The sequence below is a fragment of the Macrotis lagotis genome, chromosome X (genome assembly GCF_037893015.1).
Source record: "Macrotis lagotis isolate mMagLag1 chromosome X, bilby.v1.9.chrom.fasta, whole genome shotgun sequence".
In the NCBI taxonomy this organism is placed as follows: domain Eukaryota; kingdom Metazoa; phylum Chordata; class Mammalia; order Peramelemorphia; family Peramelidae; genus Macrotis; species Macrotis lagotis.
Window position 1 is genome coordinate 227,839,575 of NC_133666.1, and position 72,089 is coordinate 227,911,663.

The 72,089-nt window shown below is 34.4% G+C and overlaps 1 long non-coding RNA gene across 1 annotated transcript; it reads right to left on the reverse strand.

The window, feature by feature from the left end:
* Positions 1-7,146: 7,146 nt before the first annotated feature.
* On the reverse strand, positions 7,147-59,720 carry LOC141501780 (uncharacterized). The gene is made up of 3 exons (XR_012472305.1): positions 59,637-59,720; positions 20,189-20,343; positions 7,147-7,606 (listed from the first exon to the last, which is right to left on the reverse strand). It is a non-coding gene; the product is annotated as an uncharacterized LOC141501780 (long non-coding RNA).
* Between the last annotated feature and the right edge of the window lie 12,369 nt (positions 59,721-72,089).

Here is a 72,089-nt window from a genome sequence, read left to right on the forward strand (position 1 = left end):
AGGGGAGAAGGATATAGATGATAGAGGAGGGGGAAGATCATGGGAGAGGATAGTCAGATAAAACACATGTTTTTATTGTTGTTTTCAAGGTGAGGAGCTGGGTGGCCTATCCTGGACCATGAGACTGGGTGGTTCTTGGCTGTCTGGGACTTTGGTTTGGGTCCTCCTGGTCCCAGGGCCAGTGCACTGTCCTCTGTGCCACTTGGTTGCCCCATAATACACTTTTGAGGAGGGAAAGTAAAAGGAGAGAGAGAATAGAATAAATGGCAGTAAGGAGAAATGGATGGAGGGAAATTCAATTCGCTATAGTAGCTATGGGAAAAAAATATGGAAGCAACTTCTCTGATGGATTTATGATAAAAAAATGCATTCCATCCCAGAGACAGAGCTAATGGAATCTGAACACAGGCTGAAATACATTTTTTTCTTTTTCTCTCACTTTATTTTTCATGAGGTTTTTCATTTTGGGGGGGGGTATTATATTTACTTTTATAACAAGACTATTTTAGTTATGTGAAAATAGAAAATAAAAATATTAAAAAAAAGAATGGAGAGGGAGAAGGGTGAATAGTAGAAAACTCCTTCCAGATCTTCCTTTTAAGGAGGGGGCTCAGGGCTTCATGTCATCATTTCCCATCAAACTTAATTCTCTGTACTTTCATCATCTTCCCTCCCTGGTCTCATCTCCTTCAGCTTCATTTTATGTCCCATTCATTTATGTGAGCTCCTTGAGGGTAGGGACTGTCTTTTGCTTTTCTTTGAAAGCCCAGTTATTGACCATAGATAATAGTAACTTAATAAATGCTTACGGACTTTGAAACAGAATATGAACCCAAGTCCTCTGACTCAAAATTCATTATACCACTCTTCATCCCTTTATCTGACTGTGAGATAAAACAAATTTCAAATACCACAAAATGTGTATCTATATCTATAGCAATATCTTTCTATATATATAGCCATATTATATATATATATGTATATATATATATATATATACATATATATATATATATTGACTATTGGGTACCAAGGTTCCTGTACCCCCATTATAGTAAAGCACCCTGCTTCTTTACTCTCAATCATGATAAAGAATAGTAGGACCCAATATCTTCTTTTGTGTTAACACTATTAGGCACTATCTGGAATAGGACTAAACATGGTCCCCAATCAGTCTTATGACATCAGGTGTCTCATTTAACATAGGCAAATCACACAGATGATTGGATTATATTTTTCAGCCTCATCACTTCCCTGATCATAAAGTCAATCAAGAAGCATTTATCTACTGTGTGCCATTCCTATGTTAAGAAAATACCAAGAAAGGTAAGAGACCAATTCTCAAGTTTAATTGGGAAGATAATGGGTAAACTAGGTACCATCTACAATACAAAATAATTTGAAGACAATCAACAAAGAGAACACACTGCATCTGCATCTTCTACTATGCCTGAGTTAAGTATCCCCTAGTTTTCCTACCACAAACCATGCCTTTCCTGCATCATCTGTGTTCTCCTTTCTATTAGAATGTATGTTCCTCGAGAGCAGGGATTATCTCTCTAGCCTTTCTTTTGATCTTAACATAGGAATGACACACTGAACAATTACACTCATTTCATTTACCAGCAATGTTAGGCTTAATAGTCTGTGTAGAATATTAGAATAGAATTCTGCATAGAATAGAAGCTTCAATAATATGTGAACAAAGAATTATCAGAAGAGCAGACTAGTTTTTGAAGAGGCAGAGGAATTAGAGACCAAACTGGCAATGTTTGCTAGTTTATTAATTTTTTATTAATTATATCTTCACTGTTTGGCACAGTAACTGGCATTTAGTAGTCATCTAATAAATACTTATTGGATTGGGTTAGATTGAGGAGGTTCAGAAAAAGTTTCCTATAGAAAGTTAGATTTTAACTGAGACTTGAATGAAGCCAAGGAAGTGAGGAGGGAGAGATAAAGAGGGAGATTATTCCAGGCACAGGAAAAAGCCAGTGAAAATTCTTGTAAGATGTATGTTAAGTATCTTATATAGGGAACAGAGGAATTATGTGGAGAGCAGAAGAGATTAAGAAGTGGCAAGAATATACAAAGGCTTATACAATGAAGATCTTAATATTATCAATGACCATGATGCTGTGGATATTAATTTAGAGCCAGGCATCTTAGAGAAAGAAGTCAAGTGGACTTTAGGAAGCACTGCTATCAAAGAGGCTGGTGGAGGTGATGAAATTCCAGTTGAGCTATTTAAAATCCTAAAAGAGGATGCTGTTTAAGTTTTGTACTCCATATGCTAGCAAATTTGGAAAACTCAGTCACTGTGCTGGAAAAGATCTGTTTATGTCCTAATCCTAAAGAGGGGAAATGCCAACAAATGTTCAAATTACTGGACGATTGCATTCATTTCACAGACCAACAAGGTCATGCTTAAGAATCTATAAGCTCAGTTTCAGCAATATGTGAACCAAATATTATCAGAAGAGTCAGGTAGTTTTGGAAGAGGTAAAAGAACTAGGGACCAAATTGTCAAAATTCCCTGCCTTATGAAGAAAACAAGGAAGTTCCTGAAAAAAAAATCTACTTCTGCTTTATTGTCTTCACTGAAGCTGTTCTCTGTGTGGGTCACAGCAAAATGTGGCAAACCCCAAAGCTATGAGAAGATCAGATCTTCTTGTCTCCTGAGGAACCTTTATATATGACAGACAGCAACAGTTAAAATCAAACATGGAGTAACTGATTGGTTTAGGACTGGGAAATGAGTATGACAGGCTGCATATTGCCTCATTATTTATTTAATTTATATGCAGATTAAACATGTGAAATGCTGGGCTAAACAAATCAAAACCTAGAAATAAAGTTGTTGGAACTCCCAAGTAAAAGATCAATGACGGACTATATCTGGCATGGGAATACTTCTTCGGTTAAGGTCTAAGACATTCAACACCAAAAGGTTAGCCAACAGCTGACAATTTTTTTTTGACCATAGTAACTCATGAAGTCTATTTATTTAGATGGAGAGTATATGTAATATACATTGGAAAGTTCAAATTATTGAAGCATACAAAAACTGTACAACACAGTTTAAAACAGGAGGCAATGTTATATAGTGAATGGAAAACTGATCAATTCAGTAAGATCTGTCTGTAATTGAGCTTTGGTTATGTGATTCTGGGCAAGTGGCTTAGTACCTCCATGTCCCTAGCAACTTTCTAAGACAAAGATGTAAAACATAGGTATTTCAATAACCTGAAAATCAGGTTAAATGTAATTTGGAAACATTTTTTACTTATATTTTTTGGCAAGGCAAATGGGATTAAGTGACTTGCCTAAAGCCACACAGCTAGGTAATTATTAAGTGTCTGAGTTTGGATTTGAACTCAGGTACTCCTGACTCCAGGGCCGGTGCTCTATCTACTGCACTACCTAGCTGCCCCATAATTGGGAAACATTTAACAAAATAAATTAAAAATACAATAAAATATAGGTAAGCATTACATTTTAAAACTAAACCAATATGTGAACCACAGAGATCTTTTTGGATGGACTGATGACTTCTATTTCTATGTGAGTTTGACACTATTGCTCTAAGACTATAAATTGCAGATAACCTTCACTGGACGAATATCATTGGAGAAATTCTCATACCAGTGAAATCACTGGATTCTTTCCCCCTTGAAAGCTGAATAGTATTTCAAAAGATGAGGATGGTGGGTTTGGGGGACAGGGATAGAAAGAGGGATTTTATACCTAAGGACCATCACAATGAAAAGTTGAAAATGTGAATATCAGATTAAAGTATTTAAAAAGTCTTAAGATATATGAAAAGATATATCATCTTATGGGTTGTTTTTATATTTGTTGCACTTTTGGAGAAAAAATTCCCACTTACAACATGTGAGCAAATTGGCACTTACAATCATCAATTCAAGCCCAAGAAATGGTCGCTGACCCTTACTTATAGAAAGGTTTAAATAGATCATCTGTAATTACTAGCGATCATCTCTGTTAAAGAATTTTTGTGGAATTTCTGTCAACATCTGCCTGCATTAACATTTAATTCTAAACTGCAATTTAAGGTAGCCTTGTCTCATCTGATAAAACAAAAGTATTCCCTTTCTCCTTCCATTGTATCTTATAATGTAATCTCCAAATGTGGAGACAAATAAATTGGATCAATATCAATACAATCAATCAGTAGATCAAGAGTCTGGCAAATATTTAATCAATTTAGAAGTTAAGTTCTTTGATCATTGGTACAGACAGATCATGTCACATAGTATACTTCTGTGACTGGTTAAAAGAATTAGACACTTTGGGACTGTGTTAACAGTGCAAGCCAGTTCAAAATAGCACATTTCATTAAGTCTTGGTCTAATCGAGTACTGGAGGACAACCTTAGAGAAAATTATTCTGTGGGGAGGATTAAGATTCCTTCCTCCCTCCTTAAATGGTAACTTACAAGTCTTTTTTCAGTACTGTCTGACAATTTGTGATCCCTTTAGAGGTTTTCTGGATTGATTCCATTTCCTTCTCCAGCTCATATTATAGATGAGGAAACTGAAGCAACAGGATTAAGTGACTTTTCCAGGGTCACAAAGCTAGGAAGTATCTTGAGGCTGGAACTGAATTCAGGTCTTCCAGATCTTGCACTCCATGAAATAATCTTATGAATGTCGAAATATCAATTATTCTAGAGTTCCTATCAACAAAAGTAACAGTTTCCTTGGAATGGCAGTGACAGATGCAGATTGTGTATTGGGAGCTGAGAGAACAAAAAAGGAAAAACAATATGCAACAAGGAGAAGTAGCTTCAGAACTCTACAAAGACTTAGCTGAGAGCAACACCTAAGCAGAGACCAACTGGCAAAATTTGTTTAACAGCTAGATGGATGGATAGATGGGAATATAGGAAGAACTTTTCAATTTAATCTTCATGGTTAGCATTCTTTTTATTTCTTTCTTTATTCTAGACAATAAACAAAATAATATATTAAGTTCTGATTTATAGCTTTTTTCAGATTTCCAAGATGCAAATACACTGAAAACTTAGCAATCAGTTTCTCTTGAAATGGCATGAACTCAAGCACTACACTTCAAGAACTTCATGATGACTCCATGTAGGGAATAAAGGACTTCTACTAAACAGGTCATAGGGAGTTACCTTACGCTTTGGGCACATATACTCTCTTGTTTAAAATCTATTCTTTTGAGGATTTTGTACATGAAAGGGAGGGTATTCCCCCTTTTGGAGTCATATTTCTATTGCAACTGTTTTTACTATCCCTGCTTGTTAAATATCCTTTCTAAAAACTAAATATAGGGGTGGCTAGGTGGCATAATGGATAAAGCACCGGCCCTGGAGTCAGGAGTAGCTGGGTTCAAACCTGGTCTCAGACACTTAATAATTACCTAGCTGTGTGGCCTTGGGCAAGCCACTTAACCCCGTTTGCCTTACAAAAAAAACTTTAAAAAACCCTAAATCTAGCTGATAATCAATAGGGCAGTGAGCAAGAGTAGTAGAAAATCCTTAGTCCTTCAGAGTTAACTCTAGCTACTCGTGGTGAATCTGGTCTGCCAAGATAACTTGTTGTTGCTGTTCCTGTGGCTGTTTGTCTTTCCTACTCAAAGAGGACCAATGGCATCAGGAAGGTAATATCTTTACCTGCAAGGGAATTGGATTTAAGTGAGGCAGGGCTGTGAAATGTCACCTCTAGATTCTTGCCTCCAGAGCCATCTGGGACCAGTGGCAAAATGTAGATCAGGATGAGTAGAGATGGCCCTATGCAGTGGGAGACTGGATTTTTTACGGTAAAGGCTTTTCCAGGTCTCCCATTCAGTGATTAAGGCTAGGTAAGAAATGAGACCCCCCCACACCTTTCCCCACCCAAAATAGCCTTTTTTACCTAATTAAAAAAATTAATCTGACAGGAGAAAACTCTCAGCATTTCTATACAAAACAAAATCAATTGTCATTTTCATTCACTCCGAGCCATCAAAGCCCAAATAATGTCCATATGAGGCTTGGGTTGGGACCTGTTGGTGGTCAAAGTAATAGAAGTTGAGGCAATAGATTCAGAGGGGTGCTTACATAGTTGTGACTAAGACTGTACATGCCAAGGGATCAACCCATAATTAAAGTAATGGGAAATCAAAAGGGACAAAGGTCTCAAAGGGAAGTTACAGAAGCTGTAAATGAAAATAATGTCTTATTTCCCTGCCAGGTAAAATGCTTGAGAGTTGAAAGTAGTGATAAAGAAGAAGGATTCAAAGACATCAACTCATTAGTATAAAAGGCTGGAGGTATACATATAGTCTCTACCTGCCTTCCATAATCATAGAAGATGCACATAGTAGGAAAAAAGACTAGCATATATTGGGGGGGGGTATGTCAAAGGAAGCATTGTCCTACCAGGATAAGAAGCTAGCTCAGTAATATTTCTTTGCAAGTATTTGTGAATAAAAGTGAAATCCAAGAATGTAAGGGAATGTATGTTGCTATTTTTGTGCTAACATTTCACTATAAGGAAATCCCTCAGCTAGGGGGTCTAATCACCCAAAATCATGCTGCCGAAATTGATAAAATCCTTATAGATCATTGCCTAAAGGCTAACAAAACAAGTTATATACAAGGTAAAATGGAAATATTCAAGAATTAAGACAATTATAGGAAGCATTGTAAAAGAAAAGTTTGAATTATGACTTCAATTCTTCCTTTTTTATGTGTATTAGAAGGTAAGGGAGATCTTTATAAATTTACTGTTACCAAATTTCATACAGTAAAATCAACCTTGCCCAAAAATAATTTCCTCAAAATTCCTTTTAAGAGTCATTTTCCATAGATCAATATCAGCAGAGGTTATAATATAGGTCTTTTATACACTTAGTTCATTAAAAATAATTTATTTATCTTAGAAAAAACACATTAAAACAGAAATAAAATTCTTATTAGTTTATAAACCTCATGGTAGTAGGTCAAAAATAGCAGAATGCATGCTATTGAAAGAGAAACATGTATGTGCCCTCAAAGAACAATTTTTTTGCCAGTTTCATATTAAACATTGAAAACAAAAGTTATCTTAAAATAAGCTACTTACAATTACTTAACTATAAGCAAAATGTTTAGTTTGTAAATAAGGATGCGCCAACAATGCTTGCATATGTAGTTATCAAAATCACAAGAAGAAACCAAATATTCTGAATGTATAAAATTCCATGTTTATTTAATATCTATTACATAGCTGTCTCATTGCAACCAGACTCTGTGGAGGCAAATAACATTTCTGATGAACATAAACATAATCATAGAGTTGAAAATCATTCTGTATTTTCACATGAATAAAGATGTCATTAGGCAAGAGTTTCAAACAAGTAAAGACTTTTCTTTGAACTGATACTATATCTCTGAAAGTTCTAACACAGCAATAGTCTTGACTAGATTTTAGAAGGGCTGGACATCAGATAGATAGTTTAGCATCGAGAAATTCATTCATTTTCCCTCCTTTTTGACTACTCTTGATTGTCTTTAAGATACTTCATCTCCATCAGCTGCTGGCAGTACCATAGAAGTATTCTCAGAGGCCATGTCAGGAATTCACAATTGTTCTGCCTAGGCCCAGAAAAGAAGAGCAAATGTTAAAGCAAAAGTCAGAACAAGAGCTCTTAAAAGAGGACTGCAAACTTGCTACTCTTTTAAACTTTGTTCTTATTGAGTAGATTAAATGAGGCTCCTAACTTTTTTTAATATCTTGTGACTGATTAGCCTTGAGGGCAATTATTACTAATTTAGCTATACATCTTATAAGCAAATTAAAGGTTTCCACAAATTCTTTTAAACCTCTTAAAAAGTGTTGTTCCCTTGCAATTATGTTAAAAAATATACCAACCAGCCAAAGTTATTTACTCATACAAAGTGTGAAAGTTAGCAAAGAAAACATCAGTATCTCTGGTGGTTGTTATTGTAAATATTACATTTGCTTCGTGAATGGACTATATTTAAAGTTCTATTTAGAAGGATTTAAATTGAATTAGCTACAGGAACACCATATGTAAGTTTTCCTGAACAATATCATCTCACAAAAATACCATGTTATATAATTATATATGCATATAGTATAATGCTTTTCATATAGTAAAGCTTTTCAATCAATTGTCTAATAAAAGGTAATGCAGGGTATAGTTCTGGACAGGAGTCAGGAAGATTCACCTTTGTGAGTTCAAATTAATCCTCAGATACTTACTAAGTTTGTAATCATGAGTAAGTGATTTAAGCTTGCTTTCCTCACTTTCCTCATTACAAAATGTTATGGATAGGAAATGGCAAATCACTCCAGTATTTTTGCTAAGCAATCCCAAATTGTATCATCAAGGGTTGGACACAACTGAAAAACAACTGAACAAACAAAATGAACATCTTATTCCTATGGAACTCAATGATCTCAAACATTATTTTGAGTAAAACTTTATTTTAGGATTTAGGATGTTAAATCAGTAATGCCTGTACCATGACAGACAAGGTCTGGGACAGGAACACAGAAGAATAGAAGCATCATCTAGAGAAGGTAAGAAATAAAAAAAAAAACAATTTGTTTTAAAATGTTTAGCAAGTCTTAAAAAACCTTTATCCTTTCTTCTTAGGCAAGAAACTTGTCTTGACACATAGTTGATTTGTTTCCCTTCTCTATGGTCAGAATTCATTTTCTTTTTCTTTATAGTCTGAACTACTTCATGATCTATGTGGGGAAAAACTGTTTTACATCACTAAGAAATAGAAAAATTAAATTTGTCACTTTAAAGATTCAAACTCATGCCTATCAAATTGACAATGATAACAAAAGTGGAAAATAGCCAGTATTGTAAGGGCTGTGAGAAAATGAGCACACTAGTGTGCATTGTTGGTGGAGCTATGAATTGGTCCAGCCATTCTTGAAAGTAATTTGAAATATTTAGATACCTACATAATTGTATATGACCTTTGCCCCCATTATACCACTACTAGGTTTATGACCCAAAGAAAGCTACAAAAGGAGAAAAAGATTCTATATGTACAAAAAATATTTATAGCAGTTCTTTTCATGGTAGCCAGAAATTGAAAGCTAAGGGGTTTTCCTCTTATTTAGGAAGAGTTTAACAAATGGTGGTATATGGATGCAAGAGAATATTTCTGTGTCAAAAGAGATTGTAAAATGGAAAATTTCAGAAGAAACTGGGAAGAGTTTATGAATTCATGCAAAGTAAAATGAGCAGAACTAGAATAGTTTATACATTGATGACGTCAAAGAGAGAGAGAAACAATTGTAAAAGACTTTACAGCTCTAATCTTGCAATGAACCAAAAATAGTCCAGGAAATATTTAGGAGCTAAAGCTCCTAATATCCTAATTTCATATTCTCGAGTCTATTCCAGATCTGAGAAGTTTGATTCCTTCTTTTGCCATACTCTTGTCTCTGCAATTTAAAGCTATAAGATCAGACCAATGTCTATTTATATAATATGTCTGCAATCCCTTTCCCTAAACTCATTAGTCCTTTAAAACAGGCAGAGCAGACAGCCCAATCAACAAAACAAATGAAATATGGTTTTTCCCTGGTGAGTGAGGTTACAAATAGGATGGTTAAATCCAAAAATCCAGGTGAGAAGGCACTCACACATTTTCCTTTCATTTTTTATCTCCTCTTTCTGGGCCTCTGCAAGGTGAGAAATGAGGGGAACAACAAGAATAAGGTTACAGAGTTAAAAGACAAAATGACCCCAGTGTGGGTTGAAGAAGAAAAAATAGTCTTGAGAAATTCTAGAAATGATGGAGAGAAAAGAGTGACCAAACTGGCCAGCAGCTAACTGTGGGAGGAAAGGAGGCAAATGTCAAATATATGAGCTTGGAAGACTAGAAAAATAATAGCATTAGCATTTCCAACAGGGTACAATATGTGAAGAGCAAAGCAGGGGGTAATAAACACATTTCTCAATAGGAAAAAAGAACTAAGAAAATAGAGCTCATCTCCTCTTCCTTCTCTTCCTTCCAAGACCTACACTTTGTCTCTAGAATGTTTTATGGCATGTTAAAAATTAACAATCATGCTAATAAAGGGTTTTGATGAAAAGCTAAAATTGCTTTTTTTATTATCACTTTCTTTCTTTCTTCATTTTGCTTCTTATTAGGATTTGGGTTTAGGAAACTATACAATGACAGAACCTCTTATTGCTGCTTATGCAGCAGTGCATGCTCAAGCAAAAGGTTGAGTGCTTACATTAGAAGACATTGATAATATATGCACACAATAGAAGTTTTCTAATTGGTCTGTTTTTGGTGGTGGTAGTGTTTTGATTTGCAGTTTGGGGCAAACTCTTTTTAATTTTTTATTTCATTTATTCATTTATTTTATTTTCTCATTTATTATTTATTTGCTTTGAATTGTTTATTAATTTATTAAATTCATTATTTTATTTTTATTTCTTCACATGCACTTACATGGTACATATAAAAGAGATCTGTGATCAAGAATAAATTTCTGCATGTACTCATTCAAAATGAATAGCCAGTCCATTTTTGCTTCTTCAATTAGAACAATGACAAATGGGCCAAGAATTTATGTTTGAAGTTCCTGTTACCTTGCTAACATTCCCTATCATGAGGAGGGGAAAGGGAAGGGGTTGAGAAGAGGTTTAGTGGATTCCTACAGTTAGTAAATTTTCCTTGGAAGAAGATACAGCAAAGGAGACTGAGAATGGACAAGAAGATAGGAGAAAAACTAGGAGAGAGCAAATTAGAGGACCTAAAGAGAAGAGAATATCAAAGAGAAGAAGGTTATCAAAGGCTACAGAAAGGTCAAGAAGGATAAGGACTGAGATAAGGACATTCAGTTTGACAATGAAGAGATCATAGTAAATTTAGAGCAGTTTTGGTTGAATGAATGAATGGTTAAAACAAGATACTCCCAGATGGTTGAATGATTTCCTTCACACAGCTCTTCTCCATCTAATTTGTGCTAGTGCCCTGAGGGTTTACCCACCTAGGAAGTGGTGTCTTGTCCTTACACCATCTTAACCTGAAGGCACATTTCATGCTGATTATCCTAATTACCATTTGTAGTAGTTTCCCTGAATTTAAATCTTCCCATTTATGACTTGGCTTCTTGATCCCCTCCAGGTCTCCTGATTCAATCAGTCAGCAAATATTTATTAAATGCTTACTATGTTCTAATCCTGAGAAAGGCAAACCAATAACCCCTCACCACAAGGAGCTCGCATTCTAACTGGAAAGACAACGTGTGTTTTAGATAGATCCTCACCTCCCCTACTGAATACCTGACTTCACATCTCTGTCGAATCCTAAATTCCTCCTCCACATTCATCAGAATCTACACATATGGTGCAAGTTACTATACTTCCTATGTGACTTTGATTTTTACTAGCTATATAATAAAGGATTTTGTACTGTTTATATCAATCTTAGAAACAAAGGTCTGAAGGATATGTAAGGAAATGGTACAGCAGCTATCTCCCATTCTTTAGATGTATAAACCAGAAGAAGTAATCAGATGAAATTGGAACATCCAATCAGAATCATTAAGAATTATTTGAAAATACTCATTTTTTGTGAGTAGGGAGTTATCATCTTGAACTTGTTGTTTGTTTTCCTGTCAAGCTCAGTCTAAAATTGTCAAATAGGTTAGTTGAAAGTTTCCTTTTTTTTTTTTTTTTTAAGATTTTGAAAGGCAATGGGGTTAAGTGGCTTGCCCAAGGCTAGGTAATTATTAAGTATCTGAGGTCAGATTTGAACCCAGGTACTCCTGACTCCAAGGCTGGTGCTCTATCCACTGCACCACCTAGCTACCCCAAAAGTTTCCTTTTTAAACAAGATACATAACTTCTAAAATACTTCTAAAATGCTGATGAAATATTTTGATGGGGAAGTATAGTTTGATCTTTAGGATCTGGAACTATGCACTGTTTCTCTCCCCTTCTTGTAGCCATGTCACCATGTGGTTTCATGTGTACATGTATATATTCCAGGTAAAATTGGTATAATCTTCAAGAAAGGAAGCATCATTACAAAGTTAAGATTCACTTCAAAGTATTTAATGTGTCTGACCTTCAGAATATTCTGGACAACTGAATTACATTGTGATTTCTACTACCTTTAGTTTTATGTGAATTACATTTAACATAACCAGACTAATTATTATAGAAAGACACATATATTAGGTGGAATACAGAGTTATTTTACTTTAAATAATTTTGGTCATGAAGTAAAACTGGAGGCAATGGGACTTGTAACTGAAGTCCATCTTCATTGGAGAGAAAAGACTACCATAGTTCCATGATTGTCTGGGGTGGTGAACACTCTTATATTAATGAAAATGCTAGTTCAGTCAGTGGCATTTCAAATAAGAAGCAGAGGCTATACTTTGGAGCCAAACATAAACATAATTTGAAAAAGTGATGATGAACTAAACCATATTTACACAAGCATTTGAAATAATGACTCACAAATCCTGTAGCATGTCCTCCCTCCTCCCCTCCCCTTTCACCTGAATCACATAGAATATCCTATTGGTTCATTGCTTGATACCTTATTCAGACTCTAAATTTTCTAGCAAGACATAAAATCTAGTGTATCTCACCACCATTTTTCACATTAAACATGCATCTCCTGCTGTGGTGTTAGAGCCAGGGGTAGAATATTGGAGAAGAAGAGAGGAAAACTCTGAGACTTTCTCAATATACTTCATTATTTTTTAATTCTGAGCTTCAACATGTGAAAATTAGAATGACAAACCTCCTAAACTTTATATTCATTGATGAATTCTGCAGAAACAGTGATGGTAGAGGTGGAGTAGGTGTGTATTTCCCTGTCTATGGCAGGTAGTTTGCTGTACTTGAAGAACAAAAGGAAGAGATAACAGAGTTCCAGAAATATTTTCAGGTACTCACTGGGTGAAAAAATACATGCAGATACAATATGGGATGGTATTTTCTTTTACTTCAGATTTATTCCCACTGCTAAATCCTTGTCAAAACCAAATTCATTTCAGGTTTCCTATAAAATCATTGAATCATGATAAAGCATCTTAGTGGAGTGATGGATCTTTTTATGCTCCTGGGACATTGGATATTAGTAATGCAGAAAAAAAATCTTCCCATATATATCTAACTTCCCTAAAATATCCATCAGAACCCAAGTGATTTCAAAACAATTCATCAGAGATATGGTATTAAACTATATGGCCTCATCTTAACATTTTTTGCAGGTACTCACTATAGAGTAGTTATAAGTCACACTAGAGCCAAACCTAGAAAATACACCACTGCTACTACTAGGTACAGGCACACACATTTGTGCTCCAGTGATAAAAGTGACCACCATCTATACTTTTGAGACACATATGGCTGCTTATATGGTACAAGCACAGGTTGCACTAAGGCAGGGGTTTTCAAAATATGATCCACACATCTCTGGTGGTCTATAAAGGTACTTTAGATGGTTTAGGGGGCATGTATTAAGTGCCTACCACATATAAGACATTATGATAGGTTCTAAGTAACACTAGCAAGATAACACATTTAGGAAAAGGTTTTCAAAGTAGTTTACATACATTTCATTTTGAGTTTTTTTTAAATAGAACAACATAGTCTCTAACCTCATAATCTTTTGTGTTTCTAAGATGACAAAATGTACACTTTTATTTATGACATTAACTATTCATTATTTTTGATATGCAACATAAATGAGGAGTTTGGACTGTTCATTGATAAGACCAAATAGAAGAAGAATGTCTATTACCCAGATTTCAAGATCCCTACCAGCTAAGATAACATAGATATCAACTAGCATTTATATGGTGTTTTAATGTTTGAAAAGAAATTATCGCATTTGACCTTCACAACAATTCTAAGAGGTAGGTACTATGATTTTCCAGTTTTCCAGGTAATGAAACTGAAGGAGGATTTGAATGCGATTCTTCTTGATCCCATGTCCAACACTCTTACCCAAGTGAATCATCTAGCCACTCAACATATATTGGTATGAACACTTTTGTGAACTTGTTGAATATCATGTATATCTGTGACATAGTACTGATGATCAGTGAGCTAGGGTCAGAGTTGCATAGGATGAGGAGTGTAGGCTATATTGGTTTCTGAAAATTGCAAGATTCTTGCAAAATTAAAGGTCCATCTTGGAGAATTAAAGATGATTAATCACAGAAGACAATGGAAAGTCATAGGATAAATGTGAGCAAGTTACAGCATATGACCACAGGGAAACTCTGAAAAAGTAGTAAAGAAATTAAGGAATTGTATAATAGTAAAATAAAATGGGTTAATATATGGCGAGAATGAGGGATAACAGGTGGACAGCTAGAATACTCCACTGGTTTCATAAGGAGAAGACAAAGAAGGCCTTGAGTAAGTAGTGAACTTTTGAGAGAATAAGCAAGTATAGATGGATTATTCCTGGTCTCATTGGAAGAATGTCCTGAATCAGTAAAATCACTGAACCATTTGAGTATAAATAAATAGAAATTATTGTCTTATTTGGGAATCTCATTAAAAGCAGCAGCAGTTTCCATGTTTATTCTTGTGAACTATTTTTGTAAGAAAAACTGAAATAGGTCTTGTCACATGGAAGTGGTGAATAAGTTGAAACATTTTTCTAACAGTGGCAATCACGTACTTGTTCACTAGACCCTAAGATTCTTATTTTACTCTGAAGAAGTGTGATATAAAAGCAAGCTTAAATTTGATTGATTGATTGAATGACAGTGAAAGGTTCCTAAATAGTTCTATGTAGAAAGAGTTTGCATGTTCTAAAAGAGATGGGATTTCAGTGGCTTTTTATAATCTGTGGCATCTTGTTTGAATCACTTCCCTTAGTCCTGATCATGTTCCATTATTATAGTCTATATAATGTGACTCTAAGTCTATAACCAATACCTTGAGAAAATAAAATGAATTTGACAGGTTTACCTTTGGTAGACTGGCATGTTCCTCACCAACTTAGGATGTAATAAAAGGGGACATGCTTGGTGGTTCTATTTTATGAAAGAAACAGACTCAAGATTACAAGGAAAGAGGAAATGCATGAATTCTACTGATTTTTTAAAAGGTATAGTCAACACATTATTCAGGCTAAATTACCCCTGAAAAAAAGTGGAGGTTTTAGTGGTGAATAGGCTCCAAAATGTGGGGAACCTTTTGAGACAACATAACATTCTATAAAACTCTTTACAGAAAAATAATGCCTCCCAATTGGCTCACACACATTAATGCTGCCTACTGGCAAATACACATTAGTGCTGCCTCCTGGATCCATAGTCACTTTTCTATATGAATCACCAAATCTTTCTTATCTTCAAGGTTAGGACCCATTGACACCATTCTTATTTACAAACCATGCACAATTTTGCAATACCATCTTTGCTACTATTTTTCAAGATTTATTACCTTATATCAGATTTGTCTCTGAACTCTGGTTTTTGAGGGGAGAGAGCTATCAATCCAGCGTCCATTCATCTTTCCTAATGCCAACTCAGAGTGTGTTTTTCCTATTCCTTTTCTCATGCCCACATAAAAAAAGATTCTATAAGGGGTTCCTCTAAGATGATAGCTAATGTAAATTTGGTTATCAGAACATTTAGCAATGAAAATTGCAGCATTTGTGATTTTTTAAAATTCATCAAACATTCGCTAATTTAAAAAATCATTTCAAAAGCAACTCAAATTCACAGGTACATCATCTGAGGTAAGTGCACTCTAGCCATAGCAGAGATAGCAGTTTTAGCTTCATTCAGTGAAGAATGATGAGAAAACTCACATAAACCCAACCAACTTCCCTATCTAGACAAGCAATCCATTAATCACAGGAACATGAGTCAAATTTAATATTCAACCATTCAAATAGATCTCTGATCTCAAGGACATGGGTCAATCCATCCATGTCTCTGTAACTATTATTCATGTCTTTCTAGGAGTTTTTGACCAGGGGGTTCATCCAACATGTTGGAGGTATTCCTCAATTGCTCTTGATGTAGTGAGCATGCTAATAGAGAGAACATGAACAGTCTATTAGAATTATACAACATTCTGTTAAGAACACCAAATAAAATGTCTTAGTGATTTAACATTAACTTTGAGTCTAATTGTTCTGCAAAGCTCTTTATTTTCAGCAAAGGAATAGAGACTATGTATTTTTTATTTTAGCCAATCAACTACTAGTCATCTCTATTACCAACTAGGTATACTCAGCTACATGACTTTTGCTTACATCATTCCCTATAATTAAATATCACTTCTAGCCTTAGCCATTTCTTTGGAAATTCTACATATCCTTTGAAACTCAGTTCAAATGGCACTAGCTCTAAAGACCCTTCCTCTGATTCCTCCAATCAAAAGTAATCTTTTCTTCCTGACATATACAATATTCTATATCATGTTTGAACTCTTTTTCTTCATTCATTTTGTAATGTAGGTGTTTGCATATGTGAATTAGACGCTCTTTGGTTTATAAATTTATAAAGAGAAGAAAGGAGGGAAGAAAATAAGCAATTAAACAGTATCCACTGAGTATCAAATATTGTACAAAGTGCTTTTGACAAATTTGTTTGTACTCATAAGTTTGGGATATGGATACTATTATTATTCTCATTTTACATATAGAGAAACTGAGGCAGACAGCAGTTAAGTGGCTTGCCCAGAATCAAATACTGAGTAAGTATCTGAGACTGGAATTGAATTCAAATATTTCTGATCACAAGTCCTGAGGCTTATCAGAGGCACCTTTAAAAAAAAAATTTTAACCTCTCAAAAAGTTTTATATATAGTAGGCAAATGGAATGGGTAGCAATGAACAGTGGACAAATGAAATGCTATTGTGCCTCACATTTCATATAATACTTAATCCTTTAGGAAGAACATACATCCATAAGATCAAGTGCATCCAGAAAAGGATAGGGACCTCAGGACCATGTCACATTCAGATTCTTTGAGGGAATTGGGGATTTTTGACTTAAGGGAAAAAAAGACTTTCACAGAATAGTTGTCTTTAAGTTGACTGAAGAGTAGGAGCAGCTAGGTGGCAGAGTGAATAGAGCACTGGCCCTGGAGTCAGAAGGTCCTGAGTTCAAATCCGAACTCACATACTTACTAATTACCTAGCTGTGTGATCTTGGGCAAGTCACTTAACCCCATTGCCTAGCCAAAAAAAAAAAACCCTAAAAAAAAAAGTTGACTGAAGAGTTGTTATACTCAAGACAGATTAGATTTGCATATGAATGCATATTCAAAAGATGTGAGCTCCTTGAGAACTGGGACTGTCTTTTTATTCTTTTTGTATCCCTATAGCTTTAGCCCAGTATCTGGCACATAATAGATACTTAATAAATGGTGATCAATTTATTGAATGATTCATCAACTTTTTTTAATCAGAGCATCCTTTATCCCAATACTTCTTCATAGTTTTTCTCCATTTGTTATATTAGAGTCTTTTCTTACCTATCATCAGCCTCTCCACTCCCCTTTGAATGATGCTCATTTTTTATTTGCAAGGAAAAAGTGACCTGCCCAAGGTCACACAGCTAGGTAATTATTAAGTGTCTGAGGTCAAATTTGAACTCAGGTCCTCCTGATTCCAGGGCCAGTGCTCTTTCCACTGTGTCATCTAGTTGCCCTGAATGATGCCCATTTTTAATTCTTCAGAGATTACAATGTTTCATAACTTGTAACCATATAACTTCACTGGCATTGAACAACAATACTGGCATTGATTAACTGAGAGATGTATAATTATGATAGCCAACCTTGGTACAAAAGTAGAGATGAGAAAATGTACTTCCCTACCTCTTTTGTAGAATTTGAAGACTATTGATTAGAAACCTTCTATATAAATGAATGATATAATTTGATTGATGTTTTGATTGGTTTTTATCAACTATTTGTACTCTTTTTTATTCTTTTAAGTATGGGATAACTCTGGATGGAAAAAGTGAATTGATTTTTTTTAATGAAAGCAATGATTAGAGAAAGTTTTCAAAAAACAATTTTTGATGGGCCTTTTTTTTTAGGGAGGAGCCCAGAACCACTAACATAACACCAATTTCCCAGCTACTAGCAGGAGAGAAAGTAATCCTGGGCTTTTCCTTGTTCAGCTTCAATTTCTTCATGGTAAAAGTCCAATAATAGAATCTCCTTAGAATGGTTGTGGGACTCAAATAAAATAATATCTGTAAAGTGCTTTGCAAACTTTAATGTGCTATTTAGATGTAAGCTATTTTACTACTACATCAACTAATTATTCTTCTACTACCTATATCACTACTATTAAAGGCAATCCAGCATTCTTTTCTATAGTTTCATAGATGTGCTACATATAAGTTTTTATCTTATTGCATATCATCTTTGGGACAATAGTCATTCTACATCCACTTGGTTTTTCCTGAGTAGATGGTTTGATGAAACTCTTTGAAATAGTAATAGATCTTACTCAAGAGTCTCTGAAATATTCTGAGCTTTGATGTAACTAGTTTAAGATCATCTACATAGAGGAACATCTTAAAGAACCTGGCATGAAACATGGAGAATTTAAACATCTATAGAGAATCCCTCTTCAGTTTTTATTTCTTTCTGGATCTCTGATATTGCCAAGCATAAATCTTGTTTTAGGTCATATCTGATAATAATAGAGAGGTCATCAAACAAGGTTAACAGTTGTCATGAATTTCTAATAATTCTGCATAATTTTGATGCTTGCATGGGAGATACCTTGTTGGAGGAGAGATATTAAGGCAAGCTTTCACTTTAGCAAACCAAATGCAACATTAGAATTGTGCATTCTTTAATAATTCCAGTAACTGGATAATGGCAAAAATGTTGCCTACTACTGTGAAAAAAAAATGTGCCTTTTCCCCAGTAATTCCCTCATCTAGGAAGTACTTGATATGTTCGTAGATTATTTTCATTAAGATTTATTAAAGAAATATCAAAGAAACTTGGTGTATCAGTTTAAAAACTCAACCACTCTACACAGGGATTTTGCAGAATATTTTTCCTTGTCTGGATCCTGTACACACAGGAAGAAGCATTGTCATGCCCTCTCAGAGATAAGGCAAGAATCAAGAACATTATTACTAGCTGAGGCTAAGTTTAACCTTGATATCCTGGGGCTCCTTAACTACAATCAAATTATCCACTTGTGGCACTAACCAATAACAGGAAAGAATATCCATGCCAAATCCATTGTATTTATGCTGTGTGATGCCAAAAACAATTCAGAGGTCCCTTCATAATGATCAGATATCTCTGAGATGTCAACATTTGAGGATCTAAAAAGCTTCTGGTCATTTCCTTGGTAAATATGCTGAAACTGAAGGATCAAATAGCTTGTTCAATTTATAATGTCTTATTACAAATTTTTAATTTTTTACAAATGAATTATTAAAGTTGCAAGTGATGGTGGCTTCCTTTGAAGAATTATTTAACACCTTCCTTTAAAACCAGCTTAATTCAGCACTTAAAAGATAGTTTAAAAAATTCCAAAAAAGTGTGATCTCTGAAGTGTTAAGGTGCATGTGAATACAATGGAAATTTGCCAGATGACTTCAATCAAGCTATATTCAATGAATAGGGAAGTTATCAAGAGCAAAGAATGATTATTTAGCCATAGTATCAAATAGTAAAAGGTTTCCTGGTCTGAAACAAGGGTGGCAAAAGTGTGCTTCCTTATTCCCTTAAGAAAATCAAGAGGACATAAAATAGTTCTAGCTGAGTTGGCTTATTCTGGGAGGATGTTCTGAATACATCAGTTTCCCAATCTAAAAATAAGAATTATCATCCCTTGGATATTGTCAAGATCAATGGAGATGATTTTGAGAGAAGAGAGACCTCTGAGCTTATCTGGATTGTGGCAGTATAAATTTATATATACCTCTGTATCTAAAAAAAAAGAATTCTTAAATGAAGATCAGAATGAGTGAAAGCATTCAATCTGGGTGTCGAAAGATCTAGGTTTGAGTCCTGGTTTACCACTTCCCTTTTGTGTGGCCCTGAATAAGGTGATTCTGCCTCTATGAGCATATAAAATATATGGTAAATCATAACTAAAGTGCAAAGTAAATATGAACTATTACACATAGAAGAGATATTATGAAAAGCAATGTAGCCTAGTGGATAGAGAGCTGGCCAAGTCAGGAAATCTTACCTTCAAGATACATACTGTTGCCTGAATCTGGGTAGTCACCTAGTTTCTCATTGCCCTACACCACTCTTTAGGGCTTTAGGTTGGAAAAAAGATGTCACTCTGATTTGGTAGAAGTTCCTCACTGGAAGCTTCTTACACTGACGAAATCACAGGTCCTGTCCAAAAAAGAAGATGCAGAAGGAAGAAGAGGAGGAGAACCAACAACAAGAAGATGGGATTTATAATTGTTTTTCTTGTTCTTAGAAGGCAGAAGAAAGCAATAGATGAAAACTTTAGAGATGATAATTTAAACACAATATGAGGAAAGACTTTAAGCAAAAGAGTTGTCCAAAGATGGAATTGGTTGTCTTTTGAATCAGTTTATTTCCTTACACTGAAGGTCTTCAAAATTATTAACAAATTGTGGGGATGTTGTAGGCAGGTGAGATTCATACCTTCAGTGTAGAATGAACAAGGAAACTTCACAAGTTCCAGGAAATGCCATATTGTATGATACTTGAAGGCTATTAATTCCAATTATAGAAAACAGTTGCTCACTGTTGAGATATGATTGGCTCAATTTAGGGCTCAGACTCTTCACTGGTTAAAAAAAAGATGAAAGGGTCCCACTTAAGCCTTTAGTGTATATGATACTCTAAAGTAGCAAATTGATTATTCTTTTTTTAAGAAAGATTTTATTTATTTTGAGTTTTACATTTTTTCCCCTAATCTTGCTTCCCTCCCCTCCACCTCCCACAGAAGGCAGTCTGTTAGTCTTTACATTGTTTCCATGGTATACATTGATCTAAGTTAAATGTGATGAGAGAGCAATCATATCCTTAAGGAAGAAAAATAAAGCATAAGAGATTGCAAAATTGTATAGTAAGATAATAGTGTCCCCCCCCCCCCAAATTAAAGGTAATAGTCTTTCGTCTTTGTTCAAATTCCACAATTCTATCTCTGGATACAGATATTATTCTCCATTGCAGAAACCCCAAAATTGTCCCTGATTGTTGCACTGATGGAATGAGCAAGTCCATAAAGGTTGATCATCACCCCTATGTTGCTGTTAGGTTGTACAATGTTCCTCTGGTTCTGCTCATCTCGCTCAGCATGAGTTCATGCAAATCCTTTCAGGTTTCCCTGAAATACTATGCCTCCTGAATTCTAATAGAACAATAGTATTCCATGACATAATATATATATATATATATATATATATATATATATATATATATATATATACCACAGTTTGTTAAGCCATTCCCTAATTGAAGAACATTCACTTAATTTCCAATTATTTGCCACCACAAACAGGACTTCTATCTATGAATATTTTTGTATGAATGATATTTTTTACCCTTTTTCATGATTTCTTCAGGGTATACACCCAGTAGTGGTATTGCTGGATCAAAGGGTATGCACATTTTTGTTGCCCTTTGGGCATAATTCCAAATTGCTCTCCAGAGAGGTTGGATGAGTTTACAGCTCCACCAAGAATGTATTAGTGTCCCAGATTTCCCACATCCCTTGTAACATTGATCATTGTCCTTTCTGGTCATATTGACCAGTCTGAGAGATGTGAGGTGGTACCCTCAGAGATGCTTTCATTTGCATTTCTCTAATAATAATTCTCTAATAATAAGAAGTTATTTAGAGCAATTTTTCATGTAATGATGGATCCCTTTGATTTCCTCATCTGTAAATTGCCTTTGTATATCCTTTGGTCATTTGTCAATTGGGGAGCTTATTTTTTTGAAAATTTGATGCAGTTCTCTGTATGTTTTAGAAATGAGTGCTCTGTCAGAAATACTAGTTATAAAAATTGTTTCCTAATTTACTACATTTCTTTTGATCTTGGTTACACTGGTTTTGTTTGTGCAAAAGCTTTTTAATTTAATGTAATCAAAATTATCTAGTTTGTTTTTAATAATGTTCTTCATCTCTTCCTTGGTCATAAACTGCTTCCCTTTCCATAGATCTGACAAGTAAACTATTCCTTGATCTCGTAGTATGCTTATAATATTGTTTTTTATGTCTAAATCCTGTATCTATTTTGATCTTACCTTGGTACAGGTTGTGAGGTGTTGATCTAATTCAAGTTTCTGCCATACTAACTTCCAATTTGCCCAAAAGTTTTTATCAAAGAGAGAGTTCTTATCCCAAAGGCTGGACTCTTTGTGTTTATCAAACAGCAGATTACTATAAACATTTCCTGCTATTGCACCTAGTCTATTCCACTGATCCACCACTCTATTTCTTAGCCAATACTAGACAGTTTTGATGACTGATGTTTTATAATATAATTTTAGATCTGGTAGGGTTAAGCCATCTTCTTTTGTACTTTTTTTCATCGAATCTCTGGAAATTCTTGACTTTTTATTTCTCCATATGAATTTACTTACAACTTTTTCTAACTCATTAAAGTAATTTTTAGAAATTTTGATTGGTAGGGCACTAAACAAGTAGTTTAGTTTTGGTAGAATTGTCATTTTTATTATATTAGCTCCATCTATCCAATGAACAGGTGATGTTTGCCCAGTTATTTAAATCTGATTTTCTTTGTGTGAGAAATATTTTGTAATTGTTTTCAAAAAGTTTCTGAGTCTTCCTTGGCAGGTAGACTCCCAGGTATTTTATATTGTCTGAGGTTACTTTGAATGGGATTTCTCTTTTTAGCTCTTTCTTCTTTATCTTGCTAGTTATATATAGAAATGTTGAGGATTTATGAGGGTTTATTTTATATCCTGTGACTTTGCTAAAGTAGCTAATTATTTCTAGTAGTTTTTTAGAAGATTTTTGGGGATTCTCTAGGCATACCATTATGTCATCTGCAAAGAATGAAAGTTTTGTCTCTTCCTTCCCAATTCTAATTCCTTCAATTTCTTTTTCTCTCTTATTGCTGAAGCAAGCATTCTAATGCAATAGTGAATCGTAGTGGTGATAATGGGCATCCTTGTTTCACCCCTGATCTCTTTGGGAATATCTCTAGCCTCTCCCTGTTGAATATAATGCTTGTTGATGGTTTTAGATAGATACTGCTTATTATTCTAAGGAATAATGCAAATAGATTATTCTAATAAAAATTATCTTCCTATAAGGCTCTATAAAGTTGAAAGAGACCTTAGAGATCATCTAGTGCAACTTCATTTTTTTAATTAGAGATAACAGAAGCACAGATTGATGACATGACTTATCCAGAGTCACACAGGGTTCACATTAGAACTCAGTTGTAATGTAATTCTAACCCTAAATCCAGATCTCTTAAAACAAAACTATTTTGCTGATTTGGTTTTAAATACGTATTATAATAGTACGTCCTAGTTGGTGATTTGAGACATCTGCAGAACCAAAAAAAATTTTAAAATAACCTTCAATCTTGTGTAGCCCACTTCCTCCTTTGCAGTGATGGTGGCAGAGTTTGTAGTTTTCAGGAAAGGATCCTAATCACAAGGAGGTAGGGAGGTGTTTGACCTTTTTGTTTGTTTGTTTACTATTTATAGACATTAGGAGTTGCTACTCTAAATTTAAGATCCCTGTCTAATAACCCACAACTAGAAATATTGCTGGTCAAATGGGAAATGGAAAAAAGAAAAAATAGCAACAAAGATTATCACCATAAAGACGTTTAACTGAACCAATGAAATTATCAAGTGATTCTAGAAGGAATTTTATGATATAAATAGAATTCATTTGGAGAACCAAACTATTTAGACTATCCAGAGAAAGAGGAAGAGACAAAAGAGAAAATAGTACCTCCAGACTTCCAACTATATTATAAAGCTGCAGTAATCAAATCCATTTGGAATTGGTTAAAAAATAGAGAATAAGATCAATTAAAGAGACTAGATAAGGGAGAACCAGGAAAAAAATGGAACTCAATAAATCAGTGTTTGGTAAATAGGAAAATATAAATTACATGGGAAAAAACTTTCTATTTGATTAAAACTGCCTGGAACACTAGAAAGTTCTTCAGTAGAAATTAGGCTTAGACAAACACCTTAAACATATTCCACATTACATTCTAAATAAATACTTGCTCTAAAAATATTAAAGTCATGCTATAAAAAATTTAGAAGTATTTTATATATCCTTCACAGCCATGGGTAAGACATATATTCTTAACCAAACAAGGGATAGAGGCAATTACAAAAGATAAAATTGATAACTGTGATTACATGGAACTGAAAAGCTTCTGCACAAAATAAATTAATGCCCCTGGGATGAGAAAAGAAGCAATTGCAATGGGGGGGAAAAGTCTTTAGCAAATTTTTCCGAGAAGGTTTAATATCCAATATTATATAAAAAAACAATTAACTTCTGAATAAATGTATATTGTCTTTATGTATAGATTCCTATAGCTATATATGTATACAAAGATCATTCTCTAATAGATAAGTGATCAGAGGATATGAAACAAAGTATGAAGGATAGGAAATAATTTTGTCAATATTGAGGGATCAATTCAAAAAATATATGAAAGAGAGAATACAAAGGTCTTGGAAAAAATCTTGCATTTTGTGAGGCGGCTAGGTGGCACAGTGGATAGAGCACCAGCCCTGGAGTCATCAGGAGTACCTGAGTTCAAATCTGGCCTCAGACACTTAATAATTATCTAGCTGTGTAGTCTTGGGCAAGCCACTTAACCCCATCTGCCTTGCAAAAAAGCCTAAAAAAAAATCAATCTTGCATTTTAACATTTTTAACTACTAGTCCTTGTTTCCTTTCCCATCTCCAAAAGAAATGGAGACTAATCTACACATGCATTGAGCGTTTCCTTGATAAAGGTGTAAGAGGCTGGCTTTGGCAATGATATTTTACATTGTACTACATCTTTACAGTCATACAATTCACTGAGTGGTTTAGAGAGCATATAATATATTGCTTTGCTTCTTTGAACACCACTACAAAAGCATTGATTTAGCAGAACAAAGCTATGCCTAAAAATGCTTTCCTCCAACAGGTTGTCTCTCATACATATTTTGAAATCAGAAAATCATCTTGATCCCTCAAAATATATTAAAGCAATAACTTTTTTCTTATACTATCTGATCAAGGCTCCCCAAATGTTTTTACTACTCTCAGTGAAGAAAATTCAGCCAAAAGTCCAAATGAGATAGCTTCTTTGTCAATGATAATAGATTCAAGATGTTCATATATATATATATATATATATATATATATGTGTGTATTTATACACACACATGTACATATATACATGCATACATCTTATTCTGGTTGTATCAAGCCTCAGAATAAGGCCAACTATCTTAAATAATATCTGTAATTACTCAAAAGCATTCATACTAATTATTTATACATTAAACACAGATGAAAAATATCTGTTTTTCAATATGAAGTTGTATGGGCAACCCATAAAAATAATTTGTCACTATAAGTGTGTGTGTGTGTGTGTGTGTGTGTGTGTGTGTGTGTGTGTCCTAGACAAACAATGCAAAGGAAAAATAAGATGGACCAAGAATTGAATGAGAGGAAGAAGTGGAGTAGTTTGTCTTTGGGAAATTATGAAGTTCTTTTAATGACCCCAAGTTTCTCCTTTAATCAAATATTCTCCTATTGACTATATGACAATGATTCGCAGAATGCCATAATATCTAAAACAATAAAGCAATAGAGAGTTTTATATTGAGTATGAACAGACTATAATATATTACAAATGAATAATTACAGGGAAAATGAGGCGGGAACAATCCAGAGATATAATATAATATAATATATATATATATTATTGGGAAAAATCACATCATGTAATGAGAGTGAGAGACAACTAATAGTCAAACTGTGTGATACACTGGTAACTCACACTATAAGAACTAGATCAAGGCTTCAAATGGTTTGGGTGGGTTACCTTTGGAAAATTTAATGAAGTCATGGATGAGAATCATACAAGATATAACGGAATGGGTTGTTTTCCTCTTCCTGGAAGGGATATGCCAGGAGAGCATATATCCATTGAAGTATCAAGGGGTTTATAGTTATATCTAGGAACTTTACATTATTTATATGGTCTTCATGAGAGTAACCAATGCATCTGAGATTGATCTGCTTATAAGCTTGACCCCACCCTTCAAAAAAACAAAAAAAGCCTTGAGAATTCTCCAAAAACTTGAACAATATGGAACCACAAAAGATTTGGTAATGGAAGAATGATGTGACCAAAGTAAGGTATGCGATATTACTTTAGCACTAATATGAATTACGAATTGGAGAGGATATAGTATATTTTATCAAAAATAACTTATTAGGAAAGAGATAAAGGCCTAAATGAGGCTAGCTAGGATGGTGAAATCAATATTACTTTGTAACTGTTTAGAAATGGAAAGAAGATTCAAGGATACCTCCAAGGTTACAAATCTGGATCCCCGGACAATGTGGTCTCATCAACGTAAATAAAAAAACTAAAAGAAGATTAGTCATGGGGGGGGAGGGTGATAAGTTCAGTTTTGAACATGTGAATTTGAAGAATTAATGGGACTTCCATTTGGACATAGTTAGAAATGCAGTACTAGAATGCAGAGGAGAAGACAAGGTTGAAATTAAAGATTTAGAAGTCCTTTGTATAGAGATGAGATGACAATTGAAACCAAAGGAGAAAATAAACAAGGAACAGACTGTGGATAATGACACAATTGGGACCTTTGAAGACACCAATCTTTAGGATGTTAGAGAAAGATGATGAGCTATCCAAGAAGGCAGGAAACAGTGATCAGAAATGTATAAAGGGATCCATGAATACATTACAGAATACAAAAAAAGGAGAAGCTGAATTTTATATAAGTATATACATGTATAAAATTACAAACATTTTTTCATTATTTTACCAAGATGGCTATATTAGCCTTAGCAGCACAAATACCTATAATAATACCTCCTTCCAACTCCACTTCCAGTGTCCCTAATCTATAGGGTCTTCTATTTTTTTCCTCTTTGAAAGTATATAGGAAGATAAGAGGAAAAAGTAAGAATAAGTCAAGTAGTAAGCTGATGATCCTTCTGTCATTCTAAAATTTAATTCTTTATCCTTCAAAATCTATTTGATTAGAACAGCTCCAATGCAATTGGGAAGAAATGATGCAACCCAGAAACAGGAAGAAGTTGTCTCTACATCTGTTACAGACTTCACACAAATAGGGAGTCACTGGATTTCACAAAAACCTCTATATTTCTTTATTTCAAACCTCAGCCCTAATTATCATTTTTTGAGATTTGTGAGACACGTAATTTTCCTTTAATTTAAACCTTTCTTTTTCAGTTTTTGTAACTCAGTGAAAGCCTGTACATGTAAAAAATAAAATTATTGGTTGGAAAGTTATTCTTGCCCTGTTTCCAAGAATCCAAGACATGTAAATTTAAAACAAAACAAAACACACTATGATTTGCTTGGACTAAATGGTCTCAGTGGGGGAAAAAAGATTCTAGTTCAGTTATAAGTTTGATCAGAACAAGTGTCTAAACTGGGAAAATCATTTTCCTTCTTTCTGTTCGCTAGCTTTACTCTTAAAGTTACTGAGCTTTTCTAATATCTCCAATATTATTAGTGATAGTATATCCATAACATTTCATATTTGAAATTATTTGCTTTATTTTTCAATAACCTTATAAAGTTAATATTACTGACATTAAAGGGATGAGGAAATTAAGACAATATCATTGTTGGCAAAGGGACTTTAGTGTTAGACTTAAAATGTGCTCTATACTCATTCCAGTGGTGGAAAATGAATGAGTCAAGTTGAAGGAGAAGGTTCACTTAGTCTACTTAAGGGCAACAGAGTGGTGTGGTAAAAGAATTACTGTTTCACCATTAACTATTTGGGAAATGGACACAGTTCAATGCTAAATTGAATTTGACAATTCACTTCAACAAATACAAATTACTGAAGGGTCTACAGTGAGGGACACTCAATGCTCCTGGGCTTTCATAGCACTTTTCTCAATGACAGCCTGCTTTCAATCTTATTTGTTAGATCTTCATCCATAGCATGAACCATAACAGCTGGAGTCCCATAGGGTTCATTCCTAAGTCCTTGTTGCTATTTATTTTCCCTCCTGGTAGCATCATTGACTTCCATGAGTCTATGTGGACAATTTACAGATCAATATATCCTGAATCCCTCTACTAAATTCCACTACTACATCATCAAATGCTTACTGAACATTGCAAACTAGATATCCCATAGACCTCTCAAAACTTTCATTTATCCTGCATAGTCAATCTTCAAATCTTGCCATTTTCTATATGTCTTTTTTGACCCTTTCTCTTTATTTTTTTGCAAGGCAATGGGTTTAAGTGACTTGTCCAAAGTCACACAAATAAGTTAGTATTAAGAGTCTAAGGCCAGTGGGAGCTAGGTGGTACAACAGATAAAGCACTGGTATTGAATTTAGGAGGACTGGAATTCAAATCAGGCCTCAGACACTCTTCTTACTTAGCTTTGTGACCTTGGGCTAGTCACTTAACCCCATTGTCTTGCCAAAAATAAAAACAAAAAAAGTCTGAGGCCAAATTTGAATTCAGGTCCTCCTTACTCCAGGGTTGGTACTCTTTCTACTAGCACCCCCCAGCTGCCCCCAACCCTTTCTCTTTATTCACATATCCACCTTTATTCACATCCTTCATCATATCTTGTTTGAACTACTTTTAATGACTTCTTAAAGTCATATTTCTGTCTTGTTTTTCCCTACTCTAATTCATTAAGCTTAACTTTTCATTAAGTGTGGTCAGAATCTGATGCTCAGTCAATTTTATGCATCTTAGATAAAATGCAAACTCATCTGTTTGTTCTTTAAAACCTACATGACTTGACCAGAAAATGCCTATACAGCTTATAATATACATTGTTCCCCTTGCTGTATTCCATCATTGAGCCACTGATATTCTCTTTTGGTTCCTCATATATGGTACTCCACCTCTTGTCTATCTGTGTTTGCATGGATTATCTGCCATTCCTGGAATGGTCTCCTTCCACTGCTAACTCATTGAATCTCTATCTCCTCCCAAGAAACAGTTAAATACCACCTTCTCCATAAAATCTTGCATAACTTGACAACTGTTGGCACCTCCTATCCCTTGTTACCATGTTTTCTTGTGCATTTATTCAGTTCATGTTAATTTTAGAAATATAAATGTATCATTGAAAGTTGGAAATTTTTCAGTTTTGTTTTGTATCCTTAGAACCTAGCCCATTGACTGGTACAGAAATGTTTGTTAATTGATAGATAAATTGATGAGTCTTTAATTGTAGTACAGTTAGGTTCACAATATAGTATAATTAAAAACACTTTGGGAATAGTGAAAACATAATAAAACTGCTGACTTGTAATACTAGAAAGGTCACTTTCCTTATTGTGGATAAAGCTGTTAGATAAGAAAATACTATAAAAATTTTCTGAGGATCCTTGTGCTTAAGATACGATAAATCAAAGAAAGTTTTGGAAAATTGTAGGGAGTATATAGTACAACTTCTGACTGCATTTGTCACTCCCAACTTTCCTGGACTTTTTCTACAATGCCCCAGAAACTTCTTTACCCTAGAGATTCACTTTACTACAGGATTTTACACAATAGAAACATCTTCCATCTGTGGCCTCTCCTTCTGATACACTGGTTTCAAACAGAATCACCATTTTAGGAATATAACAAGGCCAGCTACATCTTCACTCTTCTCCCGGTTGAATTTTTAACTCTTCAGGGCTCATTATACAAGGCCCCCCACACTAAGTACTTTTATCTTTTCCCCTGTTCCCTTTTTTAACTTTTTAAAAAATTTATTGACTACCCCCATTAGAACTATAAGTTTCTCAAGGGCAGGGTTATTCCTAGAACTTGGCAGAGTCCCTAGCACATAAGTGCTTACTGCATTGATTTGATTTGGTTAATTTCCAAAGGATATGTGTTCTCATTAATTTGGAAACTTTCTCTAACAATACAGATTGCAAGTCATGCATGCCTGACCATCATATGAAATTCTTCCTTATCACCTTCCATAAATTCTTCAAAGGGACTCTACCCAATGTACTGGAGACTTTTCTCTTTTTTTCCTGATATGGCAAAGGAATCAATGTTTTCCTCTTGCCATTCATTTATTTTCTCTTCTCCTTGTCTTTTTCCTTATGTATCTAAATCATCTTCTGTTTTTATCTCACATTTCTTTGGTGAATTTTTTTCTCCTGTTATTCTTGACAGTTCTTAATTGTTCATATGTTGCAACCTGACTTGCTCACTCTCACAATGAGTTCATTGCCTTCTGTTTTATATTCATTTTCAGTTCTTCAGAGATTACTATGCTGCATGTCTTGAGTTCATTCAGCAAAAGTGGTTGGTTGTAGGTACTAAAAACATGGGCCTTTAGTTTCTTGAGAAGCTTGAAATCATTGATGGAAGACAAGTTTTCAAAGGTGATCAAGTTCTCTTTCATTCTTCTGCCCATCTTTGGTTAAAATTCATTGTCCTATCTATCAGAGATATGTGTGTGTTACACACACACACACACACACACACACACACACACACACACATGCACGCACACACACACACACATGCATGCACACACACACTGATAGCATGTCTTCATTTACTTGTATCTTCATGTATAGATGTTCATGTCAGCTACTTTGAGTGATTTTTAACTCTCTTACAAAAGGTTCTATAATTGCTGGGATTAAATACATCCCTAAAAAAACCATCAGTTGGAGAACCTCACTATTTCTATAGAATTCCTAATCAGACAATATTCTACCCTGGATCTCTATCAACACTAGCAAATATTTTTGGCTCACATATTATGCTTCACTTGATATTTATGATCATTTGTATTGATCAGAATGATTTCTAAAAGAAGGAAGGAAGGAAGAAAGAAAATAAGCATTGATTAAGGATTTACTATGTGCCAGCTACTGGACTGAGTACTTTACAAAGATTGTCTCATTTGATCCTCACAATAACTCTGGGTTTTTTTGGTCCATATTTTACAGTCAAGGAATCTAAGATAGGAAGAAGCTATCTTAGAGACACATTATTGCTGTTCAGTCATTTCAATCATGTCTCCTTTGTGACTCCATTTAGGATTTTCTTGGCAAAGATATTGAAGAGGTTTGTCATTTCCTTCTCCAGCTCATTTTATGGGTGACAAAACTGATGCAAGCAAGATTAAATGACTTGCCCCGGTCACACAGTTAGTAAATGTCTGAGGTTGGATTTGAATTCAGAAGGCTAGGTGGCACAATGAATGGAATATTGGGCTTGGAATCAAGACTCATCTTTTTGAGTTCATGAAGATACTCATAAAAAAATAATTTGAGAAATGGCAAACCACTCCATTATCTTTACTAAGAAAATCCCAAAATGGGCTCACAAAGTGTCAAACACAACAAAAACAAAATCAACAATAAACAACTTTCTGACTCCAGGTCAGTGCTCTATCCACTGAGCCACCCAGCTGCCCTTACCAGGGGACACACAGTTAATAAATGACTAAGGTCAAATCTGAATTCAGGTCTTCCTGTCTCCAGTCCCAATATTCTATCCACTGTACCTGCCCAGGTGCCTCAAAAGTTGATATTTTCAAGAAACATTGAATGATTTGATGTATGGATGGAAAATATCTGATTGTAAAAGAGCAAGATAACATTTTGCTCTATTACATCAAATGTTATTTTTTGGTAATAAAGAATAAGTACAATTTAATCTTATATTCTCTAAAATTTTCATTAAGGTGAAAATTGTGATGTAAGTGGGCTATTTTTGTTTGTATTTTGGAGGACAGTTGGGGTTAAGTGAAGTGACTTGCCCAGAGTCAACAACAAGTTGAGACCAATTTGAAATTAGGTTCTCCTGACTTCAGCACCCTTTGCCACTCAGCTTCCCTGACTCAGTGCACTATTAAATATTACTTGCAAAATCCTTTTTGTCAACATAGAAAATCAGAATGGCCCCAAATATATAAATCTCTTTCATTGATCCACTTCACTTTGCCAAAGTTTATTAGACTGGATTCCCTGGATCATAGTTGCACTTACTACCTTATCTACCTCATTGTACATAGTAGTGTAGAAAGAACACTAAACTTGGAGTCAAAAATGATTAGGTGATTTTTTTTGAGAACTTTTCAACTCAATAATTTCATGATGCTATGATCATATCTGGGTTGTTGATTGAGAGAATGAAGCAGGATCAAGCTCCTTATACCCCAAAGAAGTTGAACAAATTTCCTTGATGCACTCATGGTACTAGGTTCAGTCTTGGGGTATTGATACTGCTGTTGCTTTGTTTCCTCATCTTTTTCTTTCCCCCCTGACAAATATACAAATTCTCTCAAAAAACCAGGGTTAAGCAAGCACCTGATAACCAACTAACATCTGTTAAATGCCTAACCATGTTCCAGACACTGTACTAGGCAGTGGGGCTAACGAGACAAAAATAAAATGGTCTCTGTGCTCAAAGATTTCCATTCTATCAAGGGAAACATCAAGAGAAACATATACATATAGGTACATGTTAATAATCTAAATAAATGCATAGGGATTAGAGGAGGAGATCACTAGAATTAAAAAGAACTCTCAGAAGCTGGTCTTTGATCCGAGTTTTTTAAAAATCTTTTTAAATTTTATCTTTATTGACTTTTTCAAGGTAGTGGGGTTAAATGACTTGCCCAAGGTCACACAGCCAATTATTAAGTGTCTGAGGCCATATTTGAACTCAGATCCTTCTGACTCTAAGACTGCTGCTCTATTCACTTCACCACCTAGTTGCCCCTTGAACCACCCAGCCACCCCTTGAGCTGAGTTTTGAAGGAAGAAAGGAAATTTAAGAGACAAAGGTGAAGAGGAGGTATGTTTAAAGGCTGGGGATAGGCAATGTAAAGTTATGGAGATATAAAGAATAGCAAGAAGGCTAGTTGGCTAGCAAAGCTCAATTCTAGGCTAAGATTCTGTTTAGAGAAATATCCCCAATCGGGCATTAAACATAGTGACCAATGATCAAAATTAGGAGAAGGGCTATTGACAGGATCTGATAATGTCACACCTCACCAAGAAAGTCAGGTCCTCTGCATGGAGTTAAAAAAGAACTTCAATTAAAGTCTAGTGGCACTGAACTTCTGATTTGTAATTTAAGTTACTCAATAAGTTTCATAATGAGCCCCAATAATCTAGGCCAGGACTGTCATATGGGCAGCATATGGCCCACAGGGCTGTTTTATGCTGCCTGCCTGTGAGTTTTAATTTTCACGAACAAAAAAATAAGTAATAATTTGCACAGTATGCATATTAGATTTTTAAATTCCATCACTAATAAATAATCTTGTTGATATTAATTTTCTTTGGTATTTTAAGCAGTATTACAGACGGAATAAATTGCAGAGAATTTTCAATCAATCATCTGTGTGATGGAGACTAGTTTGTATGCACTTACCTTTATACTGTTGTGTTGTCACTTTGTTGTTTTGTGTTTGCTTTTTCGTTTCACACCTTCACCTAGCCTATTGATGACATGCTTCCCCACTTTCTAACAAGTTAAAAGTGCCATGACTTTTCATAGAGCTTGCTAAACCTAACCAAGACAAGACTACAAATTAATTATAATATTAGTGTACTGTATTTTTTATTCTGGGTGCAACCCTCGAATAATTATTTCATTTTAATGCGGTCCTAAGATAACCTAAGGGTGGACAGTCCTGATCTAGACAATCATTATAATGGAAGAAACACCATCCAATAGCTAATCTTCAAACATAACTATATTAATATTTTATTGGTTGCATTTCATTTTAATTGTAGCATGGCTAAAACTCCATTGAGATAAACACCTTCCTTTATGTGAGTACCCAAGAGAATAGTAGCCATGAAACATTTATCACAGAAACAAACACACACAGACAATTACAGAACAATTACAGTTAGTGGCCTACCCAACATAATACTATATCTAAAAATCAATGGTATCCATCAAATTTTGCAGGAAGAGCATGATTCTGTGACTAGAGAGAACAATCCAAATTTAGAGAGTGTTCTGGAAAAAAAATGCACCTCAATTTCTATTCATTTACCTTCCTGATATTTTGATAACAATCTGATTCTATGATCTATATTCAAAAGTCAGCATCTGAGTTGTTCAGGTATATTATCAAAACTAGAGTATGTGTATTTATTTATCTATATAACCCAATATTTAACAAGTCTTTGAATAAATTTATGGAGTTTAAAAGCGTCCACATTTTATCTTCAAAAGTTAGTAGAGAGGGGCACTAGGTGGCCCAGGGGATAAAGCACCAGCCCTGGAGTCAGGAGTACCTGAGTTCAAATCCGACCTCAGATACTTATTAATTACCTAGATGTGTGGCCTTGGGCAAGCCATTTAATCCTATTGCCTTGCAAAAACCTTAAAAAAAGGAAGTAAAGAGACAATAAGAAAAGAAATTCCTGAGGTCTTAGTGAGTTATTGTCCCTTTTCAATTTATCCATTTCAAAGAGTTAAATACTAAAATCACTATTTGAAAGTTTCTAGTGAATAGGGATCTAATCCTTAATTGGCTTTGTCTTCTCAGTCTAGTTCATAGCCTCTCCTTGACTGATTGAGCTAAGGTATTGTTGCATCCTTAATTCCAGTCTTGAGAAGTAGCATGGTTGGGTTGACTTCTCATCCATTGTCTCCCTCACCTCATGTAATGATTATGTGTTCATTTGTCAAATTTCTTTTGGTGTTGCTAGACATTTCAAAGTCTTTAAACAGCAAGCAAAAGCCCTACAACCCCTTCTCCATTACAGATGATTAGTCAGATTCCATAGTCCAAATATGAATCTACTCTTAGAAATATAAAAAAAAAAAAGAAATAGAATTGTATCTACTGGCTATGAGCTTGGAATAAGATTTATAATTCATAACTCATAGGGCCTACATTTTTCCGCTTTTCCTATGAAAACTTTGCTATGCCTTAATTTCTGTCCCATACTTGTGTGCTGCCTTAGCAAAATATTACATCTCTTACTTAACTGCTGAAGATTTTTAGGTCGAATGATACTAAGAAATAACCAAATTATAAGTTTCTTCTTTATTTAGCTTCTGACTGTTTATCTTAATTGTGCATTAATCCATTCCCTGAATTGCCTCTTTTCCCTTTTGTCTGCCTCTTTCAAGGACTTACATAGCCCATTAGCATTTCCAGTAGAAGACACATAGGGAAAGAGAATAGGTGAAATCTAAGTTTAAATCACTCAAAAAAGTTATTTGTGAAAAGTCCTGGAAAAATACTTAGTAGAAGAGGAAATGAAAATTATGAGTTAAAATAAAGTTTATAGATTATTCCCCATGTGCACAAAAAGGCTGCCTATATAACAATCTAAAGTGAAACTACTTTGTCTAGGAATTAGATTTGTGATATTTTTGGTTCAGGGAATTCCTAGGTGAGAATATTATCTTTGCAAATAGGACAATTAGTAATAGAGAGGTCCTGTGAGTATTGAGAGATTAAGTTACTTACCCAGGTTCGCTCAGCTCATATGTATCAAGGTATAATTTGAACCAAAATCTTCGTGACTCTGAGGTAAAGATAAACTTCTATACATCTTTAGTTATCCACATGATCTTGACTATCCCACCAAGGCCTTAGATACTATGACAAAAACTGAAACTATTATCTCTCTCACCTATACCCAAGCTCCTTCTTAAAATTTCCTATTTTGTCAGCATAACCATCCTATTCCCAGCTCCCACATATTCAAAGTTTTGAATCTGGTGTGTCTTTAATTATACCCACCCTTTTATCTTTAATAGTCAATTTGTCTTTAAGATCTGTCAATACTTCCTTGGCAGTATCAAATTCCATCTTCTCTCTCTGCTTGCACACTTACTTTGTCTAAGGTCACATCATCACAATTCCAGCCCTAAAACAGATTCTTAGCTCATTATTCTCACTCTAGACCATTTTCTGACAAATATGGTTGTCAACATAATCTTTTTCAAATGCTATTCTTTCTCATATACATTCTTTTTACCTCAAAATAGCAAATATATCTGATTTTGGTAATATCCATGCTCCCTCCACAAATAACAGATTTCAACCCATTTACAACTTAATAAGTGGGCTTTGAGAGTTGTTGGGACAAACCTGGTAATAATATGACTCCCCAAACTGGGCTAGGCTGGATCTCAAACAATCAGTATCCATTCTATCACTGTGGCAGAGTCAGTTTTTTGGTCCCTGCTCTGTTCTTAGTTACCAAAGAAACTATTTGAGTGATGGGTCTAAGAGAAAAGTGTGACACTGACCAATGATAAACTATTTATTTTCTATTTTGGACCATCTAATATATTTCTCAATTTGGATCATATAGGAACTTCATTTTGAATGAAAACCTTTCCTCAGTTTCTCTTTCCCCTTTGCTTTGTTTTGACATTCCTGTTTAATTTAATTGACATTTATTTTGTCATTACACTGTCCTTGCTAGAAAGAGTGATGATGAGATGTTGATAAATAATAATAATAATAATAATAATAATAAGTAGTCTTCATGTAATGCTGTAAGGTTTGAAAAAATTTTAATTTAATTTAATTTAATTTAATTTAATTTAATTTAATTTAAGAGCAACATTGTGTGATGATCAATTATATTGGACTTAAATCCTCTCAGTAGTTCAGTGACCAAGGACAAGTCTAAATGACTTGTGAAGGAAAATGCCAGCCACATTTAGACAAAAAAAACTACAGAATCTGAATGTAGACCAAAGCATACTATCTTCCTTTTTTTAAAAATTTGTTTTATGTGTTTTTCCTTTCCCTCATGGTTTTGTCCCCTTTAGTTCTGATTCTTCTTTTACAACATGACTAAGATGTAAATGTGTTAAACATGATTGTACATATATAGCCTAACTCACTGTCATGGGGATAGAAATAGAAAAATATGGAATTCAAAAGGTTGCAAAAAGATGAATACTGAAATCTATCTTTGTATGTAATTTTTGAAAAAATAAAATAACACTAAAAAGTTTAATTTTCTTTTGACCCCTTTGAGTCAAAAGCTATTATTAATTCCATTTTAGTGATGAAAAATAGACAGAGTTCTTTTTGTAGTAGCAAAGAATTGGAAATTGAGGGGTAGCCCATCAATTGGAGAATGATTGAACAAGTTATGTTATATTAGTGTTATGGAGTGCTATTTTTCTATAGGAAACCATGAATGGCCGGACTCTAGAGAAGCAGGGAATGAATTTCAGGTACTGATACTGAACAAAGGGAGCAGAACCAAGAAAATATTATACACATTAACAACAACATTGTGAATTGATCCAGCCTTGATGTTTGCAGCTTCTGTCAGCAGTTCAGAGAACTGAGACAAAGCTAGGAGATCTGCTATGGACAATGCCATCCATATTCAGAGGAAGAAAAACAAAAAACCCTAAAAAAACCCCAAAAAGACCAAATCAAAAAACCAAACAAAACCAAAAAAATCCTACAGAATCTGAATGACTACATTCACTTTTTAAAAATTTCTCTTATGTTTTTTCTTTACTATCTCATGATTTTCTTTCTTTTCCTTTAATCCTAATGCCTCATACAGAAAATGACTAATCTTGGGGGCAGCTAGGTGGCACAATGGAGAGAGCACTGGTCCTGGAGTCAGGAGTACCTGAGTTCAAATCTGGCTTCAGACACTTGATAATTACATAGTTGTGTGGCCTTGTGCAAGCCACTTAACCCCATTGACTGGCAAAAACCTTTAAAAAAAAGATTCCTGAAACTAAAGATAGACAGTTCATCAATGAAACTTCTTAATACCATGGTGATCTAGAATTACATTCAAGCTGATTGCAGTAGAATCTTACCAGCTAGTAGAAAAAATTCCATATGTTAAGAAAATGACTAATCTGTAAATATGTTCAACACAAATGTGTATGTATAAAAATCTCTAGACTGTTTGCTTCTGAGGGGAAAGGGGTGGGAAGGGAAGGTGGAAGGAAATTATGTAATTTAAAAATATGCATATACATGTGAATGAATGTTGAAAAACATTCATAACATGTAATTGGAAAAATAAAATAAAATAAAAGAGCAATTGAAAAAAAAAGAAGAAATAGGCTGAGAGAGGTTAAGTAACTTGCCCAGCATTACAAAGCTAATGAGTGCCTGAGATAGAATTTGAACTCATTTCTCCTTGACCCCAAGTCCCTACTCCCTCTGAGACTATGCAACCTAGTGTCATCATTATTGCATTGTCTCTATCTCTCAATACATAAAATGCATGCAGTAAGGATAATAATAATAATAATAATAATGATAATAATAATAATTATAATTTATATTATTCTTGAGATTTGCAAAAGATGAGGAAATGTACTTATTTTTTTGCCCTAGGATCTCAGATCTAAGATAAGACTTTTTCATTCTTTAGTGATTTGGGAGAAGTTTTCCTCTTAACCTAACCTAGGCTCTCCAGAAGGATCTTTGATACTTCATTAATCATTTCCCCAATAATCAGTATTACATGTTAATTTGTTTTTGAAGTAGTGCTTTGTACAACAGAACTGTTAGGGAAGCAAATGAGACAAATTAAGTTGGTCTTTGGACTAGCAAGGGAACATGGATGACTAAATGGGACCTGGTGTTAAACAAATTAACACCACTTAATATGTCATAATTATGGAAAAGAGAAGTATGGTCATCTAACAGGTGGGTACCGTTGGGATCAGGAAGACTTGAACCCAAGTCCTGAGTCTAGACCTGTCTCTGACATAAAATATTTGGGCATCTTGGTCAAGTCATCCAAATTTCTCAGGATAGCAAGCAGTTTTCTAAAACTTTAAATTACACATGAGTTTCTGATCTACATCAGCAAAAGAAGGTTCCCCAGTGGAAATTTTTCATACTGATGAAATCATTGATATGAAATAGAAAAAGGAGTTAAATAATTCTTTGGTGCAAAAGATATAATGTCAGTACTCATTAATTGCATAGAAACTATCATATCCTAAAAATTTCTCAAGAATTGTATTAAAGTAAGAGTAAGGGTTTTTTTATCCTTTATTAACTATAAACAGACTCAGTCTATAAAAAAGACTCAGTCAAGTCTTTAAATATAAAAAAATGCACTCTTAGCTTTGCATTCAGGGAAAATATTGCAGGTGCAAATATTGAAATTTGAGCTGCCCCTCCCCCCTCCAATTCATTTAAACAATAATTTCTCAGAGTTCTAAAGGTCAAATTCTGGTTAGAGTTTCTGGATAAGTGTTTTTGATGAGTAATTCTGGGTGGAGAACTCATTAATGGGGCTAAATTGACTTCTCTAGCCCTAGGAGTTACTAAGTGATGCAGGTACAAGGGATGGTCAGGTTACTAGAGTGACTCCTGGAGACTGAAGGAGCAGAATTATTTAAAAACCTGATGCCAAGAATAGGTCAAAAGGAAAGATAAAATAATCATCTTTGACCTAACAAACAGACCAGGCCATCAGTCAATCAGTGGTTATTATGGCTGATTCCATTAGGTCCTGTTAAGGGTAGAATTTATTAACTTCATATATTAAAAGGCACATATGTTAAGAGATATTTTTTAAAAAGACAGCACGATGTATGGCCAAAAGAGAACCAGTCTCAAAGACAGAAAGACCTGGGGTTAAGCTCTACTTCCCACGTCTATTAGTTGTATTATCATAGACAAGTCACCTGGCCTCTTATTGCTCTAGACAGTTAAGATTAAAATTTGTAAAAAAGGGTTGATCTCATCAGTTTCCTCATCTGGAAGTTTCCAGCATCAATGACATCACAAATCTAGTCTCTATTCTTTACCACATATTAAGGTGCAGTTTAGCATATTGCTGATTTGAGTTAGGAAATTGTGGGTTCTACATATTTGTGTATATATATATATATATATATATATATATATATATAATAACAAGTATTTATCAATTATCTAATTTTTGCAACATTTTAGATAGTCTTATAATTTTCATATTGTATATTATAATCTTCAATTTACAGATTTTTTGATTTAACAAAATTTGTTTATCTTACAGAGCTAAGCTTTCCACAAGAATATGAATGAAATTCATTCCAGACATCACCTGTCAACTTCCTACCACCTTTATCTCAAATACCCCACTTATTCTGTATACTTCTTGTATATATGTACATAGTTGTTTGCACATTGTCTTCCACCCATTAAAATGTGAGCTCCTTGAAGTCAGGGACTGTGCTTTTGCTTTTCATTGCATGTCTATGATTTCGCATGGTGTCTGGTTCATAACAACAACTCAATAAATGCTTATTGACTGACTATGCATCCAATGTCACTTTGCAATTTTATTCTGTTGGTCTTTGAAACTGGCAGGTATCAGTTTGCTTTGTTTACTTATAACCATGTTAAAAAATATCTACTTAAAATAACAATAGACTGTGTTTAATGGATCCTGGGCATTCCTTGCTTTGTACAGCAGAACATTGAAATGTTTTCTTTTTCTCTCTGTCTTGTAGAGTTGCAAGGACTAAGAAGTCCTAGATTTAGAGCTGATTACGTATTTTGAGGGTAATTTTATCTATTTATCTAATATGTAAAAACTGATGACCAGAGAAATAATCAGTAGAGTCAGAATCTGATTACATAACATTCAACTTTAAATTCAATATTCTTTAAACTACATCATTTTGAATTTTTTTTCTTTCTAAAGAGGATGAATTGTGAGTCATAGTTAACAAAAAAAGTGTGATTGATATAATTGGAAACAGCACTGATTCTGGAGCCACAGGTTTTGGCTTCAAATTCCAAATCTAATGTTTATTATCTGTGTGACTTGGGTCAGCAGAATTATAGATAGCTAGATTTATTGAACTTGGACTCATGAAGATCTAGAATCAAATCTCACTTTTGACACTAGCCATGTGGCCCCAGGCAAATAATCGGTTATCTATTGACATCTGGTTGTTTGACTGAACCTGTGAAAGTCTGGTTCTGCAAGTCCAGTTGGTTGATGTATAGGTGAGGCCCTATGGAAAAATCCAACAGCTTAAAATATGAGCAGGAGGCATCATAAATGTAATGTAATATTAAGTCCCACTTCTGAGATAAAGGGAAATCAGGAAAAAATCTATTACTAGGTTCTATTCAAGAAAAGGTTACAGCCCCACTCCTAGAGGAAATTTTTCAGTAAAAAAAAAAAAGAAAAAAGAAATGAGCTTCTCAAGTGAATAAAACTTCCTAATTAAAAAAAAGCCAGGTCTAGGAGGGCAGGAAGGGCTCTGCTTAATTTTCATTTTCATGAACAGCAGGACTTTACCTCTATGTTCATTTCCACCTGGCTTGATTTGAATTCTTTCCCAACTTTATGGGTCATTGGGATTGAAGATGGGAGAGAGAAAATGGAGAAGCCTTCTGACTTCCATTACTAGGTGGTATTAAAAAGTAGTATGGTATTAATGCTAAAACACAGAGGGATAATAGATAAATGCTAAGGGAACCCAAACTAAGTGAGACAGACCAAGGAAATGTTGATGTCCTTTTTCCAGTACCATTTTTTGCCCTGGATAGAGTCAGAAAATAGTAATGGGGTCTTGCCAAAATGTACCTGAAACTACAATATGTGACAATGTCCTGTTCTATTCCTGTGGTGAGAGCAACAGCAGGGACCCAGTGTAACAGAAGAAACTGTTATTGGCTCAGTAACAAAAAAAGAGAAAGGGGACAAGAGAAGAGGGAGGGAAGAGAAGGGAGAGAGACAGAAATAGAGACACAGATGCAGACATAGACAGAGAAAGATAAAGGAGATGATGAAGAAGAAAGTAAAGAGAAAATATCTTTAAGACACCAATCAGAGAAAGTCTTGAAAACAGAATGATTCCTATATTTATTGCAAAAAAAAAGATATTAAAATGTCAAGAAGCAGATATTTCCCAAAATAAAATATCATTTTTATTTACTTCTAGGATAAATGGAATTTTATCATATCATATCATATCATATCATATCATATCATATCATATCATATCATATCGTATCACATCACATCACATCATGTGATATGATATGATATTAATTATGAATCTTTTATCTGGAAAGCTAAGTAGGAGGCAAATCCAGCTAAGTGGCACAATTGATAGAGGACCAGGCACAGAGCTAGGAAGAACTGAGTTCAAATCTGATTTCTAAGACTGACTACCTGTGTAACCCTCAGTTTCCTCAATTGTAAAATAAACTGGGGAAGGCAATGGCAAACCACTCCAATATTTTTTCCAAGAATACCCCAAATGGGTTCATAAAGAATCAGACGCAACTGAAATGACTCAACAACAAACACATTTATCCATACGAAAAACAAAGAATTATGAATTAAAAATATAAATTAAAATTATGAATTAAAAATAAAAATAAAATGATCCAATATCTCTAAATGCAAATGTACTCAATAGCAAAATTTTAAAATGCTATTTCTGAAACATTTAAAAATTTTAAAATAATGTGAAAATATTTAAATTTTAAAAATTTGTTACCATTCATTTTTCATTTATAAATATATTTGACTTGAGACATTTTAACAACCTTATCAATGTATAAGAATATGTGAGAAAGTGATATCCTCAGCAAAAAATGATAATGATATCCTCAGCAAAAAAATTATATGAAATTTGTTACTTTATTTTTTATATCTATTTTCTTTAAATTTAGTTCTTATTTTTTATATTGAGTATGTACATATTAGAGTAAATGAAAGCAAAATATAATTACTAGAATATGATTATTTTGTTACAGGAAATGATTTTTTTCTGTAAAAACAAAATATATTAATAAAAACATGTTTTGAATATCAATAAACTTCCTTTTTCATCTTGATGACTGCTGTGACAATTTGTGAATCTGAAGATTTAGTTTGAAACAAAGTTCTGAGTCAATAAAAATAAAACAGTAAAATTATTACCTTATATTTATATAAATATAAATATAAAATATTTATTCAGAATAGCACAAATTATTATAATATTCTTACTCAATTATTCTCACATAATTTCTATGCAATGGGATAGGTATTTTTAAACCCCACTTTCTACGTGAAGCAACTAACTTATTAATGAAGTCATGTCTCCGTGAGATAAGTATATAACATTCTTACTCCCTTTCCCAATTCTTTAACTATATGGCATAAAAGAAACAGAACAGAAAGCTATTTTTTAACTGTTTGGTAAATAAGAAATTGAAAGGAAAATATCTGGACCAAAATGAGAAAATATGCTAGTTTGAAACAAACATTCTTGGTGGGTAGACTGAGTTTTATTATGAAACTATTTCACAGATTTTTTTTCACTAATTTTTCTTTCCCCACATTTGTTTTCTAGAGTGTTGACACTAGTTCAGTCCCTGCCAAGGTCATACTATTTGATCACTTCTAGAATCAGAAGCCAAATCTTTTTACTGATGCTTGGCTCTGCACTCCTATATCTCCTAAACCTTGAGAATAATTTGTTCCAGTGGCCATGAAGATGGTTGAAGTAGTCTCTATGGAGTACTTAGAGCTTGGTCAGGCATCAAAGGTCATCTACTGCATTTGGGGGGGGGGGTCATAACCAGTCATCTTGACTTTTGTCCTGGCATTGGACTTGAGGACTCTGGAAAAGAAAGTGAAGTTGACAAATTTGTGCAATTCTGCCTCACTTAAGAGCCAAGAGATGTCACCCATCATCCACTATTTTACCCCAATATCATGATGTCATTGGTCCTCCTCAAAACGAAGGATAAACAGCACAGCCTTGAGAAATGCAAATGGGTAAAAAGTTAAACCAGGGGTCATAGACATCTAGAGAAAGAGAAGGCCAATGTGAGTCAAAAAATCCTTCTAATGCTATTCATGACTCCAATAATCCAGATAATTTAAAAACATTTTGTTGGAGTTTTCAAGGTATTCTGGGCTATCAATTATTATTAAGTTGTTGTTTATCACTTTATTTTGTTGAATTAATTATTCTTCATAATTTCTCTTTAAAAAGACAAGTCTTGAAACATTTTATTTTCACTAATGAGAAAACTGATGACCAAGGTCATAAAGCTCGTCAGCTATAGCCCTGAATTCTAAGTTTAGAACTCAGAATTTTTACTTAGATTGTGCCTTTATATGAAAACAATTGGTCGATTTTTGTCAAATGTGAAATTGTTATGATGGTATAAAGTGAATTGAATCAAAATATCTAATCTGGAAAACTTGGATTTGAACAGTTTTTTTATACATTCTTGTACTTGATCTTTATTTTATTTAGTGACCTACTTTGCTTTGGAAAACATTATATGTTGGACAATTGATGTGCTGATCATTTTTTCATGTTTTTGTATGTATCATTTTAATCTATAATTTAAAAGACTGAAATAAATTTGAAGCATAAAATAATTATCAATTATAAGTCTGTAACCTTGATCTTAATAATTATGCTACATATTGCAGAAGAGCAAGCCAATACAGAAATACCTTTTCATCCCACTATTTCTAGGATTTGTTTTTCTTTTCAAATTAAGAATGAAATTATTTTTGAAATTATAAAAAATCTGCTGATGTTGCCCTTTTTAATTACTTAAAGTATATAGACCCAGGATTGAGCTAATTTTTAATTTCACTGATTGGCACTGTAGGAAAATGCTCATATTTCACAGGTATACCATTATTAATGCCCAATCCTGTAGTCTTTCCACAAGCAGAACTCCCACTGGGAGTACCACATGAGAAAGAAATGTAAGATGAGGCCCGATTATTATAATTCACAAGACTAATTATGACTTTGAGTTTTCCTGGATAAGCTAATTCTTCTGGTGCCCTGGGATCAGTGAGCACAAAAGTAGTCTCAGAAGGGTCTCACTGCATTTAACATTACATATATGTATAAATAAATGCAGACATTAAACCAGAGATCAGTGATAGTCTGTTTTTTATGCATTTTTTGCTTGTTTTAAAGAAATAAAGAGAAGGGAAATGAGGTAGTGCCACAGGTGTAGGGCTATTGAAAATAAGCACTTCTCTTTTGGCAGGGGCTCATTTGTTTTAAACAGACTGTTTGTTTATTTTTGTTGGCATCAGTAGGGAACGGGACTTGAGCAGGGCATGGGAAAGTAAGGAGCAAAGAGAAGTTGAAAGAAAAGAGAAAGACAGAGACAAACAGGAGTTGGAAGGAAAAGAAAGAAAAAGGACTGTTGTAAGATGAAAGAAGGATGGCAGGAGGGACTTTGCTTAATTTTCATTTATAGGAAGCTTTGTGAATGGTATAAAATGATTAGATGTTTTTGAATGGTCTGAAATCCATGTTTGTTTTATGGTGTGACAAATCTCACAAACACTGATTCCAGGCTTTTCTATGATGCCACTATCAACAAATACCCTACAACAGTTCTTTTTTATTCAGTTACCCATTGTATATCTATATGAGAAGGAAATTCTTTGTGCACTGAGTAATTTCCACGATGTGAAAATTTCTTGTCTCTAGCTATCTCTAGTTTTATGCTGTAGGAAGAATACAATCATAACAATGATGATGTTTAAACTCAAACCAACATGGATTTTTGTGTCTTTATATAGAAAAAGAATTTCTATCCTACTTCCTATATAGAGACAAAGTATATGTGATCAACATTCCTTTTCACATCACCTTGTACATAGAAACAACTTCAATGTGGAATACAAAATGCTGAGTCTCTCTGGCTACATAAGAATAAAAATGTCACCATGATCCTTATAATTAGGCACAGAAAAATAATTATGCACCTGGACAACAAAAATATTTTTTAATTGGGGGGGGGGAATTCAGCATCTAAAACATCTGGAAAGAAAGCCTATCTCTAAAACTTTCTAGGGAGGAAGTATCATCAGGCAAAAGCGCCACACTTATCTATAATAAGACATTGTGAATTGGATGTAATAAGGTGTAGTGGCAAATTACCACTATTTTCTGTTGACTTTTTTTTTTGTCAAAGTGACCATTTTCTCCATTATAAATTCATCTAAAGTTTTATCAAGAATACCATTTATTGTCACTTAATGCTTACTAGGTAATACTTGATTGTGACTAAATAGACAGCTAAGATCATTATCAAGTCTTATTTGAAGTCAAGTATTTTGATCATAAACGTGACTTCACATTCTACATGTGGAGTGAATAAAAAAAAGTAGACTTTTTAAAAGAAACAAAAATCTAATGTCCTCACTTGTAAATGCCGAACCCAAAATAGAAATCTATTCTAAAGAGGGATTTCTAAAGAAATCTGAGGACTTCCACAGAAGTGATTTATTTAAAATATCCCCTAGCTTTGATATGCACCTACCCCTCAATGAAACCCAAAGGATTTTGTTTCCTTTACTATAAACATAACTGCATTGGGGTCTTTAACTTAATCCACCAGGATGAATAAACTTAGAGCAGGGACAGCAAGGACAGCTACATTTAGGCTTATATCAGCATTTCTGTTAACACATTTTAAAACTACATTTAAGTAATGTTGAGGTTATGACACAGAGTGACAAAACCCATATATATGAGCAGGATGAAACTATCTTTAACCAGCCTTGTTTTACCAAAAGTATTGAAATATATGGGTTAAAGTGAGTTTAGGCTTTTACTCTGAATTTTCTGGGGTGGGGTGGCTCTTTTCAAACTTAATATTAAACATCTTATCTAGCTACTATAAGGGCATCTGTGGCTAGCAAGTAAGTCAGTGAAGCTTGAGGTAGCTTTCCCATCCTAATCACTCATTTGCTTTTCACTGCCTCCTCCCTTCCCCTACTTCCTACAGTAGAAACCAAATAAGCAAACAGGTAACAAGAAATATCTTTGGGCTCAAATTAGGAACTAGAGTAGAGAAGTGAAATTTCTATGATTTTAGCTGAAATGTAGCTTCTCTGAACAAAGCTCTGAAATTGGTTCAACAGCATGCAATGAGAACAAACTAGATGAAGCTAGGAAAAGGTGCTAGCTTTTTATATTTAAAAAACTAATCTATTCTTTTTACATAAGCAGTGGAAAAATGAAAGAACATGTTGGCAGGTATACACACAGAACAAGATGCTATAAAATTTAAAGACACTGGAATTGGACTTAGGAGATGTGAGTATAAATCCCATTTGCTATTTACTGCCAATTCTCTTAATTTCTTTGGACCTTAATTTCCTTATCAATAAAATTAAGGGGGTTGGATTTAGGTAATTTCTCAGATTTCTTCCAATTCTAACATATTGCATATATATATACATATATATGTATATATACATATATACACACATATATACACTCATTGTGTGTCTATGTATAAATGTATATATTTATTATATGCATATATATATATATAAATATGTATAAATGTTCATGGAAATATATGAGAGGAAGCATAGGCTAGTGTATAAAGAGCAGACCAAGGAGATAGAAAAATATAAATTGATGTCCAATGTGTATTGACTGTGTCAGTCAATAAACATTTTATTTAGAGTAAACTGTGTAGTCATGTTAAGTAGTTGGGATAGAAGGAAAGGTAAAAAGCTGTCTCACAGAGCTCACAGTCTAAAGGGGAATTAACATGTGTGACCATGGGTAAATCCTTTAACCTTAAAGTACCCCCCAGATATCTCTAAAATTATAAATGATACACCGTTTTAGATTTTTTTGATAGAAAAAGTTTTCTCACCAAGAATTTATTTTAACATAGGAAATCAGAGTGGGAACTCAGCCTCCCCTCCAAAAAAAAATTTTAGGTATCCCAAATTTGACCCTACAACTTATAACAACTTTCTTAGTATCTATTAATGAAATATAAAATATATTTGATTGGATTATTATCACTTCTCTGGGGTTGTATTTTTGTTAACAATTACTCTGAAAAACTGTGCATCCCTTTTTAATAGAGATCATTAATTTGTAAATATATGAATAATTATGATGTAGTAATAACTAATGATAAAAGATTTTAAAAGAACATTTTATTTTATGCTTTATCATTTTGAGTTAAACTTTCTCTAATGAAGTTAATTAAAAATTATAATGATATAATTTAGTTGTTTCTTAAATTTGAGCTATTAAAGCCTTTTAAAAATAAATATTGAAAAGTATTTTAAAATGTACATTATTTTTGTTTAAAGGGATTTTCTTCTAGTATAAGGAGTGATCACTGTTAAAAGTCATAAACTTATATATTTGTTAATTGTCACTATTAACTGTGACAATTAATAATATTTATAAATAAGAATAGTTCTTTATTTCTTCTAAAAATGGAAAGAACCCATTTGAACCAATATATTAACAGATGTTAAAAACTTAAAGTACAGAAATGAACAACTATATTTTTAAAGACATCAACTTAAATGCTACATTTGAGTGAAATAAAAACAAGCCTAACTCAAGCTATTCCAAAACTAAATTATCTGATTTTGTAAAATCATAAATTTAGTTTCACATTTCAACTTGAAATGCTTTTGGTAGATTAAAAAATAGAAGATTTTCACTTTAAAAATAGTCAAATGAATCAGCATGCTTAATTAAAATAGGGTCATACAACTGATTTTTCAAAGATTTACACAAAATATCAATAGTAACTCTTAATTATTTAAAATTACTCACATGAAATTACAATAAATCAAGGCATTTTCTTTTACACAAGGAATCTGAAAACATATAATTGTAGAACTGAATCAAATACCTGTTATTGTCAGCCCTAATACATCCGGGGTGAAGAACTGCTTTCATAAAAACATCTTAAAAATAGAATCTGTTTTTTAAGTAATGCAAAAATTATAGAAGAAATTGGTTAATTTGAAATTATATCTTATGTTGTGAGATTATTTTCTAGATCTGGTTATTAACAGTGACTTAAATGTCTGTTCCTATAAATCTGTTGCAAAGATTTTCCAGATATTAATGACATGCTATATTTCTTTTAGCCCTTTGAAAATCCACAAACTTATTCTAGGTTCTGAGAAAGTATAATGCTAGCAGGTTGAAATATATAAGTAAATTATTTGGGGGAGCATGAGTTACTTCTTATAAATTAGGAAGTCAAATGTGGTAGAAAGGAACTGATTTGTAGATAGGAATCTAAAAAAAAAGTAATTCAGGTAATAGTAGCCCAGATGACCTGCACATTTCAAATTCATGTAAAACAAATGTGAATGGTAAAGGCAGAAACGGAATTGTTAGCATATCCCATGCCAGGTGCCACAACTCCTAAATTAATGGAAAGTAGGGGACATTGAGGCTCAGTCTATACTTCACTGCTATGATCTCTGGGTGTGATTACTGAGATGTTTGTCATATTTTCTCCCCAAATTTGATTACTAACCAAGATCTCCTACTTCTCTGGATTTCATCTACATATAAATTTACCCCCAACACACTGTGGTTATGTAGGGCATTTAATACTTTAGCAAAAATCCAATGATTAGCTTAAAATCACCCCTTTAAAAAAAGTTTTTCAGGTGAATATTTTTACCTTATAAACTAACTGAAGAAAAATGGAGGACATTTGCAAATGACTAAAAAACAGGAAAACAGGTTTGACTAAAATAATATCACAAATGAACCAGAGCTAATATCAAATACAGAAATACAGAAATAATTCCCATCTATAAATAACTAAATTTCATTTCTAATCATTTAAAAATATATTCCTAAAAATCCTTCCCTTGAATTTAATACTATGAGCTTAATCAAAGTGAGTCTAGCTATTGTTAGAATACGAAATCCAGTCAAGTTTGAAGGCTAAACCACTTCCCTCTCATCCTCGCTCAATTCCATGTGCCAATGTCTTTCGGAAAAGGAAAGAAAGAAAAGTCTGCCACTGTGCTATGTGGAAGGAAAGGGGCAAAGGGGCATCACTCCAATCTCTTGGCTCTGGCTCTCTTCACTCTTGCATCCCCAGAGAAAAGAGATGCTCTTCATTCACAAAACAAAACAAGAAAATCTCTATAATTATTTTTGGCTCAGCTCCATTGAAATTCATTCTCCTGGAAGCTTCTGTGCTTTAGATTAAAACAATGCTTAGAATATTCATTCTCTGAGCAGCAAACCAGTCCCCCTCCATCTTTCCTCCTTGTTTCACCCCCCTCCCCCACTATGTTTCTCCATTTCTTTTATAATGCTTGTCTCTCTATTTTTCTTCTTATAGCTAAATCAGGCCTGAGAAGTGTCTAACATCAATGCCTAGATTCACCTCTCAAGCTCTTCTTCATGGACTTGGGGTGGAAGGAGTGCTAGGGATAAATATGCCCTCAATTTCCAAGTTATAGAACATCACACCTCATTTTTTCTTGTTCATTAAAATTAGGCATCAAGCTCATTCCCTATCTTGTCTAACCCCCAAAGATGGATAAAATTGTAATTGCCCACAGCAGGAGGTACTGTGTTAAACCCCAGGAGTGGAAAGAAGGCAAGGAGAAGCACGACTTTAAAACCAAAGTCTTCTTCTTAAACCCTGACCAAGTGAACAACCAAAATGTTCTAATTTTAGACTCTTAGGTCTTCTTCACTATCACTAATTACAACTATGACTTTACAAAACTATGCCATCACTAAAATAAAAATACATCTAGCGAGTAGAAAGGGGGAATAGCTCTCCCCAAAGTAAAGTTCATGGTTATTTAGATGGGGGGGAGGCGGGGTTTGTGATGGGAGATATGAAATTCTTTTTCTTCAAACAATAGACTCATTTGATTGAAATTCCTTCTAAAGATAAATTTCTTTCAGTCCATAATTAGGACTTATAGTTCAAGAAATCTTTACTATATCTTTCCTTCTTTGGTAGACATGGGAAGAAAGATTCTTAGAAACATAGACTGCTGGGTTGGTCCAGAGAGAAGGCAAAGACACCTGTTTTGTTTACCATTAAAAGTCCTTCTCTGTTTCTAATATTTCTAATATAAAATTTCTAATATTTTACTCAAAATATTTACTCAATATTTACTAATGTTTTACTCAAAATAGTTTTTCACCCACCTCCTTTTTTCCATTCTCAACGGTCAGTTGGCACTTCAGCATAGTGTCCTTCACCTATAAAGTCTGGACACTGTCTGGGTCCATTCTTGCACTCTAGGATAATCAATATTTTACATGGATACAGAATGTCTCTTATAAAACCTTTTTCTTCTGGCACCATCTTGGAAAAACAAAACAAAAACACTAACAGCTCGTGATACCTTAAATTTCACTGGAAATTGCTACCTGCCAGACAAAACTAAAGAAAACTAAAGAAGTGAGTATTTGTAAGAGTTTGTATGCCTAATTCCAAGTCTTTGCAAATATTCCTGTTTACTGAACTCTATTTGGTTTACTAGGCTAAAAAAAAGAGCATGAGTCTCTGCTGTTAATTACATTGTAAACATTTAATAAATATTCCTTCCTTTTATCCTTTGCCCTTTTCAAAAAATGAAAGGTTGTAATTTACATGTACCGTGACTTCACGTAACCTGATTGTTTTATTCCTTTCTCCTCTCCCTTTCTTTTTCTTCTTGTACTAGGAAGAGGTGGGGCACATAAGATAACTCTGTTTCACTGTACATTTTTCCTAAAAGGAAACAACCCAGGTACCTTGTGAATTTATCTGCTCACCTCTGCTTAACCACTAGGTCCGTCAAGATGCATTTTTAATTGCTAAATGTTGAAACAAGGAATACAGTAGAAATACATAACACTGAATGGTAAGACGTTTAACAGCAATGTATGGCTACAGAAATGGTTATGTTTGGGGATCCATATGCATGTTCAACTCACACATTCAGGCAGGGCAATAAAGCAGAGAAAAAACAGCTGATACACAAAAGGGACCGTCTAGACAGTGCCCCATCAGTCTGGCTAAATTTGGTGCTGGCATTCCCAATGGGATAGTAATATAATTGTTCTGGTGTCTGCGTTCATTCCCCCTGTCAAACACCATTCCAAAGATACATCCTTTCCTACAACCCCCCCCCCCATCCATTCCTTCTTCACTTTCAAAAATGGAGGCCCAAACTAACTGTACCACTTTGCAAAGAGCTTCTAGATGACCTGACCCCCTGAAAACATAACAATTTAGCAAAATCATACTGTTTAATTCCTGGGAAATCCTCTGTTATTTCTTAATCCAAACCAAAATTAATTTTAGTCAAAATGCAATGATTTTAATTAAAAACCTGGAAACAATTTAGAATGCAAATACAAGCATTCCTAAAATACTGAGCACCTTGGATAAAAGCAAATATGTCTTTTCTCTTTTTATATTTATTAACCTCTAAAGAAAATTTAACAGAAATCAGAGATGTGAAAGTATAATGATGGGCATGGATCATAAATTCTAATGAAGAAAAGGCTAATGAAAAAAGGGAAAGTGATAACAAGCAAAAGCACTGAAAAATGTAAATTATGTTATTTCACCCTCCTAGCTTTAAAAGGAATAATATTTTTCTCTATTAAATTTAGCCTGAGTCACAATTCTGTTTATTCAGATATGGATTTTTTAAAATCTTCTAGGTTCTATTTTATAGACAGAAATATTTACTCGGTGACTTATTCTCAATTAATACTTTTTTTGCAGATATTTACTTCTTTAAGGCAAAAAAAAATATCTAAAACCTCTAATTTCAAAGAGGGGAAAAAATCAGAGATTAAAAGAGACTTCTTGATATTATCATTATGTACATCAGCCACAAAGCATTTACAATCCACAAACTTCTACAACATTGGAATAAATATAGAAGCTGTCAAACTAGTTATAAAAAAGTAAGATGCAAAAGTATATTTTGGGATTTCAAGTAATAAATTCATCAGAAATGTTTTTCACCCTACTTCAAAGTCACCCCTGTGCTTTGCATTGTTTAGAGATTAAACTAGATCATGACTCTTACCCCCACCCCTTTTTTTCCCCTGACTTCTTTTCCTCCCTAAGAAATATTATATTAGGAAAGAAGTTCTGGGGAAAGACATCTGTTTTGCTTTGTTTTATTAAGTTATGAACCTGCATTTGGGCTTCAAATTTTAGGGGGAATTCCCCCCCCCCATAAATAGAAAATTGTCTCCTATCTCCCATCAGGCCTGAGGAGATAAATACAGTAGACCAAGTAAGGAAGAAAATTCCTTTCTCTCCCACCTCCCACTCCATAATGACCCTTCTGACTGGAGAAAACAAAATTACAGAAATCTCTATATAGTGGTCAGGGTTTGCCCAACTTCCAGAAACTGGGACACAAGGAAACCAAGGAAAACTAGGAAAAGGATAAAATTACTGTTCCTGGAAGACCCTGACAGAGGCATCATTAGCATAGAAAGCATCACCAAACTTAACAAAGTATACCAGGAAACCCTAGTTAATATATAGTTTAAAATCTGAAATGGTAATGATTGTGAAAAATAAGTGGTTTCTTATTAAATATTAAATACAAATAATTCCTATGGATTGTTGTTCTGTTGTGTGTTGTTTTGTTGGTTTTTGTTGTCATGAAGCTGGTGTTCTAAATTAGCTTAATGTGTAATGGAAACAATTCACTTTTTAAAAGGCCTCATATGATAATGTGATCAAATAGTGCCTGCCTCTAACTGGATTGTTTTGTTTAATTTTTTTCCCCCTTTTTTTTTAGGAGCTACATTGGTAGAAAGTGAGAGAAAGGCACTGGGTAAGGCTCCTTTGAGATCACCAGTGTTGCAAAATCTGAGTTTTATACTTGATTTTCAAACTATTGAATAATGTCCTATGAGATCTCTTAGGTCTTAACTGGATTAAAATGAATATATTTGTGCTAGAGCTCTTTTCAACTAACTAATGTGCATGTGAATTGATAGTGTGTGTCAGTGAGAGGGTGTGAGAGCAACTGTAGGTGACTGTAAGAGTGGGTGTGGGGTATAGACTGAGTGTGACTATGGTAAGAAGAGGGGGAGAGAAGGAGAAAGAGAGAGAGAGAGAGAGAGAGAGAGAGAGAGAGAGAGAGAGAGAGAGAGAGAGAGAGAGAGAAATGAAAATTAGCAGGCCTGTATCTGGTGGGTTTGTTGGGCATCACGAGAGATGCATGGGGGTGGGGAGCAAGACTAGGGAAAGGCAAGCAGGGAGGAGAAGGGGAGGTATGCCATGCGTATATGTGTTGGCGCGGTGGCTTCAGTTATGGCTGGGGCCCCAGGTTTTTGTTTTGTAGATTCCGGGGGTAAATAGGCTGGAGTTTCAGGTTCAGGTTGGAGTGCATGGAAAAGGATTGTTGCTGTGAGTTCCTCTTTCTGCTCTTCACTGGGGCTGCTGCTTCTTGGAACATTGCTGGGGGAGGGAGGAGGGAGGCGGGAGGGAAGGGTAGGGGCCTGTCTGCAGCTGCCCCTCTCACACTTGAATAAAAGAACTTTTTTTTTCCTGGGGTGGGGGAAGCTGTGAATACCTTTCCCAATAAGAGATGAGGCATATTGAAAACTATATTAAATTACCCTGATTAACAATTTAGCCACGAACAGGGGAGCTTTGGGAGATCTCTATAGGCAGGGCTGGGGGCTATTCATGCCAGTAGCTAAGAGGTCGAAAGGTTTCTGAAGTTCACAGGCTCAGATCCTTTGTTATGCTAACAGACAATCTCAAATCAGCTGCCTAGTGGAGTGTGAAATATAAATGATTCCTTGAGAACTTCCAATAAGTTGTCACTCTGGCTCTCCAAATACCAGGACAGGCTGCTAATTTCTAGCAGGCCCTTTTCTGCAACATCGCTAGCCCTAAATGAATGCTTTTGTAGTTCAAATAATCTTTTCAAGGGAGCTGTCCTATCATAATAGCCCAAATGCATCTTGGTTTTGACTATTAAATGAAAATCAGGCCTCAGCCGTGCTTGACTTTTCCAAACTGCCCGGTGCTTGGGAAGGGTGGTAGCGGCCCACAAGTTAGCACCCACTGCAGGGGGCGAGGGCATTAATAACACTCCATAGGCTGAGAGTTACTGAGAATGGAGCTTCAACCCCAGGCCTCCCCCTCCCCCTCCTCCAGACAAAGCTGGGCGGGGGGCGATTTAAGCATCTTCCCTCCCTGATTTGAGACTACCTTACTCTTTCAACCCATCCAGCACCACCATGATTTATGGAGACTTTGCCCAACAGGATAGAAGACTGACCGGCAGTTTGGTTGTCCGCATCTCACTAGTCATCTCAAGGCATCAATTTTGAGAATGGGTGTGTTCAGTTTCTAGGGTGGAGGGAAGAAAAGAGTATGTTCACTCTATGTCCCTAGGATCAGATTTGTACCAAGGAGATGTGGTTTTTTTGTGTGTATGTGTGTGTGTGTGTGTGTGTGTGTGTGTTTGTCTGTGTGTGTGTATAGAGAATGTGTGTGTGTGTGTGTGTATATACATATATATGGAGAGAGATGTATTAGCTATGTCTATATATATATATATACATATACATGATTTGTTCTCTCAGATGGGAACTTTAATATGTTCAGATGAACAAAAACAACTTATCTATAATGAATCTTTAAAAAAAGGTTATCTAAATAAATAACTACTCCCAAAGAAAACTGTAGCAGAGAGATTTTAAATACATTGATCATCCTTCTAAAAAAGTATATTCTATTTTTAAGGTTAAAATATGCTTTTATTAAAAAAGAAAAACAAAATGAGGCAAAAGACAGGAAAGATTAACAAAAAGCTAGAAAATCTATAACATCTGCCTTCCCAAGGGTAGGCAGAAAATGGTAATATGGCAAAAACAAGCTTGAATTCAGCAAAATTTGCTGTTATTTTTTTCTTTGTAGTCCAATACTACACTTATGGAAACATGAAAAAAGTCTGTGATTTTGCAGGGGTCCAGGTTTTCTCCTAGTAATGGAAATTCAGTTTGTAGGTTGGGGGATAGGAAGGAGGGAAATAAAATACTTATTTCAATAGATTCTTAAGAGTAACTCTGTAAAGGTTGTTAATACAAGTCAGTCTATCCAAAGAAACTGAAATGCCTTGATTTCCCTTTACCTATCTGCTGCTGTGACTGCATTCATTTAAAATACTACATAAAAAAGATTTTTTATGAGTGTGGCTTGGCATTGACAAACTTTTAAGCAGACATTTTTCCCCCAATCACAGATGTCCTCTCACTATATTTATGCCAAGTATTTTACACCTTCACTAGAAATTAACAAGAAATGAGGTTTGTTCTAAGAAGTGTAACTTTTGTCAAGTTTCTTCTGTTTAAAAATTCCAAAACTTGTTTTTAGATCAATCATAGTAGTTGATACAGCAGGAAAAAGGACATGAGGTGTAATCTGATAATATTTTGATGTGATAAGGTATTTAGAGATCAGATCACTGTTTGTCATTCAAGTCCTTTGTTAATTTTCTGCAAATGATAATGGGGCATAATATAGCAAGAAAAAAATCATCTGAATCTCTGACATTGAAGAGGCAGAAGTTTGAGGTTTGTTCTAACAAATGTCAGAATCAGACTATAATTTGTTATTGATCTACTCACACCCCTTTCAGAGGTGTCTTCTCTTCTCAGAATCATTGTTAACACTGTTTTCACTAGGATAGCAGGAAGACTATTCATCTTAAGATCTACTTTTAAATACATAAAGAGTTAAAAAGTTTTTAAGTCACACATCATTTCAAAAATAATTTTTAATTTTTTCTCTTAACAGCTGTCTAGCTATACAATGTCCACATGTTAATGACATATATACTACAATATAATACATGGGAGATTCAAGGAAGAAATACCTTCAGAGGGCTTTCCAAATGCTTATCTAACACTTGGAAGTATCTTCTCTCTCTTTCCTGTCTTTAATACATCAAAACAGGAAAGAAAGAGCTTTTGTGTGATGACTACAGAGAAAACATTTGAGAATGTGTCAGTGTAGTGAATGCTAGCATCAGTTTTGGGGTTGGTTTGTTTTTTCCCCTTGACATGGTATTCTTTTTTCCCCCTTTGCTTTTGCAGTCTTTAAATTTTGGCCACTTTGAGAAAAGCAATAGCTGAAATGTAAAGTTAGGATGAATTACATTAAACCTACATGTTTCAAGAATATGAGCATGATGAATAGCAGGGCTGTGACATCATGGAGATTGATCAGTTCTTCACAGAAAGCCTCCTCCTTTGCTCCCTCCCTTCATCCCCCTCCCCAAATTCTCTCTTCACTCTTTCTAAAACATCCTAGTTCCAACTGAAAGGGGGGAAAGAAGGGCATTGAGTTTAAAAAAAAGTTTGTAATGTTGCCATTTTCTAGGCATGAGGGGTGGGGGTTGGGGAGTGAGGGTAGATAATAGTGCCGGACATTGTACATAAGAATATATGACACATTCACATAGATATTTGTTTCTCTGAACAGGTTATTTACAATTCTCTCCCAATCTGTGGTACATGCTTCCTTTAGGTGTACATTTATTTGAAAAAGTAGAAAATAAGATGTGTGCATTGTCTCAAGCCCAGGATAATATTTATAACCCACTATAGGCAGCAACTTTTACAAAAGTCCATTTCTATTTCCATTCTTTGTATTACACTTATATCCTTTCCATTATAATTTGCACAATTTAAAGGAAAAAAACACTCTTCCATTAACAGAGACATAGCAAATAGAAAGACTAAGGATTAAAAAGCAAAATGACTTCAAGATGGCTGCCTTTCCTTTTTTCTCCCTCCTTACTGCCCAGTTTCTACATGGAAATTAATGCAATATTTTGTTTAGAAATCACATTTTAGGTCATTTGCAAATGAGGTAGCCCAAGTGGCAGCCACAGCTGCCTAGAATGCTGCAATGCTATAATCATGGTATAGAGAGATTAAAATGCAAACATTCAAATGTATTTAGATGTGTACACAGTGAATAGACCCACACATAAAAACTTGCATGTGTGATTCATACACATACAGCTGCATCACAGAATAAAAGGTAGAAATCCTACTTAATTTTTAGGAGAGAAGGGCAAAACAGAACACCAGGGCCATTACCTTCTTCCCCAAAGGTTAGAAAATGCAGTGCTCATAGTCTAGATTTGATTTTTTTTTTAAAGATATATCTTACTGATGACTCTCTCATTAGGCAGACTTCTGAGGTCTGGGGAGACAAGATTTCCATAAATTATCTCAGTAACTCATCTCACGCTGGTGCAAAATGCAAAGCTAAAATTGAATTTTATGTGTGTGGTTTATTTTTTTTTTAAGATGGGATATCAAGTTGCTCAGTTTCCCTGACAAATATATTAAAGGGTTGATGACTAATAATTACTGCTATTATTTATGATAATAGTGTATTTTTTTAAATCACAAGATTCTACCCATAAAGTTAAACTGAAAACAATATACTGAATAAATAAAGCTATATTGGAGGGGTTTACACCATTCAATATAACTGGTTAGTAGGTTATTCTGCTCAGAGTGCAGGCAAAGAACAAAGCAAATGGTTCAGTTCCACTAGGAAATATATTTAAAAAAAAAAAAAACCCAGCCCTTTATCTAAAAGCCATCAGGGACAAGCACTCAATACAAGTTAACAAGCAGGAACTGATAAGATAACATTTATATGAGGTCAGAAGTCAAATGCCAGTCAAAGGCTTTTAACCTCTTGGGTCATAAACAGGAATAGTTAAAACTGAGAGATAGTTATTTATCGGATTTTAAGGGTACCTGATCATTGTCAGAGGATCACCGATGATGAAACTAATTGGGATTTATAGAAGAACTTGTAGCTGTTCAGACAAAATGAAATCCCGAACCTATAATTCTTCAATTCTTAGGGAAAAAAAATTCCCCCACCCTTTTTTGTACATAAATCTACCAATTTAAACAGATTTAGTAACAAAATATTGTGCACTGTCTTCTAAACAGGAACATATGTAACCAACACACAGATTGATTAGCAGAATACGTGACTAATGTCGTCATATGTAGATTCAATATTTACAGTCTCAAAATAATAAATAAGCAGGTCACCAAACCCCCTCCCCATCGTGCTGCTGGTCCTCCTCCACCCCCACAGGACTCCCAAATCAGACAAACTGTAGCACCAATATTAAAATATGTCTTGCCCCACAATGCCATCTTTTATACATTCATGAACAGTTTTTTTTTAAATCGCAATTTTTGGCACAACTCCATAATACAGGAAAACTGAAACCCACTTAATTATATTTTTTTATCTCAATCTAGTCATAGATACAGGCATCCCTCCTTTTCTCTCTGCTGTCACATTTTTTTTTTCTCTTTGTTTTGAATTTTTTGTTTTGTTTTGTCTAGTGTCGGTTTACATTCTAAATTCTCAAACAATTCCTGGTCCCCAAGCCCACACCTAGCTTGTATTTTCAAAGCCTATCTCCTCCCCCCCACCCCTATTTTTTGCTTTGCAATAGAAGAAAGCAAATCTAGATATTTCTTTCTACAGAGATAGAGGGATTGTTGTAAGGCCTGCTAAGGCCCACTGTTTCTTTAAACAGAGTCCACAATACACTAGGCGAACATTGTGGATTTAAAATGCTTTTAAATATTTATCAGAAGTATTTTATCATCATATTCAAATGACACCTGGAGTGCACTCACCTTTATTGACAATCTCTGTTCTGAAAGTCCATTTGCTTCCTTAAAGCCCCCCAAGCAGAACAAGCACTACCCGTTTTCATTCAGTTAATGTTTAGTAAAAAACCAAGCAACCTTAATCAGCATGCTGATTGCATCGTCAACTAACAAATAATTTACTACTCTGAGCATTGCATTCCATTAAAAGCTCATTAAATTTTCTGTTCTCCAATGGGAGGTTTAGCTTTTGAACTGCATGCTTTTGCTTCGAATGATCATTTATTCAATTTTTGCAAAATGTTTTTTTTCAAAGTATAGGTGAGCATTTCAATACCTATAGAGTGCAAACATATGAAAAACACAGTCCAGGATTTGATTTTGTTCAGTCATTTGATTTATAGGCTATCTTTATCAAAAATCAACACAATCATTTGCACTTTTAAAGAATTGTAAAATAGCTCTGTGTGTGGCTATGTCTGACCAAACTAACCTTGGAAACATAAGAGGTATACTAAAATGCCCTACAAGTGTTATAGGTATATAATATATAATGTCATATATTATATATATACAATATATAAATCTGAAATCCCCACATTCCTCTCGAGAAACAGCATTATTATTTTTTTCTTATTTTCCTATTTGTAAAGGTTTGCCTTCCAATTATTCCTAAAGGGAATAACATTGCAAAACTCTCACCATACAGATGGCTAACTTAGGATAAACGGTGGGGGGGTGGGGAGAATTCTGAGTAACTCTCAGATTCTGAGCCTGAATAGTTTTTACAATCCTCTGGATTCTTTTGGTGGGGCAAGGAGGGGGGTTTCAGGTGATTCTAAAATAGGTGCAAATTCTCATATTTAATAAGGAAAAATGTAAGAAAATATCTGACCCCCAAATTAACATGCATCTTTGGCTTGCTAATTGTGTTCATTGCAAATTTGGGTCATTTTGCATGAGTGCTTCTAATGTAGGGCTGAGATTGCCACATAGCGGAGTGGATTCCTGATTCCCTGCACTAATCCCGAACTCGTGATTGTGTCAGGTGCAGTTCTGTATGCTCTAGCAGCTGGCTCATCCTCATCAATGCAAATAAGGCAACTCCTACAATCAAAGCCTCCTGAGTGTGAAGCTTGATTGCTGAGGGCAGGCGAAAGCACTACACAGACTCTCACTTTCAAATCATATTAAGTGACAAGACAACTGGGATGTCCCCCGGTTCAAAATCAACCTTTAGAAAACAAAACAAGAAGAGGAAGAGGAGGAAGAGGGAGAGGAAAAGGAAGAGGAAGAAGAAAGAAGAGGAAGGCCCCCACTCTGAATGGTCAACATTCTTCTTTCAATGGACTTTCTTTGGATGTGGACTTGTGAACTGGAACAGACACTATATCCATATTACTACTAGGCAGGCACCAAATCTCACCAACAATATACTGATTTTTTTTTCAATGAACTTTCAGCGGATGTGTCTCAGTACAGAGAAACAACAACAACAGAAAATGCAGAAATAACAATATGCCATAATTTGAATATCATTTGATCTTATAACATGCTCTTACCCCAAAGCATGGAAAATACTTTGAGTAATAAAATGCCCCAAAACTTTCTCTAGTGTTTCTCCATAAAATCTGGACAACTCTTAGGAACTCTAAAAATATGAAAAGAAAACAGAGAAGATATTGTAGTAAGCATTTTTAAATAATTCCTTAATATGTTCAGATTTCTGCTTCTATACTAGCCTATCCTTTTTGTTTTATTTTTCTCCTTTTAAGGGAGCCTCAACAGTGGCATTCAGTCTTAGCAAAGAGCAATTTTCTTGGGGAGGACATAATCTAGAGTTGAAATGACTTTTCAGTAGTGTTCTGAGTATAAAAAGGAGCTCCATTCCAAGAAACACTAGATCCCTATGTAGACAGATCAACAGATACCTGAAGTAAACTTTGGGTTCTTCTAAAGAAATATAAGTAGCTATCAGTTAACTAGCTGTGCAACCTTAAAGAAGTGACTTAATCTCTCAAAGCCTCAGTTTCCTCATCTGTAAAATTTGTATGGTGCACACTGAACTAAATGTACTATAGATCCACTCCTGACAGTCTTTTTCAGTATAGCTGTTGTTTCTATCTAGGTTTTTCATTTCGATTTTTCTAGATATGGGGCACTGGAATACGATTTAACACTAAGGGAAGAAAAGTACTATTGCCTAGGAATGGGTCAGCTCCCATGCAAGGCCCAGTGCTGCCTGTACTGCTTTGAGACCCTTTTCCCCTACAGGGAAGAATCTATGAAATTAGTGCTACTGGGGAGATTTAACTCAGATAGCTTCCTAGGTATGTTATTCACTATTGGACTCATCAACCAACAACATCACTTCTTTTGCCAAACACATTTAAGCACTCTAAACCTGTATTCTAGGAAGAAGCAAAATCCATGAACAAACCAAGGAAAGAAAGATGAACAGTATTTGAAGATTTCTCTTCAGTTAAGAAAGGGACAGCCCATCGATTTGGACCTGCTTCTATTCAACAGTGAAGCTAGTTTGAGGTAGGATTCTGGGCTGGTCAGAAGTATGACCCTGGGACTCTTGTAAATCATTGACACTTAGAGGGACAGAAGTTGGGAGAATAAGTCAGATCAGTGAGTGATTCGATCTTTCACAGCTACTGCTCAAGACTCTCTCCTCTTTCTCTCTAATAGGATTAACAGATATTTTCCTAAACGGAAATCAGAATGTGTCAAATCATCTGTGACAGTCAATTTGCTGACAATGCCCACATTCTTGCAGTACTGATGCAGCACTATTCATAAACAGTTTCATTTCAAGAGATACAATACATCCGAGAGGTAAACATTTATCTTCATAATCTTACATTCCTTTCAGACTCCTTAATTCTTCTTGGTGTATTCTCCTCCTCTTTCACCCTCCCCACCCCACCTCATCTTCAAAACATCTCATACAAAAAGACATGACATCTCCAAGTGAGCTAGGGTCTCTGGGATCCTGATGATGCAATATGTATACTATATAATTCCTAGGAGGTCCCTTGTTATGTTACCTCCTCTTGTGCCACAGTTCCAGGTATTTTAATTTTTCACATTGCTTATAGACTCATTTTCTAGATGACCTGTTAGGATGGCTATTTTTCTTTCCTCCAATCTCACCTCAAAGCAATCAACCTTCTTCCTTCCTCCCCACACTCAGTTTTATTGTTTTTTATTGCAATAGCTATTCTTACCACTGGCACATCCCTCTGCAGTTTCTCCTTGAGGATGCACTAGGTTCTCCTCCCTGTGCTCCCTCTAATCTGTTTGTCCTCATACTTTTCTCTACAGCATGGGTTGGAATGATCATTGGAACCCTCCAAGAAGGAATGGTTATCACTGACATACCTGAAGTTCTTTTACCCTTTTTCAACTTAGACCCCTTATAAAAACAGTGGAGTAGATGCCTTTATCTGAATAAAGAGCTAAGCAGTTTGTTTTTATTCTCAAATTTATAAGGACAAATATTTGATTAGGGAAATAAGCACCTACCTTTATTTCTCTTTCTACAGTTAATTCAATCCAATTCAACAAGTATTTTATTAACTGCCTACTGGGTACAAATGAAAATGAGCAAGTGTTATTATTGCTAATGTGCAAATGAAAAACCAGATAAAAACTGAAGACATGAGGGAAATCTAGGACTAAGCTAAGTAGGATGTTCAGAAGTCTGCTCAAACCTGCTCATGAGAGACAATAGTTAAATTTTAATTTTCAGAGTTAACATTTGTACCATGTAAACTGATAAACCCTACAAACTAGGGCTTGTTTTCTTTTCATTTGTTTTTTTTGTTTACTAAATTTAAAGTGATGTAAAAATACTAATAATGCAGATTAAATTTAAAAGTATGTCATCCATAGGTTTTCTTTTTACACCAAAGAGCTGGTTGTTAAACATTTACTAGCAGACCCATGAAGCTAGGTATCCTGTGTCCAGGCAAAATCAAGATATCATTTTTTTATCTGAAGAAGGGGAGTCACCTCTCTCAAAGTCCACTTCAAGCTTCCTCTCCTCTCCCACCATTTCCCCATTTATTTAACTTGATTTTGAGGCTTTGAAAATTTCAATATTTTTTCATAGAAATGGTTCATCTTTAGTAAATACATGACTAGATGACTGGTGAAATCTGGGCATTAAAAAGTGCTATCTTATATCTGAATGAATAAATCATTGGTATTAGCTCCTTTCTATTTCTAGAACAGTCAGAAATTGGCAACAAGCAGCAAGGTAGCACAACTCTTTGAAATGGTGTTTTCATTTCAGATTTTTTAATACTCCTGAATGTTGTTTACACTGAGCCAGATGTCAATTAGCATTGGCCAGAAAAGAACTGCTGGATTACATGTGTTTCTATGTAGCTTTTTATTCATCTAGATTATTGTGGCTTTCATTTTCATAACGCATTTGTCTTCAAAGAACCAAAAAAGAAAAAAATTAAATGTACTTAATATTTAAATTTAAAAAAATACCTAGCTCATAATTCTATCTTTCCTCTTTTGAATTTATTCCCCAGTTAAGGCAAATGACACTTTAGCCTAAGTTAATGTAAAAACAGAAAGGTGTTAATCTCATTTTCAATGTGTCAGTTCCTCCAAGTAGACCATTAATACCCTCTGTGTCCCACTGTCAAACTCAACAGAATTGTTCTGGTAGTGAAGTGAGGTCCAAACCCAGTCACTTCTACTTCCCTTTATAAGATGTGCTTCAAATTCACTGAATAACAATTCAAGGGTTACCTGCTAAGGAAGGCCTTTCTTGTTCTTTACTCCCTAAAGTCCCCTCCCCCAACCTCTATAAATTACTTTGGATAGTTTTATTTTTACTTTTACACATATCTGTGGGTCTTCCCAAGCAGAACAGGAGCTTAAATTATTATGTAAAATTATATTTATATCTTTGTATCTCCAATACCTGGCTAACACAGTGACTAATATCACATAATAGGCACATAATAAATATTTCTTGAGTGAATGAAGTGACTGAAAACAAGTGATTTAGAAACAATTTTGGATTTTTTTAATTTACAAAAAAGAAACTTTAATTCCTGCCTGAGGAACATAAAGGAGAACAATGTGTAAGTAGTTCAAAAAAAGTCAACCATAGGAAGACCCTGGAACTTTTGAGCACCATGGTCAGATCTATGCTTTATTCTGCAAACATTTAGATAAGATTGGTGTTATATAGCAAACAAGCATGCCATATCCAAAGGACACAATAAATATATAATAGAAACTGATTTAAATAGCACATTACATGTAATAGTTCAAGTTTCACAGTAACCTTGTGAGCAAGGTGTAATAGATTTTATTTCCTCTGCTTTGTTGTTGTTCAATCTTTTCAGTCCTATCTGACTCTTCATGATCCTATTTAGAGTTTTCTTGGTACTGGAGTGGTTTGCCATTTCCTTCTCCAGCAAATTTTACAGATAGGGAAACCAAGGCGAATAGGGCTAAGTGATAAGGCAGCTATTAAGTGTCCCTGGTCAAGTCTTTCTAACACTCCATCCACTCTGCCACTTCATTCCCACCTTCTCTCCTTAGAGATGAGAATACTGAGGTCCATAGTGGTTAAGTGACTTGCTCATAGCTAAGGAAGTGTTAAAAAAGGATTAAAATAAATATATCCAGACTCCAAATCCAGGATGCAATCCACCAGACCATACTTCCTCTTTGCCTGTGGTTCCCTGGTAACATAAATATTCAGTTCTAAGCTTTATTTGATCTTTTAAAAAATAATTTTAAAGAATAAAACAAGAATGATGACTGATCATGATAGAGGAAAAATGCTAAGATCCCATTGCCCACAGGAAATTGCTTTTTTAACTCCTAGGAGTATTATGAGGATTCGTTAAAATAATTAGTACAATGCTTTCTTTTTTAGGTTTCTTCTTAATATAAAGAACAAGAAGATGAAAGAAAAAGGCTTAGTGACATGAGAATACAAGAAACATTATGGAAGCATTATTAATAGAAAAAATGCAAGCATTTAAAAAATTTCCTTACTAATTTTCTCACATCACATTACTATTATGACAGAAGAATTGTAGAAAATTCTTAAAATAGAAGACAATGAGCATTAACAATAAAATAATTATATAAATTTATATAATTTAATATAAATTATATACATTTATATAATTTGATATAATTTATATAAACTTACTAATTCTAGTCAATTGTATTAATTATTCAAAACCAGTAGAATGTAAGATTCTTGAGGGTGAGGATAGTTTTGCTTATTTTATTAATCTTTGTATCTTTCACCACATAGTAGATGAAAATAAATATTTAATGAATTGAAAAGCTGTTTTTAAAAGTCCCCTTTCAAAAAAAAACTGTGGAACTTGATGGAAATTCAATTTTATTTACAAATAAATCAGAGAGGGTAGATTTTATTTTTGAATCTCTTTTTTATGATTAGTAAATTCCACTTTTTAAGGAATTACTTTTATTAATGATGTTTTGTACCTCTATTTTCTGATTCTTTTTTTAGGGTCTTTCTTCAATGTTTTGTGCTTTTTTTAGCAAGTTATTTTCTTTAGCAAGTCATTTCATTATCTAATTTTTTTCCTCTACCATTTTATATTTGCTTTCAAAACTCATTTTTAACTATTCGGGGAATGGTGGGGGGGCTTATGTCCAATTCAAATTTTTTCTTCCCTTTGAGGCTTTGCTTAAAGTTATTTTAGCATCACTGTCTTCTGAATTTGTGTTTTGATCTTCCCTATCATCACAGTCATTTTTAAATAAAAGTTTCTTTTTTGTTGGTTGCTCCTTTTCCCAACCTATTTCTTAATTTTGAACTTCATGTTAAAGTTGGGCTCTATTTGTGACATTTGTGGTATGGAAGGGTTACTGTCACAATCTTCAGGGTTATTTTCATTTTGGTACTGATGTTTTCAGAGCCAGTTCTTGGGGTTTAAAATGTTGGCTGCTTTAATGGTGGTGTGATCTGGGGAAAGGTATAGTCACAATTCTGATCTGCACTGGTACCCTGCTACCTTGGAATAACAAGTGATAACTGCTCCTCAGGGATCCTGCTCCCTTGTGACTGAAAGCACTCTTCTTTGTCTTTCAACTATGACCTGTAAGTGAGTAGAGGCACAGAAGCTGCCAAACAGCATCAAGTCCTGTGCCCAGTGCTGGTCTAAGGAAATTCTCTTTCTGACCAATTGCCCTTATCTTTTTCTAAAGCTGCTGCTGCTGTCAATACCACCAAGTTTCACTCCTGTGATGCATCCATGTGGGCTCTGGGCCAGACTCTACTCCTGTGTCACAAATCTCTCCTAACCTACTAAGTTATCTTGAGTTGGAAGAATGCTCACCCTGACCTTCTGTTGACTCTACAACTCCAGAAATCCAATTTGTGGCATTATTTTAAAATTCTTTGGAGTGGAATATTGGGAGAGCTCAGCTTTAGTGCTTCTTTTACTCCACCATCCTGGCTTTGCCTTTGGATTGTATTTGTTACATATATACTTTGAAATTCAAATAATCATTCAAACTATGGTTTGTTATTAATAAATAAAATTGAATATCAAAGAAAATTCCACAAAGCTTCATTTTAAGGTAAGTTTTTTTGGATATATATATATATATATATATATATATATGTATATACTGTTATACTAGAAAATTATTGTTCTCAGGAAAATTATTCTTAATTTTCAAATGCAATTAAGAAAAACTAAGATTGTACATTCATTTATTATATATATTGATAGAATATGGGTCAATAAGCCTAAAATACTAAGAAACCTGGAAAGGGCACTTAAAAACAGAAAAATAAAATAAAATGATTTTAAAAGTGTAGAAATAAGAAATCATGTCACCTAAAGAAGGGAGAAAGAAATGAGACCCTAGATTCAAAAAAATTGAGCTAAGACATAAAACAAAGATTTAAGAAAAAGTTATGAGAAGCAGGTACAGATAAAGTATAATACTTCACAGATTTCTAAGCATTGATTATCTCATTTTATCTTCCTAATATCCTTATAATAAGGATGGAACAAATACTATCTCCATTTTATGGATGAAAAAACTGAGACCAAGATAGTTAAATGATTCATCCAAGTTCTCACAGTTACTCCATGGGAGAAGTACAGGGAATAAATGTATTCCTTTATTCTCATGACATTCCTAGTCACCTCCTACTACAACAACCTTTGGTTACTGGTGGTGCTGGAAAGAGCAATAATGAAAGGGCAGATAGGATGTGAAATCTAGAAGAGAAACTGAGGGATTCGGTACTGTAGAATTTCTCCAGGAAAAAAAATCAAAGCAAAAAAAACCAAAGTGTTAAATATGGTTTATTTTTCCTGTTCAAGGTAATGGTATGACTTTTCTTTTTATTCCTTTCCTGTCCTCATATATTTTCCCACACAATATTCTCTAGTTATATAACCAATCTACTTCTTGCCCACTGAGTCAATATTTTATCTTTTTCCAAGTCCTATTTTTATATCTGTGTCTTATGCTTCATACCAGGACAAGGATATCCAAAGCAAGAATAGGACAAATGGGAGGAAAAGTAGGGGGAAAAGAAAGGATAGGTGAAACAAGATTACTGGTAGAATATCTTATAGTTCAAACCTCTCCATTTACTCAACCTATGTCATGGATATTCTCTGAATCTGGGTTCTCTCTCTCTCTCTCTCTCTCTCTCTCTCTCTCTCTCTCTCTCTCTCTCTCTGTGTGTGTGTGTGTGTGTGTGTGTGTGTGTGTGTGTGTGTGTGTGTGTTTAGGGTTGACCCAGAACACAGATGATCTTGGGATGAATGATGGCGATTTGAAATGTAAAGAACTATTCATTAAAAATAATATTTTAATGTTGCATTTTAAAGCATTTTCTTCTTTATCCTGTACCTCAGTTGAAACTTGTACAATTAACTTCCTTTATGACATTTCGATTTTTTTTTATTATAACAGTCAATTTAAAATAAACTTACCTGAAAATTTGAAGTGGAAAAGGTGGCAAGAATCTTGATTAACTGGTCAAAGACAATATGAAAACGTTTCCAATGTGGTAGTAGAGAATCAATCACTGGAAGACAGAGAAAGTAAGAGAATATGAGAATTAAAGGATGCCTAAAATTCAATTCAGTTAGCTTCTAAAGAACATCTACTATTTGCATGATGCTGCATTAGTTACTATGGAACATAGAAATGTGTATACAAAATGTGTTTCTAAAACAATTTTGAATGACTTTAAAATTCTGATCAATGTAATAATAAACCATCAATACAGAGGTGTTGGGATGAAATATGGTACCCATCTCCTACCAAAAAAGTGATGGACTTAAATGCAGAATAGATATGTTTTTGAACATGGCCAATTCAGGAATTTGTTTTACTTAACTCTGAGTATTTATTCCAATGAGGGTTATTGTTGGTCAGTTGTTTCAGTCATGTCTGACTCTTCATGAACCCATTTGGTATTTTCTTGGCAAAGATACTAGAGTGATTTTCCAATTCCTTTTTTAATTCATTTGACAGATAAAAAAATTAAGGTAAACTGGGGTAAGTGATTTACCCAGGGTTACACAACTAGTAAGCATCTAAAGCCAGATTTGAATTCAGGTCCCTTGTGTCACCTAAGCTGTCTAAGTAGTATATTATCATCATTATTACTTTTTTTAAATTGTTGATTTGGTGGGGAGAGGGTATAGTAATGGGAGGGAAAGATAATTATTGTAAAATAATTTAGCAAATAAATAGCAGAAGAATAAATTAATATATAAGTTAAGTAAATAAAACAATAAATGAATTAACGGTCATTAGTCATTGAACATTTATTAAGTTTCTGCTGTATGCCAGACACTGCTTTAAGCACTGGAGAAACAAAGAAAGGTATAAGACAGTCCCTGTTCTCAAGGAACTTGCAATCTAAGGTGGGACAATAACACATAAAATAAGTTGGAAACATGAAGGAAAGGAACATGCAGTGATGTGGGGCATAGCAAAGTTCAGCCAGTGGGACTGGGAAATTATCTGAAGACATTTGAGTTATAGAGTTGATTTCATCTTGCAGAAGAATGAGTTTTTAGAGATCATGAAATCCAGGAGGTCAGATGGTGGAAGAATGATGAGATGAATTTCTTGAATACCTTCCTCAAATGGAAGAGGATTACGGAGGAGCTCACCGATGACCAGTAACCTCTTCCCATCAGAGAAGGGAGGGATCTAGGGCAGGGGGTGGTGAGAGTTTCAGAATTGACTTAATGAATTAACTTATAGGAGGAAAAACAACAACGCCATTTCTACAATCTTGTAGAGTCATGTCTGGGATCAGTTTTAGAGTTTTAGTATTCTAAATGTCATAAAAGGGAGAGAGAGAGAGAGAGAGAGAGAGAGAGAGAGAGAGAGAGAGAGAGAGAGAGCACATATGTATTTTAAAATACTCAGAGAAGGATAAGGAAGAAAAGAAAATCAAAGTCAAATTTTTTTATTGACAGAAGATTTTCCTGGTTCACAGGATTTGGAGTTGAAAAGGTTCTAGGAGACCATATAATCCAGATGATCTAATTTTAAAGAAAAGCAGAGGTTTAGGTGACTTGTCTCAGAGTTAGTAAATAATTTAATCTATTATTTCTTTGGGTTACAAAACAGTGAGTAGCCTAGGAAAAGGGTCAGCCAACTTAGAAGAGGGCTACCAGGTGGTTGGTTGCTCCATGTGAAAATGGGTAAAGTATGTCAGCAGTTAGAGTAGTCAAGGTATAAAGGGAAAGGCTACCTTTAATCTTTCCTACATAATCCATCAACTACAACCATCCTTTTAACATGCAAACATCATATGAATAATTAAGAAATGTAAGGAATTATTAATTCATAATAAGCTGAGTAATTGATCTTTAGTATTACTTATAATTTTCTAGGGTTTAGCTAAGGTGAGAATATTATATATAATTGGACAATTATGGTGTTCAAGAGATCTGTGAGAACATTTTAGAAATTTGTATTAGTAGAACCTCTTTTTTTAGAACATATGAACTGATTTTGTCATATAGTCATATAGTGACTACTGGGATCCCTTAGTCTGATAGGGGACTTCCCCTCAAAAGGGAATTCTGTTTCGGATCTATGATTTAAAATTTTCTATGAGTTAAAGGAGGAATCAGGATGGTAGAACAGCAGGAAGCAATTCAGCAAGCTCACTTCCACAAAATTCCTCCAAATAGACCTATAAAATGCACCCAATATATGGTCTTCTTTGAGAACAAAGGAAAAACAATAACAACAAAATGCATTAGATTGAATACTGATGGGTAAATCCAAAAGAAAAATAAATCATGTATCCAGGTCAGTTTGACATAGAGAGATAGAGAGGAATGTGGACAATATGACAGGGATAGGAGCAAAATGGAAATTTTGTTGCCCACTACAGAGTTCCCTATCATAGAACTATGGTAGACTGAGAAATGGAACTATTCCTTAGATCTATTACACTGTCATATAGGGAGACCCTGGTTCCCATATAGAAAAAGGAAGAAGATCAAAAGCAAGCAGCAACAATAAAACAGACTCCAGGAACAGAGCAGAGTCTCAGCTCCACATCTAGCCTTTCCTACGGAGGCACAATCAGGCTAGGCATCCCAGTTCAAGGAAAACCAGTAATGCTGTCACATTGAACCAACAGAGCTTTCCAATAAGTTGATAGGGCAGTTGATAGTGGCAGTTGTTATTGCTTAGACCCAAACCCAGGTTAGAAACTCAGAATTTATGGGCAGAACTCATGGATAAGACTTTGGGCGCACGGAAATCTACATCTCAGTCTTTCTAGAAGATCTTAGAATGACACAAAACGTGCTACCCTAGGAAAGCAACAAAAGGACCAGTCCAGTTTTTTCCTCCAAAAATAAAGCAAAATTCAGCCCAAATATCAACTCTTTGAAATCAGGGAGTGGACTGGGAGAATAAGCAAACTAAGAAAAAAATTCCACCATAAAGAGAGATTAAGGGGATAGAGAATGCAGACCCAAATACAGAATGACTCCCAAATATTTACAAGCAAAACCACAAAGGAAAACATTGCTTGGGCAACAAACTCAATTATAACACCTGGAAGAAATGAAGTAACAGTTTTAAAACATGGTTAGAAGTGTTTTTATAAATAAAATTAAGGTGCTTGAGGGAAAAAATAGAAAATAAATGAGAACTATAGAAGAAAGAATTGAAAAGCTAATGACTGACTTCATGAGACAATAAGAAATATAACAGTAAAGTCAAAAGACTGAAAAATGGAAGAAAATACAATATACCTCATATAAAAATCAAATGACCTAAAAAACAGATCAAGGAAAAATAAATGTTAAGAATCATTGAACTATCTCCAAGAGAGAAAAGAGACAGACAGACAATTATACATCTTATATATCAAAAAATCATAAAAGAAACTGCTCAAATCTCTTATAGTGGACAAAATGAAATAAAATTCACTAG